Raw genomic sequence first — 72,089 nt, forward strand, 5'->3', positions numbered from 1 at the left:
CTCTCTTTCACTGTCTTTGTTTCACGGGTTTTTAAAAGTAATTGATTTTTATAATGGGGTTTACCTGCTTTTCACTGCTGTGATTTTGCTGCTTTACACCCACTTGACTCACTTACAGAGAGATATCAATGCATAGGTTTCAAGATTCTTACTAGTCAGATATATTCTTGGGCGGTGAATAGCGGGTGTTGAGTCCAATTCATTGAGCAAGGAGTAGGTCTTGTCTATTACATATTGGGTTTATGGAACGGTATCTGAGCTAATTTGAAACCCTTGTTTTATGCATCACCCCACCTCACCTTTCCCGTTAAGCAGCCATAGTGTGTTTTCTAAACGTGTGACTCTATTCTGTTTTGTAATTCAGTTCAAGGGTAGCGGTTTTTACATTCCCTCTATAAGTGATATCTTATGATAAGTGTCCTTTTCTGTGTGACTTATTTCACTTAGAATCGTCGTACCTAAATCCACTCATCATGCTGCTACTAGCCTTATGACGTTGATTTCATGGCTGAGTGATATTCCATTGTACATAAGGACCACAACTTCTTTATCCATTTTTCTCTTTCCTGGGATATTTAAGGTGTAACGAAGTGGAGGTACTTGTCAACAGAGCAGCCCTAAACTTTGGGGTGCCTGTGTCTTGCTGATTTTTAGTTTTCCCAATTTATACGCCCATGAGTGGAAGTGCCCTATGCTCCCTAAGCTGAGTTTTTTAGATGTTTTAGGACACACCGTGCACTTTTCCAAAGTGGCTGTTGGCAATTTACATCACGCCCATCAGCGTAGCCAGGCTCCCGTTTCTCCATGGCCTGTCCTGCATTTCTGGTTTTGACACTTTATTCAGCATGGCCCTTTTGACCGATGGGAAGCGAGACTTCTTTGTATCGCTGATTTGCCTTTCCAGGTTGCTTGGTTGGCAAAAAGGGCGTATGCGTTTTTTCCTGAATATATTCAGGAAAAAACGCATACGCCCTTTTTGGCCAAGGGCATCATTGTCGAGGTTTTGCCGCTTTTCCTGTGCTTTAAAGGCGATTCGAATCTCCCTCCTGAAATCTGTTTCCTGCAATTCTGCCTTGCTTTCAAATCCTCTTCGTTGCCTTCCCTCAATATATTTGTGGACGAGAGTCATCATTTATAAGTCTGCAGGTTTGTGAATTGCAGTGGCCCTGAGCTCCATTTTTCAACTCGCTTTCTTGGGAGCTGGCCGCAAAAGCGCAGGATTGCTTCAGGGCCTATTCTCGTCCCAGGCGGCAGGCTGAGCCTGTGGTTAATTCTTCTTCCTGATGGGAAAATAGAGTGACCTCTGCCTGTCCCAAAACCTAGAGATAGACTCTCATTGCTTCCCCCTCTTCCCGTTCATCCTCCGGACAAATTGCAACCTGTACGGAACAGGAGGTTAAAGTTGCTGATTCTCCAAGGAGGGAGATTGCTAGTAAAGCGGCTGGAATGGCGAACCCGAGCACAAGGAGATGAGAAATGAGGTGCGTTTTAGAAACCTTTCCCGATCACACGGTTTACCATCTTCTGGGTTTCTCATGCATGTTTTCGATGTAGGAAGATGCCCTTGAACCTGGAGATTTGGGACCCATTGGATGGGTACCACGCAGTATTACTTTAAAGGGTCTGCGTTTGCTCACCCAACCTCACCAAACCTCTCAGCCCCAAGAGTGTCCACCCTTATGTCTCAATCAGCTGTGGGTCTAGATATGGTCAGTCCAGGTGGCATCACAGCCTCTGAACGAATTTTGTAAGTATTTCTCTCTCTTTCACTGTCTTTGTTTCACGGGTTTTTAAAAGTAATTGATTTTTATAATGGGGTTTACCTGCTTTTCACTGCTGTGATATTGCCGCTTTACACCCACTTGACTCACTTACAGAGAGATATCAATGCATAGGTTTCAAGATTCTTAGTAGTCAGATATATTCTTGGGCGGTGAATTGGGGGTGTTGAGTCCAATTCATTGACCAAGGAGTAGGGCTTGTCTATTACATATTGGGTTTGTGGAACGGTATCTGAGATAATTTGAAACCCTTGTTTTATGCATCACCCCACCTCACCTTTCCCGTTAAGCAGCCATAGTGTGTTTTCTAAACGTGTGACTCTATTCTGTTTTGTAATTCAGTTCAAGGGTAGCGGTTTTTACATTCCCTCTATAAATGATATCTTATGATAAGTGTCTTTTTCTGTGTGACTTATTTCACTTAGAATCGTCGTACCTAAATCCACTCATCATGCTGCTACTAGCCTTATGACGTTGATTTCATGGCTGAGTGATATTCCATTGTACATAAGGACCACAACTTCTTTATCCATTTTTCTCTTTCCTGGGATATTTGAGGTGTAACGAAGTGGAGGTTCTTGTCAACAGAGCAGCCCTAAACTTTGGGGTGCCTGTGTCTTGCTGATTTTTAGTTTTCCCAATTTATACGCCCATGAGTGGAAGTGCCCTATGCTCCCTAAGCTGAGTTTTTTAGATGTTTTAGGACACACCGTGCACTTCTCCAAAGTGGCTGTTGGCAATTTACATCCCGCCCATCAGCGTAGCCAGGCTCCCGTTTCTCCATGGCCTGTCCTGCATTTCTGGTTTTGACACTTTATTCAGCATGGCCCTTTTGACCGATGGGAAGCGAGACTTCTTTGTAGCGCTGATTTACCTTTCCAGGTTGCTTGGTTGGCCAAAAAGGGCGTATGCGTTTTTTCCTGAATATATTCAGGAAAAAACGCATACGCCCTTTTTGGCCAAGGGCATCATTGTCGAGGTTTTGCCGCTTATCCTGTGCTTTAAAGGCGATTCGAATCTCCCTCCTGAAATCTGTTTCCTGCAATTCTGCCTTGCTTTCAAATCCTCTTCGTTGCCTTCCCTCAATATATTTGTGGACGAGAGTCATCATTTCTAAGTCTGCAGGTTTGTGAATTGCAGTGCCCCTGAGCTCCATTTTTCAACTCGCTTTCTTGGGAGCTGGCCGCAAAAGCGCAGGATTGCTTCAGGCCCTATTCTGGTCCCAGGCGGCAGGCTGAGCCTGTGGTTAATTCTTCTTCCTGATGGGAAAATAGAGTGACCTGTGCCTGTCCCAACACCTAGAGCTAGTCTCTCATTGGTTCCCCCTCTTCCTGTTCATCCTCAGGACAAATTGCAACCTGTACGGAACAGGAGGTTAAAGGTGCTGATTCTCCAAGGAGGGAGATTGCTAGTAAAGCGGCTGGAATGGCGAACCCGAGCACAAGGAGATGAGAAATGAGGTGCGATTTAGAAACCTTTCCCGATCACACGGTGTACCATCTTCTGGGTTTCTCATGCATGTTTTCGATGTAGGAAGATGCCCTTGAACCTGGAGATTTGGGACCCATGGGATGGGTACCACGCAGTATTAATTTAAAGGGTCTGCGTTTGCTCACCCAACCTCACCAAACCTCTCAGCCCCAAGAGTGTCCACCCTTATGTCTCAATCAGCTGTGGGTCTAGATATGGTCAATCCAGGTGGCATCACAGCCCCTGAACGAATTTTGTAAGAATTTCTCTCTCTTTCACTGTCTTTGTTTCACGGGTTTTTAAAAGTAATTGATTTTTATAATGGGGTTTACCTGCTTTTCACTGCTGTGATTTTGCTGCTTTACACCCACTTGACTCACTTACAGAGAGATATCAATGCATAGGTTTCAAGATTCTTACTAGTCAGATATATTCTTGGGCGGTGAATAGCGGGTGTTGAGTCCAATTCATTGAGCAAGGAGTAGGTCTTGTCTATTACATATTGGGTTTATGGAACGGTATCTGAGCTAATTTGAAACCCTTGTTTTATGCATCACCCCACCTCACCTTTCCCGTTAAGCAGCCATAGTGTGTTTTCTAAACGTGTGACTCTATTCTGTTTTGTAATTCAGTTCAAGGGTAGCGGTTTTTACATTCCCTCTATAAGTGATATCTTATGATAAGTGTCCTTTTCTGTGTGACTTATTTCACTTAGAATCGTCGTACCTAAATCCACTCATCATGCTGCTACTAGCCTTATGACGTTGATTTCATGGCTGAGTGATATTCCATTGTACATAAGGACCACAACTTCTTTATCCATTTTTCTCTTTCCTGGGATATTTAAGGTGTAACGAAGTGGAGGTACTTGTCAACAGAGCAGCCCTAAACTTTGGGGTGCCTGTGTCTTGCTGATTTTTAGTTTTCCCAATTTATACGCCCATGAGTGGAAGTGCCCTATGCTCCCTAAGCTGAGTTTTTTAGATGTTTTAGGACACACCGTGCACTTTTCCAAAGTGGCTGTTGGCAATTTACATCACGCCCATCAGCGTAGCCAGGCTCCCGTTTCTCCATGGCCTGTCCTGCATTTCTGGTTTTGACACTTTATTCAGCATGGCCCTGTTGACCGATGGGAAGCGAGACTTCTTTGTATCGCTGATTTGCCTTTCCAGGTTGCTTGGTTGGCAAAAAGGGCGTATGCGTTTTTTCCTGAATATATTCAGGAAAAAACGCATACGCCCTTTTTGGCCAAGGGCATCATTGTCGAGGTTTTGCCGCTTTTCCTGTGCTTTAAAGGCGATTCGAATCTCCCTCCTGAAATCTGTTTCCTGCAATTCTGCCTTGCTTTCAAATCCTCTTCGTTGCCTTCCCTCAATATATTTGTGGACGAGAGTCATCATTTATAAGTCTGCAGGTTTGTGAATTGCAGTGGCCCTGAGCTCCATTTTTCAACTCGCTTTCTTGGGAGCTGGCCGCAAAAGCGCAGGATTGCTTCAGGGCCTATTCTCGTCCCAGGCGGCAGGCTGAGCCTGTGGTTAATTCTTCTTCCTGATGGGAAAATAGAGTGACCTCTGCCTGTCCCAAAACCTAGAGATAGACTCTCATTGCTTCCCCCTCTTCCCGTTCATCCTCCGGACAAATTGCAACCTGTACGGAACAGGCGGTTAAAGTTGCTGATTCTCCAAGGAGGGAGATTGCTAGTAAAGCGGCTGGAATGGCGAACCCGAGCACAAGGAGATGAGAAATGAGGTGCGTTTTAGAAACCTTTCCCGATCACACGGTTTACCATCTTCTGGGTTTCTCATGCATGTTTTCGATGTAGGAAGATGCCCTTGAACCTGGAGATTTGGGACCCATTGGATGGGTACCACGCAGTATTACTTTAAAGGGTCTGCGTTTGCTCACCCAACCTCACCAAACCTCTCAGCCCCAAGAGTGTCCACCCTTATGTCTCAATCAGCTGTGGGTCTAGATATGGTCAGTCCAGGTGGCATCACAGCCTCTGAACGAATTTTGTAAGTATTTCTCTCTCTTTCACTGTCTTTGTTTCACGGGTTTTTAAAAGTAATTGATTTTTATAATGGGGTTTACCTGCTTTTCACTGCTGTGATATTGCCGCTTTACACCCACTTGACTCACTTACAGAGAGATATCAATGCATAGGTTTCAAGATTCTTAGTAGTCAGATATATTCTTGGGCGGTGAATTGGGGGTGTTGAGTCCAATTCATTGACCAAGGAGTAGGGCTTGTCTATTACATATTGGGTTTGTGGAACGGTATCTGAGATAATTTGAAACCCTTGTTTTATGCATCACCCCACCTCACCTTTCCCGTTAAGCAGCCATAGTGTGTTTTCTAAACGTGTGACTCTATTCTGTTTTGTAATTCAGTTCAAGGGTAGCGGTTTTTACATTCCCTCTATAAGTGATATCTTATGATAAGTGTCTTTTTCTGTGTGACTTATTTCACTTAGAATCGTCGTACCTAAATCCACTCATCATGCTGCTACTAGCCTTATGACGTTGATTTCATGGCTGAGTGATATTCCATTGTACATAAGGACCACAACTTCTTTATCCATTTTTCTCTTTCCTGGGATATTTGAGGTGTAACGAAGTGGAGGTTCTTGTCAACAGAGCAGCCCTAAACTTTGGGGTGCCTGTGTCTTGCTGATTTTTAGTTTTCCCAATTTATACGCCCATGAGTGGAAGTGCCCTATGCTCCCTAAGCTGAGTTTTTTAGATGTTTTAGGACACACCGTGCACTTCTCCAAAGTGGCTGTTGGCAATTTACATCCCGCCCATCAGCGTAGCCAGGCTCCCGTTTCTCCATGGCCTGTCCTGCATTTCTGGTTTTGACACTTTATTCAGCATGGCCCTTTTGACCGATGGGAAGCGAGACTTCTTTGTAGCGCTGATTTACCTTTCCAGGTTGCTTGGTTGGCCAAAAAGGGCGTATGCGTTTTTTCCTGAATATATTCAGGAAAAAACGCATACGCCCTTTTTGGCCAAGGGCATCATTGTCGAGGTTTTGCCGCTTATCCTGTGCTTTAAAGGCGATTCGAATCTCCCTCCTGAAATCTGTTTCCTGCAATTCTGCCTTGCTTTCAAATCCTCTTCGTTGCCTTCCCTCAATATATTTGTGGACGAGAGTCATCATTTCTAAGTCTGCAGGTTTGTGAATTGCAGTGCCCCTGAGCTCCATTTTTCAACTCGCTTTCTTGGGAGCTGGCCGCAAAAGCGCAGGATTGCTTCAGGCCCTATTCTGGTCCCAGGCGGCAGGCTGAGCCTGTGGTTAATTCTTCTTCCTGATGGGAAAATAGAGTGACCTGTGCCTGTCCCAACACCTAGAGCTAGTCTCTCATTGGTTCCCCCACTTCCTGTTCATCCTCAGGACAAATTGCAACCTGTACGGAACAGGAGGTTAAAGGTGCTGATTCTCCAAGGAGGGAGATTGCTAGTAAAGCGGCTGGAATGGCGAACCCGAGCACAAGGACATGAGAAATGAGGTGCGATTTAGAAACCTTTCCCGATCACACGGTGTACCATCTTCTGGGTTTCTCATGCATGTTTTCGATGTAGGAAGATGCCCTTGAACCTGGAGATTTGGGACCCATGGGATGGGTACCACGCAGTATTAATTTAAAGGGTCTGCGTTTGCTCACCCAACCTCACCAAACCTCTCAGCCCCAAGAGTGTCCACCCTTATGTCTCAATCAGCTGTGGGTCTAGATATGGTCAATCCAGGTGGCATCACAGCCCCTGAACGAATTTTGTAAGAATTTCTCTCTCTTTCACTGTCTTTGTTTCACGGGTTTTTAAAAGTAATTGATTTTTATAATGGGGTTTACCTGCTTTTCACTGCTGTGATTTTGCTGCTTTACACCCACTTGACTCACTTACAGAGAGATATCAATGCATAGGTTTCAAGATTCTTACTAGTCAGATATATTCTTGGGCGGTGAATAGGGGGTGTTGAGTCCAATTCATTGAGCAAGGAGTAGGTCTTGTCTATTACATATTGGGTTTATGGAACGGTATCTGAGCTAATTTGAAACCCTTGTTTTATGCATCACCCCACCTCACCTTTCCCGTTAAGCAGCCATAGTGTGTTTTCTAAACGTGTGACTCTATTCTGTTTTGTAATTCAGTTCAAGGGTAGCGGTTTTTACATTCCCTCTATAAGTGATATCTTATGATAAGTGTCCTTTTCTGTGTGACTTATTTCACTTAGAATCGTCGTACCTAAATCCACTCATCATGCTGCTACTAGCCTTATGACGTTGATTTCATGGCTGAGTGATATTCCATTGTACATAAGGACCACAACTTCTTTATCCATTTTTCTCTTTCCTGGGATATTTAAGGTGTAACGAAGTGGAGGTACTTGTCAACAGAGCAGCCCTAAACTTTGGGGTGCCTGTGTCTTGCTGATTTTTAGTTTTCCCAATTTATACGCCCATGAGTGGAAGTGCCCTATGCTCCCTAAGCTGAGTTTTTTAGATGTTTTAGGACACACCGTGCACTTTTCCAAAGTGGCTGTTGGCAATTTACATCACGCCCATCAGCGTAGCCAGGCTCCCGTTTCTCCATGGCCTGTCCTGCATTTCTGGTTTTGACACTTTATTCAGCATGGCCCTTTTGACCGATGGGAAGCGAGACTTCTTTGTATCGCTGATTTGCCTTTCCAGGTTGCTTGGTTGGCAAAAAGGGCGTATGCGTTTTTTCCTGAATATATTCAGGAAAAAACGCATACGCCCTTTTTGGCCAAGGGCATCATTGTCGAGGTTTTGCCGCTTTTCCTGTGCTTTAAAGGCGATTCGAATCTCCCTCCTGAAATCTGTTTCCTGCAATTCTGCCTTGCTTTCAAATCCTCTTCGTTGCCTTCCCTCAATATATTTGTGGACGAGAGTCATCATTTATAAGTGTGCAGGTTTGTGAATTGCAGTGGCCCTGAGCTCCATTTTTCAACTCGCTTTCTTGGGAGCTGGCCGCAAAAGCGCAGGATTGCTTCAGGGCCTATTCTCGTCCCAGGCGGCAGGCTGAGCCTGTGGTTAATTCTTCTTCCTGATGGGAAAATAGAGTGACCTCTGCCTTTCCCAAAACCTAGAGATAGACTCTCATTGCTTCCCCCTCTTCCCGTTCATCCTCAGGACAAATTGCAACCTGTACGGAACAGGAGGTTAAAGGTGCTGATTCTCCAAGGAGGGAGATTGCTAGTAAAGCGGCTGGAATGGCGAACCCGAGCACAAGGAGATGAGAATTGAGGTGCGTTTTAGAAACCTTTCCCGATCACACGGTGCACCATCTTCTGGGTTTCTCATGCATGTTTTCGATGTAGGAAGATGCCCTTGAACCTGGAGATTTGGACCCATGGGATGGGTACCACGCACTATTACTTTAAAGGGTCTGCGTTTGCTCACCCAACCTCACCAAACCTCTCAGCCCCAAGAGTGTCCACCCTTATGTCTCAATCAGCTGTGGGTCTAGATATGGTCAGTCCAGGTGGCATCACAGCCTCTGAACGAATTTTGTAAGAATTTCTCTCTCTTTCACTGTCTTTGTTTCACGGGTTTTTAAAAGTAATTGATTTTTATAATGGGGTTTACCTGCTTTTCACTGCTGTGATTTTGCCGCTTTACACCCACTTGACTCACTTACAGAGAGATATCAATGCATAGGTTTCAAGATTTTACTAGTCAGATATATTCTTGGGCGGTGAATAGGGGGTGTTGAGTCCAATTCATTGAGCAAGGAGTAGGTCTTGTCTATTACCTATTGGGTTTATGGAACGGTATCTGAGCTAATTCGAAACCCTTGTTTTATGCATCACCCCACCTCACCTTTCCCGTTAAGCAGCCATAGTGTGTTTTCTAAACGTGTGACTCTATTCTGTTTTGTAATTCAGTTCAAGGGTAGCGGTTTTTACATTCCCTCTATAAGTGATATCTTATGACAAGTGTCTTTTTCTGTGTGACTTATTTCACTTAGAATCGTCGTACCTACATCCACTCATCATGCTGCTACTAGCCTTATGACGTTGATTTCATGGCTGAGTGATATTCCATTGTACATAAGGACCACAACTTCTTTATCCATTTTTCTCTTTCCTGGGATATTTAAGGTGTAACGAAGTGGAGGTTCTTGTCAACAGAGCAGCCCTAAACTTTGGGGTGCCTGTGTCTTGCTGATTTTTAGTTTTCCCAATTTATACGCCCATGAGTGGAAGTGCCCTATGCTCCCTAAGCTGAGTTTTTTAGATGTTTCAGGACACACCGTGCACTTCTCCAGAGTGGCTGTTGGCAATTTACATCCCGCCCATCAGCGTAGCCAGGCTCCCGTTTCTCCATGGCCTGTCCTGCATTTCTGGTTTTGACACTTTATTCAGCATGGCCCTTTTGACCGATGGGAAGCGAGACTTCTTTGTAGCGCTGATTTGCCTTTCCAGGTTGCTTGGTTGGCCAAAAGGGCGTATATGTTTTTTCCTGAATATATTCAGGAAAAAACGCATACGCCCTTTTTGGCCAAGGGCATCATTGTCGAGGTTTTGCCGCTTTTCCTGTGCTTTAAAGGCGATTCGAATCTCCCTCCTGAAATCTGTTTCCTGCAATTCTGCCTTGCTTTCAAATCCTCTTCGTTGCCTTCCCTCAATATATTTGTGGACGAGAGTCATCATTTATAAGTCTGCAGGTTTGTGAATTGCAGTGCCCCTGAGCTCCATTTTTCAAATCGCTTTCTTGGGAGCTGGCCGCAAAAGCGCAGGATTGCTTCAGGCCCTATTCTGGTCACAGTCGGCAGGCTGAGCCTGTGGTTAATTCTTCTTTCTGATGGGAAAATAGAGTGACCTGTGCCTGTCCCAACACCTAGAGCTAGTCTCTCATTGCTTCCCCCACTTCCCGTTCATCCTCAGGACAAATTGCAACCTGTACGGAACAGGAGGTTAAAGGTGCTGATTCTCCAAAGAGGGAGATTGCTAGTAAAGCGGCTGGAATGGCGAACCCGAGCACAAGGAGATGAGAATTGAGGTGCGTTTTAGAAACCTTTCCCGATCACACGGTGTACCATCTTCTGGGTTTCTCATGCATGTTTTCGATGTAGGAAGATGCCCTTGAACCTGGAGATTTGGGACCCATGGGATGGGTACCACGCACTATTACTTTAAAGGGTCTGCGTTTGCTCACCCAACCTCACCAAACCTCTCAGCCCCAAGAGTGTCCACCCTTATGTCTCAATCAGCTGTGGGTCTAGATATGGTCAGTCCAGGTGGCATCACAGCCTCTGAACGAATTTTGTAAGAATTTCTCTCTCTTTCACTGTCTTTGTTTCACGGGTTTTTAAAAGTAATTGATTTTTATAATGGGGTTTACCTGCTTTTCACTGCTGTGATTTTGCCGCTTTACACCCACTTGACTCACTTACAGAGAGATATCAATGCATAGGTTTCAAGATTTTACTAGTCAGATATATTCTTGGGCGGTGAATAGGGGGTGTTGAGTCCAATTCATTGAGCAAGGAGTAGGTCTTGTCTATTACATATTGGGTTTATGGAACGGTATCTGAGCTAATTCGAAACCCTTGTTTTATGCATCACCCCACCTCACCTTTCCCGTTAAGCAGCCATAGTGTGTTTTCTAAACGTGTGACTCTATTCTGTTTTGTAATTCAGTTCAAGGGTAGCGGTTTTTACATTCCCTCTATAAGTGATATCTTATGACAAGTGTCTTTTTCTTTGTGACTTATTTCACTTAGAATCGTCGTACCTACATCCACTCATCATGCTGCTACTAGCCTTATGACGTTGATTTCATGGCTGAGTGATATTCCATTGTACATAAGGACCACAACTTCTTTATCCATTTTTCTCTTTCCTGGGATATTTAAGGTGTAACGAAGTGGAGGTTCTTGTCAACAGAGCAGCCCTAAACTTTGGGGTGCCTGTGTCTTGCTGATTTTTAGTTTTCCCAATTTATACGCCCATGAGTGGAAGTGCCCTATGCTCCCTAAGCTGAGTTTTTTAGATGTTTCAGGACACACCGTGCACTTCTCCAGAGTGGCTGTTGGCAATTTACATCCCGCCCATCAGCGTAGCCAGGCTCCCGTTTCTCCATGGCCTGTCCTGCATTTCTGGTTTTGACACTTTATTCAGCATGGCCCTTTTGACCGATGGGAAGCGAGACTTCTTTGTAGCGCTGATTTGCCTTTCCAGGTTGCTTGGTTGGCCAAAAGGGCGTATATGTTTTTTCCTGAATATATTCAGGAAAAAACGCATACGCCCTTTTTGGCCAAGGGCATCATTGTCGAGGTTTTGCCGCTTTTCCTGTGCTTTAAAGGCGATTCGAATCTCCCTCCTGAAATCTGTTTCCTGCAATTCTGCCTTGCTTTCAAATCCTCTTCGTTGCCTTCCCTCAATATATTTGTGGACGAGAGTCATCATTTATAAGTCTGCAGGTTTGTGAATTGCAGTGCCCCTGAGCTCCATTTTTCAACTCGCTTTCTTGGGAGCTGGCCGCAAAAGCGCAGGATTGCTTCAGGCCCTATTCTGGTCACAGTCGGCAGGCTGAGCCTGTGGTTAATTCTTCTTTCTGATGGGAAAATAGAGTGACCTGTGCCTGTCCCAACACCTAGAGCTAGTCTCTCATTGCTTCCCCCACTTCCCGTTCATCCTCAGGACAAATTGCAACCTGTACGGAACAGGAGGTTAAAGGTGCTGATTCTCCAAAGAGGGAGATTGCTAGTAAAGCGGCTGGAATGGCGAACCCGAGCACAAGGAGATGAGAATTGAGGTGCGTTTTAGAAACCTTTCCCGATCACACGGTGTACCATCTTCTGGGTTTCTCATGCATGTTTTCGATGTAGGAAGATGCCCTTGAACCTGGAGATTTGGGACCCATGGGATGGGTACCACGCACTATTACTTTAAAGGGTCTGCGTTTGCTCACCCAACCTCACCAAACCTCTCAGCCCCAAGAGTGTCCACCCTTATGTCTCAATCAGCTGTGGGTCTAGATATGGTCAGTCCAGGTGGCATCACAGCCTCTGAACGAATTTTGTAAGAATTTCTCTCTCTTTCACTGTCTTTGTTTCACGGGTTTTTAAAAGTAATTGATTTTTATAATGGGGTTTACCTGCTTTTCACTGCTGTGATTTTGCCGCTTTACACCCACTTGACTCACTTACAGAGAGATATCAATGCATAGGTTTCAAGATTTTACTAGTCAGATATATTCTTGGGCGGTGAATAGGGGGTGTTGAGTCCAATTCATTGAGCAAGGAGTAGGTCTTGTCTATTACATATTGGGTTTATGGAACGGTATCTGAGCTAATTCGAAACCCTTGTTTTATGCATCACCCCACCTCACCTTTCCCGTTAAGCAGCCATAGTGTGTTTTCTAAACGTGTGACTCTATTCTGTTTTGTAATTCAGTTCAAGGGTAGCGGTTTTTACATTCCCTCTATAAGTGATATCTTATGACAAGTGTCTTTTTCTGTGTGACTTATTTCACTTAGAATCGTCGTACCTACATCCACTCATCATGCTGCTACTAGCCTTATGACGTTGATTTCATGGCTGAGTGATATTCCATTGTACATAAGGACCACAACTTCTTTATCCATTTTTCTCTTTCCTGGGATATTTAAGGTGTAACGAAGTGGAGGTTCTTGTCAACAGAGCAGCCCTAAACTTTGGGGTGCCTGTGTCTTGCTGATTTTTAGTTTTCCCAATTTATACGCCCATGAGTGGAAGTGCCCTATGCTCCCTAAGCTGAGTTTTTTAGATGTTTCAGGACACACCGTGCACTTCTCCAGAGTGGCTGTTGGCAATTTACATCCCGCCCATCAGCGTAGCCAGGCTCCCGTTTCTCCATGGCCTGTCCTGCATTTCTGGTTTTGACACTTTATTCAGCATGGCCCTTTTGACCGATGGGAAGCGAGACTTCTTTGTAGCGCTGATTTGCCTTTCTAGGTTGCTTGGTTGGCCAAAAGGGCGTATGCGTTTTTTCCTGAATATATTCAGGAAAAAACGCATACGCCCTTTTTGGCCAAGGGCATCATTGTCGAGGTTTTGCCGCTTTTCCTGTGCTTTAAAGGCGATTCGAATCTCCCTCCTGAAATCTGTTTCCTGCAATTCTGCCTTGCTTTCAAATCCTCTTCGTTGCCTTCCCTCAATATATTTGTGGACGAGAGTCATCATTTATAAGTCTGCAGGTTTGTGAATTGCAGTGGCCCTGAGCTCCATTTTTCAACTCGCTTTCTTGGGAGCTGGCCGCAAAAGCGCAGGATTGCTTCAGGCCCTATTCTGGTCACAGTCGGCAGGCTGAGCCTGTGGTTAATTCTTCTTCCTGATGGGAAAATAGAGTGACCTGTGCCTGTCCCAACACCTAGAGCTAGTCTCTCATTGCTTCCCCCTCTTCCCGTTCATCCTCAGGACAAATTGCAACCTGTACGGAACAGGAGGTTAAAGGTGCTGATTCTCCAAGGAGGGAGATTGCTAGTAAAGCGGCTGGAATGGCGAACCCGAGCACAAGGAGATGAGAATTGAGGTGCGTTTTAGAAACCTTTCCCGATCACACGGTGTACCATCTTCTGGGTTTCTCATGCATGTTTTCGATGTAGGAAGATGCCCTTGAACCTGGAGATTTGGGACCCATGGGATGGGTACCACGCACTATTACTTTAAAGGGTCTGCGTTTGCTCACCCAACCTCACCAAACCTCTCAGCCCCAAGAGTTTCCACCCTTATGTCTCAATCAGCTGTGGGTCTAGATATGGTCAGTCCAGGTGGCATCACAGCCTCTGAACGAATTTTGTAAGAATTTCTCTCTCTTTCACTGTCTTTGTTTCACGGGTTTTTAAAAGTAATTGATTTTTATAATGGGGTTTACCTGCTTTTCACTGCTGTGATTTTGCCGCTTTACACCCACTTGACTCACTTACAGAGAGATATCAATGCATAGGTTTCAAGATTTTACTAGTCAGATATATTCTTGGGCGGTGAATAGGGGGTGTTGAGTCCAATTCATTGAGCAAGGAGTAGGTCTTGTCTATTACATATTGGGTATATGGAACGGTATCTGAGCTAATTCGAAACCCTTGTTTTATGCATCACCCCACCTCACCTTTCCCGTTAAGCAGCCATAGTGTGTTTTCTAAACGTGTGACTCTATTCTGTTTTGTAATTCAGTTCAAGGGTAGCGGTTTTTACATTCCCTCTATAAGTGATATCTTATGACAAGTGTCTTTTTCTGTGTGACTTATTTCACTTAGAATCGTCGTACCTAAATCCACTCATCATGCTGCTACTAGCCTTATGACGTTGATTTCATGGCTGAGTGATATTCCATTGTACATAAGGACCACAACTTCTTTATCCATTTTTCTCTTTCCTGGGATATTTAAGGTGTAACGAAGTGGAGGTTCTTGTCAACAGAGCAGCCCTAAACTTTGGGGTGCCTGTGTCTTGCTGATTTTTAGTTTTCCCAATTTATACGCCCATGAGTGGAAGTGCCCTATGCTCCCTAAGCTGAGTTTTTTAGATGTTTCAGGACACACCGTGCACTTCTCCAGAGTGGCTGTTGGCAATTTACATCCCGCCCATCAGCGTAGCCAGGCTCCCGTTTCTCCATGGCCTGTCCTGCATTTCTGGTTTTGACACTTTATTCAGCATGGCCCTTTTGACCGATGGGAAGCGAGACTTCTTTGTAGCGCTGATTTGCCTTTCCAGGTTGCTTGGTTGGCCAAAAGGGCGTATGCGTTTTTTCCTGAATATATTCAGGAAAAAACGCATACGCCCTTTTTGGCCAAGGGCATCATTGTCGAGGTTTTGCTGCTTTTCCTGTGCTTTAAAGGCGATTCGAATCTCCCTCCTGAAATCTGTTTCCTGCAATTCTGCCTTGCTTTCAAATCCTCTTCGTTGCCTTCCCTCAATATATTTGTGGACGAGAGTCATCATTTATAAGTCTGCAGGTTTGTGAATTGCAGTGCCTCTGAGCTCCATTTTTCAACTCGCTTTCTTGGGAGCTGGCCGCAAAAGCGCAGGATTGCTTCAGGCCCTATTCTGGTCCCAGGCGGCAGTCTGAGCCTGTGGTTAATTCTTCTTCCTGATGGGAAAATAGAGTGACCTGTGCCTGTCCCAACACCTAGAGCTAGTCTCTCATTGCTTCCCCCTCTTCCCGTTCATCCTCAGGACAAATTGCAACCTGTACGGAACAGGAGGTTAAAGGTGCTGATTCTCCAAGGAGGGAGATTGCTAGTAAAGCGGCTGGAATGGCGAACCCGAGCACAAGGAGATGAGAAATGAGGTGCTTTTTATAAACCTTTCCCGATCACACGGTGTACCATCCTCTGAGTTCCTCATGCATGTTTTCGATTTAGGAAGATGCCCTTGAAGCTGGAGATTTGGGACCCATGGGATGGGTACCACGCAGTATTACTTTAAAGGGTCTGCGTTTGCTCACCCAACCTCACCAAACCTCTCAGCCCCAAGAGTGTCCACCCTTATGTCTCAATCAGCTGTGGGTCTAGATATGGTCAATCCAGGTGGCATCGCAGCCCCTGAACGAATTTTGTAAGAATTTCTCTCTCTTTCACTGTCTTTGTTTCACGGGTTTTTAAATGTAATTGATTTTTATAATGGGGTTTACCTGCTTTTCACTGCTGTGTTTTTGCCGCTTTACACCCACTTGACTCACTTACAGAGAGATATCAATGCATAGGTTTCAAGATTCTTACTAGTCAGATATATTCTTGGGTGGTGAATAGGTGGTGTTGAGTCCAATTCATTGAGCAAGGAGTACGTCTTGTCTATTACATATTGGGTTTATGGAACGGAATCTGAGCTAATTTGAAACCCTTGTTTTATGCATCACCCCACCTCACCTTTCCCGTTACGCAGCCATAGTGTGTTTTCTAAACGTGTGACTCTATTCTGTTTTGTAATTCAGTTCAAGGGTAGCGGTTTTTACATTCCCTCTATAAGTGATATCTTATGACAAGTGTCTTTTTCTGTGTGACTTATTTCACTTAGAATCGTCGTACCTAAATCCACTCATCATGCTGCAACTAGCCTTATGACGTTGATTTCATGGCTGAGTGATATTCCATTGTACATAAGGACCACAACTTCTTTATCCATTTTTCTCTTTCCTGGGATATTTAAGGTGTAACGAAGTGGAGGTTCTTGTCAACAGAGCAGCCCTAAACTTTGGGGTGCCTCTTTCTTGCTGATTTTTAGTTTTCCCAATTTATACGCCCATGAGTGGAAGTGCCCTATGCTCCCTAAGCTGAGTTTTTTAGATGTTTCAGGACACACCGTGCACTTCTCCAGAGTGGCTGTTGGCAATTTACATCCCGCCCATCAGCGTAGCCAGCCTCCTGTTTCTCCATGGCCTGTCCTGCATTTCTGGTTTTGACACTTTATTCAGCATGGCCCTTTTGACCGATGGGAAGCGAGACTTCTTTGTAGCGCTGATTTGCCTTTCCAGGTTGCTTGGTTGGCCAAAAAGGGCGTATGCGTTTTTTCCTGAATATATTCAGGAAAAAACGCATACGCCCTTTTTGGCCAAGGGAATCATTGTCGAGGTTTTGCCGCTTTTCCTGTGCTTTAAAGGCGATTCGAATCTCCCTCCTGAAATCTGTTTCCTGCAATTCTTCCTTGCTTTCAAATCCTCTTCGTTGCCTTCCCTCAATATATTTGTGGACGAGAGTCATCATTTCTAAGTCTGCAGGTTTGTGAATTGCAGTGCCCCTGAGCTCCATTTTTCAACTCGCTTTCTTGGGAGCTGGCCGCAAAAGCGCAGGATTGCTTCAGGCCCTATTCTGGTCCAGGGCGGCAGGCTGAGCCTGTGGTTAATTCTTCTTCCTGAGGGGAAAATAGAGTGACCTGTGCCTGTCCCAACACCTAGAGGTAGTCTCTCATTGGTTCCCCCTCTTCCCGTTCATCCTCAGGACAAATTGCAACCTGTACGGAGCAGGAGGTTACGGTGCTGATTCTCCAAGGACGGAGATTTCTAGTAAAGCGGCTGGAATGGCGAACCCAAGCACAAGGAGATGAGAAATGAGGTGCGTTTTGGAAACCTTTCCCGATCACACGGTATACCATCTTCTGGGTTACTCATGCATGTTTTTGATGTAGGAAGATGCCCTTGAACCTGGAGATATGGGACCCATGGGATGGGTACCACGCATTATTACTTTAAAGGGTCTGCGTTTGCTCACCCAACCTCACCAAACCTCTCAGCCCCAAGAGTGTCCACCCTTATGTCTCAATCAGCTGTGGGTCTAGATATGGTCAATCCAGATGGCATCACAGCCCCTGAACGAATTTTGTAAGAATTTCTCTCTCTTTCACTGTCTTTGTTTCACGGGTTTTTAAAAGTAATTAATTTTTATAATGGGTTTTAGCAGCTTTTCACTGCTGTGTTTCTCCCACGTTACACCCACTTGACTCACTTACAGAGAGTTATCAATACATAGGTTTTAAGATTCTTACTAGTCAGATATTTTCTTGGGCGGTGAATAGGGGTAGTTTAGTACAATTCACTGAGCAAGGAGTAGGTCTTGTCTATTATATATTGGGTTTATGGAACGGTATCTGAGCTAATTTGAATCCCTTGTTTTATGCATCACCACACCTCACCTTTCCCGTTAAGCAGCCATAGTGTGTTTTCTAAACGTGTGACTCTGTTCTATTTTGTAATTCAGTTCACGGGTAGGGGTTTTTACATTCCCTCTATAAGTGATATCTTGTGATAAGTATCTTTTTCTGTGTGACTTATTTCACTTAGAATCGTCGTACCTAAATCCACTCACCATGCTGCTACTAGCCTTATGACGTTGATTTCATGGCTTAGTGATATTCCATTTTACATAAGGACCACAACTTCTTTATCCATTTTTCTCTTTCCTGGGATATATAAGGTGTAACGAAGTGGAGGTTCTTGTCAACAGAGCAGCCCTAAACTTTGGGGTGCCTGTGTCTTGCTGATTTTTAGTTTTCCCAATTTATACGCCCATGAGTGGACGTGCCCTATGCTCTCTAAGCTGAGTTTTTTAGATGTTTCAGGACACACCGTACACTTCTCCAGAGTGGCTGTTGGCAATTTACATCCCGCACATCAGCGTAGCAAGGCCCCCATTTCTCCATGGCCTCTCCTGCATTTCTGGTTTTGACACTTTATTCAGCATGGTCCTTTTGACCGATGGGAAGCGAGACTTCTTTGTAGCGCTGATTTGCCTTTCCAGGTTGCTTGGTTGGCCAAAAAGGGCGTATGCGTTTTTTCCTGAATATATTCAGGAAAAAACGCATACGCCCTTTTTGGCCAAGGGCATCTTTGTCGAGGTTTTGCCGCTTTTCTTGTGCTTTAAAGGCGATTCGAATCTCCCTCCTGAAATCTGTTTCCTGCAATTCTGCCTTGCTTTCAAATCCTCTTCGTTGCCTTCCCTCAATATATTTGTGGACTAGAGTCATCATTTATAAGTCTGCAGGTTTGTGAATTGCAGTGCCCCTGAGCTCCATTTTTCAACTCGCTTTCTTGGGAGCTGCCCGCAAAAGCGCAGGATTGCTTCAGGCCCTATTCTGGTCCCGGGCGGCAGGCTGAGCCTGCGGTTAATTCTTCTTCCTGAATGGAAAATAGAGAGACCTGTGCCTTTCCCAACACCTAGAGCTAGTCTCTCATTGGTTCCCCCTCTTCCCGTTCATCCTCAGGACAAATTTCAACCTGTACGGAACAGGAGGTTAAAGGTGCTGATTCTCCAAGGAGGGAGATTGCTAGTAAAGCGGCTGGAATGGCGAACCCGAGCACAAGGAGATGAGAAATGAGGTACGTTTTAGAAACCTTTCCCGATCACACGGTGTACCATCTTCTGGGTTTCTCATGCATGTTTTCGATGTAGGAAGATGCCTTTGAACCTGGAGATTTGGGACCCATGGAATGGGTACCACGCAGTATTACTTTAAAGGGTCTGCGTTTCCTCACCCAACCTCACCAAACCTCTCAGCCTCAAGAGTGTCCACTCTTATGTCTCAATCAGCTGTGGGTCTAGATATGGTCAATCCAGGTGGCATCACAGCCCCTGAACGAATTTTTTAAGAATTTCTCTCTCTTTCACTGTCTTTGTTTCACGGGTTTTTAAAAGTAATTGATTTTTATAATGGGGTTTACCTGCTTTTCACTGTTGTGTTTTTGCCGCTTTACACCCACTTGACTCACTTACAGAGAGATATCAATGCATAGGTTTTAAGATTCTTACTAGTCAGATATATTCTTGGGCGGTGAATAGGGGGTGTTGTGTCCATTTCACTGAGCAAGGAGTAGGTCTTGTCTATTACGTATTGGGTTTATGGAACGGTATCTGAACTAATTTGAAACCCTTGTTTTATGCATCACCCCACCTCACATTTCCCGTTAAGCAGCCATAGTGTATTTTCTAAACGTGTGACCGTGCTCTAATTTGTAATTCAGTTCAAGGGTAGCGGTTTTTATATTCCCTCTATAAGTGATACCTTATGATAAGTATGTTTTTCTGTGTGACTTATTTCACTTAGAATCGTCGTACCTAAATCCACTCATCATGCTGCTACTAGCCTTATGACGTTGATTTCATGGCTGAGTGATATTCCATTGTACATAAGGACCACAACTTCTTTATCCATTTTTCTCTTTCCTGGGATATTTAAGGTGTAACGAAGTGGAGGTTCTTGTCAACAGAGCAGCCCTAAACTTTGGGGTGCCTGTGTCTTGCTGATTTTTAGTTTTCCCAATTTATACGCCCATGAGTGGAAGTGCCCTATGCTCCCTAAGCTGAGTTTTTTAGATGTTTCAGGACACACCGTGCACTTCTCCAGAGTGGCTGTTGGCAATTTACATCCCGCCCTTCAGCGTAGCCAGGCTCCCGTTTCTCCATGGCCTGTCTTGCATTTCTGGTTTTGACACTTTATTCAGCATGGCCCTTTTGACCGATGGGAAGCGAGACTTCTTTGTAGAGCTGATTTGCCTTTCCAGGTTGCTTGGTTGGCCAAAAAGGGCGTATGCGTTTTTTCCTGAATATATTCAGGAAAAAACGCATACGCCCTTTTTGGCCAAGGGCATCTTTGTCGAGGTTTTGCCGCTTTTCCTGTGCTTTAAAGGCGATTCGAATCTCCCTCCTGAAATCTGTTTCCTGCAATTCTGCCTTGCTTTCAAATCCTCTTCGTTGCCTTCCCTCAATATATTTGTGGACTAGAGTCATCATTTATAAGTCTGCAGGTTTGTGAATTGCAGTGCCCCTGAGCTCCATTTTTCAACTCGCTTTCTTGGGAGCTGCCCGCAAAAGCGCAGGATTGCTTCAGGCCCTATTCTGGTCCCGGGCGGCAGGCTGAGCCTGCGGTTAATTCTTCTTCCTGAATGGAAAATAGAGAGACCTGTGCCTTTCCCAACACCTAGAGCTAGTCTCTCATTGGTTCCCCCTCTTCCCGTTCATCCTCAGGACAAATTGCAACCTGTACGGAACTGGAGGTTAAAGGTGCTGATTCTCCAAGGAGGGAGATTGTTAGTAAAGCGGCTGGAATGGCGAACCCGAGCACCAGGAGATGAGAAATGAGGTGCGTTTTAGAAACCTTTCCCGATCACACGGTGTACCATCTTCTGGGTTTCTCATGCATGTTTTCGATGTAGGAAGATGCCTTTGAACCTGGAGATTTGGGACCCATGGAATGGGTACCACGCAGTATTACTTTAAAGGGTCTGCGTTTCCTCACCCAACCTCACCAATCCTCTCAGCCTCAAGAGTGTCCACCCTTATGTCTCAATCAGCTGTGGGTCTAGATATGGTTAATCCACGTGGCATCACAGCCCCTGAACGAATTTTTTAAGAATTTCTCTCTCTTTCACTGTCTTTATTTCACGGGTTTTTAAAAGTAATTGATTTTTATAATGGGGTTTACCTGCTTTTCACTGTTGTGTTTTTGCTGCTTTACACCCACTTGACTCACTTACAGAGAGATATCAATGCATAGGTTTTCTGATTCTTACTAGTCAGATATATTCTTGGGCGGTGAATAGGGGGTGTTGTGTCCAATTCACTGAGCAAGGAGTAGGTCTTGTCTATTACCTATTGGGTTTATGGAACGGTATCTGAGCTAATTTGAATCCCTTGTTTTAGCATCACCCCACCTCACCTTTCCCATTAAGCAGCCATAGTGTGTTTTCTAAACGTGTGACTCTATTCTCTTTTTGTAATTCAGTTCAAGGGTAGCGGTTTTTACATTCCCTCTATAAGTGATATCTTATGATAAGTGTCTTTTTCTGTGTGACTTATTTCACTTAGAATCGTCCTACCTAAATCCACTCATCTTGCTGCTACTAGCCTTATCACGTTGATTTCATGGCTGAGTGATATTCCATTGTACATAAGGACCACAACTTCTTTATCCATTTTCTGTTTCCTTGGATATTTGAGGTGTAACGAAGTGGAGGTTCTTGTCAACAGAGCAGCCCTAAACTTTGGGGTGCCTGTGTCTTGCTGATTTTTAGTTTTCCCAATTTATACGCCCATGAGTGGAAGTGCCCTATGCTCCCTAAGCTGAGTTTTTTAGATGTTTTAGGTCACACCGTGCACGTCTCCAAAGTGGCTGTTGGCAATTTACATCCCGCCCATCAGCGTAGCCAGGCTCCCGTTTCTCCATGGCCTGTCCTGCATTTCTGGTTTTGACACTTTATTCAGCATGGCCCTTTTGACCGATGGGAAGCGAGACTTCTTTGTAGCGCTGATTTGCCTTTCCAGGTTGCTTGGTTGGCCAAAAAGGGCGTATGCGTTTTTTCCTGAATATATTCAGGAAAAAATGCATACGCCCTTTTTGGCCAAGGGCATCATTGTCGAGGTTTTGCCGCTTTTCCTGTGCTTTAAAGGCGATTCGAATCTCCCTCCTGAAATCTGTTTCCTGCAATTCTGCCTTGCTTTCAAATCCTCTTCGTTGCCTTCCCTCAATATATTTGTGGACGAGAGTCATCATTTCTAAGTCTGCAGGTTTGTGAATTGCAGTGCCCCTGAGCTCCATTTTTCAACTCGCTTTCTTGGGAGCTGGCGGCAAAAGCGCAGGATTGCTTCAGGCCCTATTCTGGCCCAAGGCGGCAGGCTGAGCCTGTGGTTAATTCTTCTTCCTGATGGGAAAATAGAGTGACGTGTGCCTGTCCCAACACCTAGACCTAGTCTCTCATTGGTTCCCCTCTTCCCGTTCATCCTCAGGACAAATTGCAACCTGTACGGAACAGGAGGTTAAAGGTGCTGATTTTCCAAGGAGGGAGATTGCTAGTAAAGCGGCTGGAATGGCGAACCCGAGCACAAGGAGATGAGAAATGAGGTGCGTTTTAGAAACCTTTCCCGATCACACGGTGTACCATCTTCTGGGTTTCTCATGCATGTTTTCGATGTAGGAAGATGCCCTTGAAGCTGGAGATTTGGGACCCATGGGATGGGTACCACGCAGTATTACTTTAAAGGGTCTGCGTTTGCTCACCCAACCTCACCAAACCTCTCAGCCCCAAGAGTGTCCACCCTTATGTCTCAATCAGCTGTGGGTCTAGATATGGTCAATCCAGGTGGCATCACAGCCCCTGAACGAATTTTGTAAGAATTTCTCTCTCTTTCACTGTCTTTGTTTCACGGGTTTTTAAATGTAATTGATTTTTATAATGGGGTTTACCTGCTTTTCACTGCTGTGTTTTTGCCGCTTTACACCCACTTGACTCACTTACAGAGAGATATCAATGCATAGGTTTCAAGATTCTTACTAGTCAGATATATTCTTGGGTGGTGAATAGGTGGTGTTGAGTCCAATTCATTGAGCAAGGAGTACGTCTTGTCTATTACATATTGGGTTTATGGAACGGAATCTGAGCTAATTTGAAACCCTTGTTTTATGCATCACCCCACCTCACCTTTCCCGTTACGCAGCCATAGTGTGTTTTCTAAACGTGTGACTCTATTCTGTTTTGTAATTCAGTTCAAGGGTAGCGGTTTTTACATTCCCTCTATAAGTGATATCTTATGACAAGTGTCTTTTTCTGTGTGACTTATTTCACTTAGAATCGTCGTACCTAAATCCACTCATCATGCTGCAACTAGCCTTATGACGTTGATTTCATGGCTGAGTGATATTCCATTGTACATAAGGACCACAACTTCTTTATCCATTTTTTTCTTTCCTGGGATATTTAAGGTGTAACGAAGTGGAGGTTCTTGTCAACAGAGCAGCCCTAAACTTTGGGGTGCCTGTGTCTTGCTGATTTTTAGTTTTCCCAATTTATACGCCCATGAGTGGAAGTGCCCTATGCTCCCTAAGCTGAGTTTTTTAGATGTTTCAGGTCACACCGTGCACGTCTCCAAAGTGGCTGTTGGCAATTTACATCCCGCCCATCAGCGTAGCCAGGCTCCCGTTTCTCCATGGCCTGTCCTGCATTTCTGGTTTTGACACTTTATTCAGCATGGCCCTTTTGACCGATGGGAAGCGAGACTTCTTTGTAGCGCTGATTTGCCTTTCCAGGTTGCTTGGTTGGCCAAAAAGGGCGTATGCGTTTTTTCCTGAATATATTCAGGAAAAAACGCATACGCCCTTTTTGGCCAAGGGCATCATTGTCGAGGTTTTGCCGCTTTTCCTGTGCTTTAAAGGCGATTCGAATCTCCCTCCTGAAATCTGTTTCCTGCAATTCTGCCTTGCTTTCAAATCCTCTTCGTTGCCTGCCCTCAATATATTTGTGGACGAGAGTCATCATTTCTAAGTCTGCAGGTTTGTGAATTGCAGTGCCCCTGAGCTCCATTTTTCAACTCGCTTTCTTGGGAGCTGGCCGCAAAAGCGCAGGATTGCTTCAGGCCCTATTCTAGTCCAAGGCGGCAGGCTGAGCCTGTGGTTAATTCTTCTTCCTGATGGGAAAATAGAGTGACGTGTGCCTGTCCCAACACCTAGACCTAGTCTCTCATTGGTTCCCCTCTTCCCGTTCATCCTCAGGACAAATTGCAACCTGTACGGAACAGGAGGTTAAAGGTGCTGATTCTCCAAGGAGGGAGATTGCTAGTAAAGCGGCTGGAATGGCGAACCCGAGCACAAGGAGATGAGAAATGAGGTGCGTTTTAGAAACCTTTCCCGATCACACGGTGTACCATCTTCTGGGTTTCTCATGCATGTTTTCGATGTAGGAAGATGCCCTTGAAGCTGGAGATTTGGGACCCATGGGATGGGTACCACGCAGTATTACTTTAAAGGGTCTGCGTTTGCTCACCCAACCTCACCAAACCTCTCAGCCCCAAGAGTGTCCACCCTTATGTCTCAATCAGCTGTGGGTCTAGATATGGTCAATCCAGGTGGCATCACAGCCCCTGAACGAATTTTGTAAGAATTTCTCTCTCTTTCACTGTCTTTGTTTCACGGGTTTTTAAATGTAATTGATTTTTATAATGGGGTTTACCTGCTTTTCACTGCTGTGTTTTTGCCGCTTTACACCCACTTGACTCACTTACAGAGAGATATCAATGCATAGGTTTCAAGATTCTTACTAGTCAGATATATTCTTGGGTGGTGAATAGGTGGTGTTGAGTTCAATTCATTGAGCAAGGAGTACGTCTTGTCTATTACATATTGGGTTTATGGAACGGAATCTGAGCTAATTTGAAACCCTTGTTTTATGCATCACCCCACCTCACCTTTACCGTTACGCAGCCATAGTGTGTTTTCTAAACGTGTGACTCTATTCTGTTTTGTAATTCAGTTCAAGGGTAGCGGTTTTTACATTCCCTCTATAAGTGATATCTTATGACAAGTGTCTTTTTCTGTGTGACTTATTTCACTTAGAATCGTCGTACCTAAATCCACTCATCATGCTGCAACTAGCCTTATGACGTTGATTTCATGGCTGAGTGATATTCCATTGTACATAAGGACCACAACTTCTTTATCCATTTTTTTCTTTCCTGGGATATTTAAGGTGTAACGAAGTGGAGGTTCTTGTCAACAGAGCAGCCCTAAACTTTGGGGTGCCTCTGTCTTGCTGATTTTTAGTTTTCCCAATTTATACGCCCATGAGTGGAAGTGCCCTATGCTCCCTAAGCTGAGTTTTTTAGATGTTTCAGGACACCCCGTGCACTTCTCCAGAGTGGCTGTTGGCAGTTTACATCCTGCCCATCAGCGAAGCCAGGCTCCCGTTTCTCCATGGCCTGTCTTGCATTTCTGGTTTTGACAGTTTAATCAGCATGGCCCTTTTGACCGATGGGAAGTGTGACTTCTTTGTAGCGCTGATTTGCCTTTCCAGGGTGCTTGGTTGGCCAAAAAGGGCGTATGCGTTTTTTCCTGAATATATTCAGGAAAAAACGCATACGCCCTTTTTGGCGAAGGGCATCATTGTCGAGGTTTTGCCGCTTTTCCTGTGCTTTAAAGACGATTCGAATCTCCCTCCTGAAATCTGTTTCCTGCAATTCAGCCTTGCTTTCAAATCCTCTTCGTTGCCTTCCCTCAATATATTTGTGGACGAGAGTCATCATTTCTAAGTCTGCAGGTTTGTGAATTGCAGTGCCCCTGAGCTCCATTTTTCAACTCGCTTTCTTGGGAGCTGGCCGCAAAAGCGCAGGATTGCTTCAGGCCCTATTCTAGTCCAAGGCGGCAGGCTGAGCCTGTGGTTAATTCTTCTTCCTGATGGGAAAATAGAGTGACGTGTGCCTGTCCCAACACCTAGACCTAGTCTCTCATTGGTTCCCCTCTTCCCGTTCATCCTCAGGACAAATTGCAACCTGTACGGAACAGGAGGTTAAAGGTGCTGATTCTCCAAGGAGGGAGATTGCTAGTAAAGCGGCTGGAATGGCGAACCCGAGCACAAGGAGATGAGAAATGAGGTGCGTTTTAGAAACCTTTCCCGATCACACGGTGTACCATCTTCTGGGTTTCTCATGCATGTTTTCGATGTAGGAAGATGCCCTTGAAGCTGGAGATTTGGGACCCATGGGATGGGTACCACGCAGTATTACTTTAAAGGGTCTGCGTTTGCTCACCCAACCTCACCAAACCTCTCAGCCCCAAGAGTGTCCACCCTTATGTCTCAATCAGCTGTGGGTCTAGATATGGTCAATCCAGGTGGCATCACAGCCCCTGAACGAATTTTGTAAGAATTTCTCTCTCTTTCACTGTCTTTGTTTCACGGGTTTTTAAATGTAATTGATTTTTATAATGGGGTTTACCTGCTTTTCACTGCTGTGTTTTTGCCGCTTTACACCCACTTGACTCACTTACAGAGAGATATCAATGCATAGGTTTCAAGATTCTTACTAGTCAGATATATTCTTGGGTGGTGAATAGGTGGTGTTGAGTTCAATTCATTGAGCAAGGAGTACGTCTTGTCTATTACATATTGGGTTTATGGAACGGAATCTGAGCTAATTTGAAACCCTTGTTTTATGCATCACCCCACCTCACCTTTCCCGTTACGCAGCCATAGTGTGTTTTCTAAACGTGTGACTCTATTCTGTTTTGTAATTCAGTTCAAGGGTAGCGGTTTTTACATTCCCTCTATAAGTGATATCTTATGACAAGTGTCTTTTTCTGTGTGACTTATTTCACTTAGAATCGTCGTACCTAAATCCACTCATCATGCTGCAACTAGCCTTATGACGTTGATTTCATGGCTGAGTGATATTCCATTGTACATAAGGACCACAACTTCTTTATCCATTTTTTTCTTTCCTGGGATATTTAAGGTGTAACGAAGTGGAGGTTCTTGTCAACAGAGCAGCCCTAAACTTTGGGGTGCCTGTGTCTTGCTGATTTTTAGTTTTCCCAATTTATACGCCCATGAGTGGAAGTGCCCTATGCTCCCTAAGCTGAGTTTTTTAGATGTTTCAGGACACCCCGTGCACTTCTCCAGAGTGGCTGTTGGCAGTTTACATCCTGCCCATCAGCGAAGCCAGGCTCCCGTTTCTCCATGGCCTGTCCTGCATTTCTGGTTTTGACAGTTTAATCAGCATGGCCCTTTTGACCGATGGGAAGTGTGACTTCTTTGTAGCGCTGATTTGCCTTTCCAGGGTGCTTGGTTGGCCAAAAAGGGCGTATGCGTTTTTTCCTGAATATATTCAGGAAAAAATGCATACGCCCTTTTTGGCGAAGGGCATCATTGTCGAGGTTTTGCCGCTTTTCCTGTGCTTTAAAGGCGATTCGAATCTCCCTCCTGAAATCTGTTTCCTGCAATTCTGCCTTGCTTTCAAATCCTCTTCGTTGCCTTCCCTCAATATATTTGTGGACGAGAGTCATCATTTCTAAGTCTGCAGGTTTGTGAATTGCAGTGCCCCTGAGCTCCATTTTTCAACTCGCTTTCTTGGGAGCTGGCGGCAAAAGCGCAGGATTGCTTCAGGCCCTATTCTGGTCCAAGGCGGCAGGCTGAGCCTGTGGTTAATTCTTCTTCCTGATGGGAAAATAGAGTGACGTGTGCCTGTCCCAACACCTAGACCTAGTCTCTCATTGGTTCCCCTCTTCCCGTTCATCCTCAGGACAAATTGCAACCTGTACGGAACAGGAGGTTAAAGGTGCTGATTCTCCAAGGAGGGAGATTGCTAGTAAAGCGGCTGGAATGGCGAACCCGAGCACAAGGAGATGAGAAATGAGGTGCGTTTTAGAAACCTTTCCCGATCACACGGTGTACCATCTTCTGGGTTTCTCATGCATGTTTTCGATGTAGGAAGATGCCCTTGAAGCTGGAGATTTGGGACCCATGGGATGGGTACCACGCAGTATTACTTTAAAGGGTCTGCGTTTGCTCACCCAACCTCACCAAACCTCTCAGCCCCAAGAGTGTCCACCCTTATGTCTCAATCAGCTGTGGGTCTAGATATGGTCAATCCAGGTGGCATCACAGCCCCTGAACGAATTTTGTAAGAATTTCTCTCTCTTTCACTGTCTTTGTTTCACGGGTTTTTAAATGTAATTGATTTTTATAATGGGGTTTACCTGCTTTTCACTGCTGTGTTTTTGCCGCTTTACACCCACTTGACTCACTTACAGAGAGATATCAATGCATAGGTTTCAAGATTCTTACTAGTCAGATATATTCTTGGGTGGTGAATAGGTGGTGTTGAGTTCAATTCATTGAGCAAGGAGTACGTCTTGTCTATTACATATTGGGTTTATGGAACGGAATCTGAGCTAATTTGAAACCCTTGTTTTATGCATCACCCCACCTCACCTTTACCGTTACGCAGCCATAGTGTGTTTTCTAAACGTGTGACTCTATTCTGTTTTGTAATTCAGTTCAAGGGTAGCGGTTTTTACATTCCCTCTATAAGTGATATCTTATGACAAGTGTCTTTTTCTGTGTGACTTATTTCACTTAGAATCGTCGTACCTAAATCCACTCATCATGCTGCAACTAGCCTTATGACGTTGATTTCATGGCTGAGTGATATTCCATTGTACATAAGGACCACAACTTCTTTATCCATTTTTTTCTTTCCTGGGATATTTAAGGTGTAACGAAGTGGAGGTTCTTGTCAACAGAGCAGCCCTAAACTTTGGGGTGCCTGTGTCTTGCTGATTTTTAGTTTTCCCAATTTATACGCCCATGAGTGGAAGTGCCCTATGCTCCCTAAGCTGAGTTTTTTAGATGTTTCAGGACACACCGTGCACTTCTCCAGAGTGGCTGTTGGCAATTTACATCCCGCCCATCAGCGTAGCCAGGCTCCCGTTTCTCCATGGCCTGTCCTGCATTTCTGGTTTTGACACTTTATTCAGCATGGCCCTTTTGACCGATGGGAAGCGAGACTTCTTTGTAGCGCTGATTTGCCTTTCCAGGTTGCTTGGTTGGCCAAAAGGGCGTATGCGTTTTTTCCTGAATATATTCAGGAAAAAACGCATACGCCCTTTTTGGCCAAGGGCATCATTGTCGAGGTTTTGCCGCTTTTCCTGTGCTTTAAAGGCGATTCGAATCTCCCTCCTGAAATCTGTTTCCTGCAATTCTGCCTTGCTTTCAAATCCTCTTCGTTGCCTTCCCTCAATATATTTGTGGACGAGAGTCATCATTTATAAGTCTGCAGGTTTGTGAATTGCAGTGCCCCTGAGCTCCATTTTTCAACTCGCTTTCTTGGGAGCTGGCCGCAAAAGCGCAGGATTGCTTCAGGCCCTATTCTGGTCCCGGGCGGCAGGCTGAGCCTGTGGTTAATTCTTCTTCCTGATGGGAAAATAGAGTGACCTGTGCCTGTCCCAACACCTAGAGCTAGTCTCTCATTGCTTCCCCCTCTTCCCGTTCATCCTCAGGACAAATTGCAACCTGTACGGAACAGGAGGTTAAAGGTGCTGATTCTCCAAGGAGGGAGATTGCTAGTAAAGCGGCTGGAATGGCGAACCCGAGCACAAGGAGATGAGAATTGAGGTGCGTTTTAGAAACATTTCCCGATCACACGGTGTATCATCTTCTGGGTTTCTCATGCATGTTTTCGATGTAGGAAGATGCCCTTGAACCTGGAGATTTGGGACCCATGGGATGGGTACCACGCACTATTACTTTAAAGGGTCTGCGTTTGCTCACCCAACCTCACCAAACCTCTCAGCCCCAAGAGTGTCCACCCTTATGTCTCAATCAGCTGTGGGTCTAGATATGGTCAGTGCAGGTGGCATCACAGCCTCTGAACGAATTTTGTAAGAATTTCTCTCTCTTTCACTGTCTTTGTTTCACGGGTTTTTAAAAGTAATTGATTTTTATAATGGGGTTTACCTGCTTTTCACTGCTGTGATTTTGCCGCTTTACACCCACTTGACTCACTTACAGAGAGATATCAATGCATAGGTTTCAAGATTCTTACTAGTCAGATATATTCTTTGGCGGTGAATAGGGGGTGTTGAGTCCAATTCATTGAGGAAGGAGTAGGGCTTGTCTATTACATATTGGGTTTATGGAACGGTATCTGAGCTAATTTGAAACCCTTGTTTTATGCATCACCCCACCTCACCTTTCCCGTTAAGCAGCCATAGTGTGTTTTCTAAACGTGTGTCTCTATTCTGTTTTGTAATTCAGTTCAAGGGTAGCGGTTTTTACATTCCCTCTATAAGTGATATCTTATGATAAGTGTCTTTTTCTGTGTGACTTATTTCACTTAGAATCGTCGTACCTAAATCCACTCATCATGCTGCTACTAGCCTTATGACGTTGATTTCATGGCTGAGTGATATTCCATTGTACATAATGACCACAACTTCTTTATCCATTTTTCTCTTTCCTGGGATATTTAAGGTGTAACGAAGTGGAGGTTCTTGTCAACAGAGCAGCCCTAAACTTTGGGGTGCCTGTGTCTTGCTGATTTTTAGTTTTCCCAATTTATACGCCCATGAGTGGAAGTGCCCTATGCTCCCTAAGCTGAGTTTTTTAGATGTTTCAGGACACACCGTGCACTTCTCCAGAGTGGCTGTTGGCAATTTACATCCCGCCCATCAGCGTAGCCAGGCTCCCGTTTCTCCATGGCCTGTCCTGCATTTCTGGTTTTGACACTTTATTCAGCATGGCCCTTTTGACCGATGGGAAGCGAGACTTCTTTGTAGCGCTGATTTGCCTTTCCAGGTTGCTTGGTTGGCCAAAAAGGGCGTATGCGTTTTTTCCTCAATATATTCAGGAAAAAACGCATACGCGCTTTTTGGCCAAGGGCATCATAGTCAAGATTTTGCCGCTTTGCCTGTGCATTAAAGGCGATTCGCATCTCCCTCCTGAAATCTGTTTCCTGCAATTCTGCCTTGCTTTCAAATCCTCTTCGTTGCCTTCCCTCAATATACTTGTGGACGAGAGTTATCATTTATAAGTCTGCAGGTTTGTGAATTGCAGTGCCCCTGAGCTCCATTTTTCAACTCGCTTTCTTGGGAGCTGGCCGCAAAAACGCAGGAATGCTTCAGGCCCTATTCTGGTTCTGGGCGGCAGGCTGAGCCTGTGGTTAATTCTTCTTAATGATGGGAAAATAGAGTGACCTGTGCCTGTCCCAACACCTAGAGCTAGTCTCTCATTGGTTCCCCCTCTTCCCGTTCATCCTCAGGACAAATTGCAACCTGTACGGAACAGGAGGTTAAAGGTGCTGATTCTCCAAGGAGGGAGATTGCTAGTAAAGCGGCTGGAATGGCGAACCCGAGCACAAGGAGATGAGAAATGAGTTGCGTTTTAGAAACCTTTCCCGATCACACGGTGTTCCATCTTCTGGGTTTCTCATGCATGTTTTCGATGTAGGAAGATGCCCTTGAACCTGGAGATTTGGGACCCGTGGGATGGGTACCACGCAGTATTACTTTAAAGGGTCTGCGTCTGCTCACCCAACCTCACCAATCCTCTCTGCCCCAAGAGTGTCCAGCCTTATGTGTAACCCAGTCGTGGGTCTAGATATGGTCAATCCAGGTTGCTTCACTGCCCCTGAACGAAATTTTTACTAATTTCTCTCTATTTCATTTTATTTGTTGGGGTTTTTTTTGTAATTTATTTTTAGATTGGGGTTTAGCTGATTTTCACTGCTGTGTTTATGCTGCTTTACACTCACTTGACTCACTTACAGAGAGATATCAATACATAGGTTTTAAAATTCTTACTAGTCAGATATATTTTTGTGCCGTGAATAGGGAGTGTTGAGTCCAGTTCTCTGAGCAAGGGGTAGGTCTTGTCTATTACATATTGGGTATATGGAACCATGTCTGAGCTAATTTGAAACCCTTGTTTTATTCATCACCCCACCTCACCTTTCCCGTTAAGCAGCCATAGTGTGTTTTCTAAACATGTGACTCTGTTCTGTTTTGTAATTCAGTTCAAGTGTAGCTGTTTTTACATTCCCTGTATAAGTGATATCTTATGATAAGTATCTTTTTCTGTGTGACTTATTTCACTTAGAAATATTGTACTTGAATCCACTCATCATGCTGCTATTAGCCATATGACATTGATTTCATGGCTGAGTGGTATTCCATTGTACATATTAGCACAACTTCTTTATCCATTTTTCTCTATCCTGGCATATTAATGGTGTACTGAAGTGGAGGTTCTTGAAAACAGAGCAGCCCTAAACTTTGGGGTACCTGTGTCTTTTTGATTTTTATTTTTCCCAGTTTATACGCCCATGAGTGGAAGTGCCCTATGCTCTCTAGCTGTGTATTTTAGATGTTTTAGGAAACACCATACACTTCTCCAGAGTGGCCGTTGGCAAATTACATCCCGCCCATCAGCCTAACAAGGCTCCCTTTTCTCCCTGGCCTTTCCTGCATTTCTGGGTTTTACACTCTTTTAGAATGGCCCTTTTGACCCCTGGGAAATGAGACTTCTTTGTAGTGCTCATTTGCATTTCTGGCTTGCTTGGTTGGTGAAAAAAGGCGTATGCCTTTTTTCCTGAATATATTCAGGAAAAAAGGTGTTCGCCCTCCTTGGCCAAGGGCATCATTGTCGACGTTTTACCGCTTTTCATGTGCTTTAAAGGCGATTCGAATCTACATCCTGAAATTTGTTTCCTGCAATTCTGCCTTGCTTTCAAATCGTCTTCGTTGCCTTCCCTCAATATATTTTTGGACGAGAGTGATCATTTATAATTCTGCATGTTTGTGAATTGCAGTGCCCCTGAGCTCCATTTTTAAACTCGCTTTTTTGTGAGCTGGCTGCAAAACCGCAGGATTCCTTTAGGCCTTATACTGGTTCCGTGGGGCAGGCTGAGCCTGTGGTTAATTCTTCTTTTTGATTTGAAATTAGAGTGACCTGTGCCTGTCTGAACATCTAGGGCTTGTCTCTCATTGTTTCTCCTCCTTCCCCTTCATCCTCTGGACAAATTCCAAAGTCTGTGCAACAGGATGTTGAAGGTGCTGACATCCTCAAGTGTGGAGAATGTTAGGAAAGAGGCTGGAGGGGTTAACCCGACAACCAGGGGATTAGGAGATGAGGTGCCTTTTCCAAAATCTTCCTGATCCAACCGTGTACCATCTTCTGGGTGTCACAGGCATGTTTTAGCTGTAGGAAAGCTCCCATGTATGTAAGGAGAACACCAGGGATTTTTTCAAATCAGTGTCTCCCCGAACCCCAATCTTGGGAATTTTTAAGCTACTGGTACATGTATGTTCATTAAGGGACTGGGCTGTAGGCAGAGTCCGAACTTTAGAGGATTGAAGTCTTCATGGTCAGAAACGCTCACCATCGGCCTCCTTTAGTTTCCATTTTATCTGTAGTTGATAGATGATGTCGATATAGATATCTATTGTTTTTCAGATTATTTCCCCTTAGGGGTTATTACAAAATATTGAGTATAGTACCCTGTGCTATACAGCAGTTCCTTGTTGATGATATATGTTATACATAGCAGTGTGTACATGTTAATCCGAAACTGTTAATTTATCCCTCCTCCCACCTTTCCCCTTTGGTAATAAAAAAATACAAGATTTTATACTTCTCAGAAATCTAGGAGCTGAAAGAGAGGTATCATTTTCAATGGAAAATCATTCAAAACAAGATTGAAACTTCAGCCAAGATTAGTAGATCCACATCCTTGGAAAGAAATCACTGCATTTCTCTAATGTTGACCTGACAAATACGACAAACCCCTCCACTGAACTTGCTTATAATAAAGTGATGGAAATATCAAATGGAAGTGTTAGAAATACCTTATTTTACACGAGCCTTATACACTGCTCTATGTTAACTACAGTTTGGCTCACACATCTGTTCATTGAAGTTACAATATTTGGCTCACACATATGTTCATTGAAGTTACAATATTTGCCTCACACATCTGTTCATTGAAGTTACAATGTTCTCAAATTCTGTTACTGATCCTGCAGAGTCGGCCCCAACAAGGGTCCCCCTGCCCAGTGTCATTGGAGCCAACAGATCGAGACTGAGTTTGGTTCAGAAGCAAAGGAAAACTTTATATTTTGATCAGAGAATGGAGAGGTGAGAGCGTGCGCTCCCCCGCGGGCTGTGGGCCGGGCTGCTGTGTAGGGATCCCGTCAGCGTCAGCAGGAGGGATGGGGCGGAGCTCTCGAGGTCTGGGTTGGCTGGAGCTCAGGCTCTATGTGGCGGAGTCTGCACAGGGCCCCGAGAGCTGAGGTGTCGGCCCAGCCATTTTGCACTAGGAAATCGGGTCTGAAGTGCCAGGTGTGGGACCTCTGCCTGTGGAAACCTAGGAACAAGTGAAATTAGAAAAAGCACAAAGGAAAAAAAGGTTAGACTTTATTTTATTGCCCAGATTCTATTTTTATCTCCCAGGAATTTTTAATGGGCTTTGCCGGTGACAAACCCCTCCTCTGCCTCTTGTCCCATTCCACATTCTTGGGGTGCTGAGGGTGCAGACACCTCTTCTGTAAATGCTTCGTGCTGAGTTGGGTATCCTCATACCCGGGGGGAGGGGCAGGACTTCTCCCCAGCAGCCTCCAGGTGAGGTTGATTGTCCCGAGGCCTCCTCCCTCACTGCTCGTCTGCCTGAGCACCAGCGTTGGAAGTTTTATAGATTCTAATGACCTTTAAGGGTCCAGGAAAGAGATGCACAGGGACGCTGGGGGGGCCGGTTTTACCCTGCTCCACATTGGTTCGGCCCCCTTAGGCTGACGGTTTCTGCCAGCCTAGATGCTCTGACCAGTAGTCTGTGCTTTCTTCAGTTAGGCCACTGAATTAACGTACAAACAGCACCAGGTTTCAGAGCCCTGCCTGCTCAACTCCCAGACAGTCCAGGGCCGGTGGTGATCCAGGACCATGATGGCCACTCAGTCACCGCCCTTTTGAAGTAACCAGGAGTACATCTGGTCTCATTGGCTGCCGTCACCGTGGTGTCTGTAGGCTTTTCTATGGTGGCAGCGTTATTTACGGGTCCCCTGCCAGGTTTATTAGCTCCGCTCTGGGTGCAGTAAGTCCTGCAAGCAATAGTCTGTTCCTTTGGGGCACACTCTTGTGGTTTTCTGAGAGAAGCTCCAGGTCAAGTGATGGTCACATGAGTCGTCATGGGGGCCTTTTGTCCCAGGTTGTCTCTCTGGAGGTTGGAGTTGGAGGGCCTCCTCACTCGAGGTCATTGTGCCCACGGAGCGATCCCTGCAACTTCAGGGCATGGTGGGTGTTTAGGATCACCAAGTGGCGTCCTTTACCCTTAGGAGGGAGCTGGCCTTGCGGGCTGCTCATTTCCAGGTTTTTAGATACCCCCAGTATCCTGGTCGGATGGGGTGGCTGGCCAATGCCTGGAGGGCATTCTTGCGTTGTTCCATTTCAAGTGGTCCCAGTTTTGACACTAAAACTCCAAGGGCGATTCGCCTTCGACCAGGAATGTAAAGGTCAAAGGGTTTAGCTAAATTAGGGAGGTCCAGGGCAAGGGTCTGAATTGACTGCTCTTTCCATTCTTGAAAGGCCGCTTCTGGATTCTATTCAAAAGGATCATCATCTTTTCCTTTCAGTGTTTCATATAGAGACCCAGGTATTAGACTGTAGTTAGGGATCCAGATGCAGCAAACCCCAGTCTCCCCAGGAACCCCTAAGCTGTCTTCTAGTTTTAGGAAGGGTGAGGCTGCAAATGGCTTCTTCCCTTTCCTGGGATGGGCTTCTCCGATCTTCTGTGAGAATGAAGCCCAGGCAGGTCACCTTAGTCTGTGATATTTGAGCCTTTTTCTTGGACACCTTCTATCTTTTATTGGCTAGGTAGTCCAGAGGCCTCCTTAGTAGGGCTGGCGATCAGAATGTCGTCTGCATATTTTTTTAAAAGTTATTTATTTATTATTTATGGCTGTGTTGTGTCTTCGTTTCTGTGCGAGGGCTTTCTCTAGTTGCGGCAAGCGGGGGCCACTCTTCATCGCGGTGCGCGGGCCTCTCACTATCGCAGCCTCTCTTATTGTGGAGCACAGGCTCCAGAAGCGCAGGCTCAGTAATTGTGGCTCATGGGCCTAGTTGCTCCGCGGCATATGGGATCTTCTCAGACCAGGGCTCGAACCTGTGTCCCCTGCATTGGCAGGCAGATTCTCAACCACTGCGCCACCAGGGAAGCCCAGAATGTCGTCTGCATATTGAAGGAGGGTTCACTTCTCCAGAGGTAGATCTTTTAGGGTTTTAGCTAACGTTCCCCCAAAGATGGTGTGGGAATTTTTGAACCCCTGGGGCAGGACGGCCAAGCAGTATTGTTTTTGTTGTATGTTGAGTCCTGCCACTCACAGCCAAAATTTCTTGTGACTCTGGGACTAATGGAATACAGAAAAAGGCATCATTGAAGTCTAATACAGAATACCATGTCCTGGTGGATGGTAGAATGGCCAGCAGGGTGTAGGAATTAGGAACTACTGGATGTATATCCTCTGTGGCTTCACTGACTGTCCTGGCGTCCTTTACCAGGTCCCCAGCAGCCCACGGGGCTCTCATGGTCAGGCCCCTCCCAGGATATGGAGCTCACCTGTGCAGGTAGCCAGCAGCCCACGGGGCTCTCGTGGTTAGGCCCCTCCCAGGATATGGAGCTCACCTGTGCAGGTACCCAGCAGCCCATGGGGCTCTCATTGTCAGGCCCCTCCCAGGATATGGAGCTCACCTGGGCAGGTACCCAGCAGCCCACGGGGCTCTCGTGGTTAGGCCCCTCCCAGGATATGGAGCTCACCTGTGCAGGTACCCAGCAGCCCATGGGGCTCTCATTGTCAGGCCCCTCCCAGGATATGGAGCTCACCTGGGCAGGTACCCAGCAGCTCACGGGGCTCTCGTGGGCAGGCCCCTACCAGGATATGGAGCTCACCTGGGCAGGTACCCAGCAGCTCACGGGGCTCTCGTGGGCAGGCCCCTCCCTGGATATGGAGCTCCCTTGGACAGGTACCCCGGCAGAGCTGGGCACACAGGAACCGTGCACATAGCCCTCATTGCAGAGCACCGCCAGCACACCTGTCGCTCAGAGCTGACACAGAGCACCTCAGAGCAGGGCTTGAACTAACAAACAGCAGCTCCGACATGTCTGTGACCCTAGGCTTCACTCTGTGCAGCCTCCCTCCACCTGGTCTTCCAGGGGCTTCCACTGCAGCCGGGGCACCAGGCATCTGTCTCCACCCACCAACCCTCCTCTCCCTGACTCCTGGGTGCCTCTCATTAGGAGAGGGTCTTCTTGAAGTTGTCTTCCACTCATGGACCAGATAAAATGATTAGAAAACAAGCCAGGGCTGCCACCCCTTGTCTATCCTGACTCTCGGGACCCTACACCTGTTCCTTGGATCTGGCCGGTGCAGCAAGGCCCATTATCTGCAACTCTGAGCCCCTGAGGGGCGAGGATTGGCTGACCTGGGCAGCCTGACCTGGCCGGCCAGCCCTTCCCAGGTGTGCCTGGGTTGAGGTCAATATAAACACCCCTCCAGGCAGCAAAAGCCTCTGCAGCTGTGCCTGACGCCATATTCTCTGCCCCGTCAGCAGTCTCGGGGTTGTGCTGGTGGGAGGGAGTAGGGCCCAGGGCTCTATGAGTGGCCCCGTGTGAGTGGGGCTCTGCTGGACTTTCTGCAGGAGTTGCCGGGCTGCCACCTGCTAAAGAAGACGATGTGTCACCCATACCTGCTGCTGGAATTTCTCCCCGGGCAGAGGTGAGGAAGGAAAAAAGCAGTGGGGACCGGGACAGGAGGGGTACCTCAGTCAGGGAAATGGAAAGCTTCCAGAAGAGCGCCCGGGGCCAGGACCATCCTGGCTGGCCTGCAGGCACCAAGTCGGCCTGCGTGCTGTCGCTGGTGTGACTCCAAGCCCTTTCCTCTAGGCTTTAAAGTCTTTGCACACATTCAGGTGTTTTACCTGGGAAGGGTGGGAAAAGTTCAGCAGCAGCTGCCCTGAGGCTCAGCTCAGGTTTACTCAGAGACGCCTCCTCACGGTCCCCCAGCTTTGCAATGAGGACGCTCCTTGCAGGGGAGCTGCTGGCTGCATGGGAGACGATTCCCCACCTCTGACCAACTTCAGAATTGTTTACCACTGGAGCAAGTGCCCTGATAGGGTTTTCCTCTGTATGACCAGTGGGTTCTGTTTTTTTTTTTTCTTTTTTGGTTCAAGGTAGGTTTTATTCCTCTTTTTGTATTTATAGATATAAGCATGGGAATAATTCATTCATATAAATACGTCTATGGGAAGGACAGAACTTTTTTTTGTGTTTTATGTTTTTAAATATTATTTTTTAATTTTTAAATTTTATTTTATTCATTTTTTTATACAGCAGGCTCTTATTGGTTATCTATTTTATACATATAAGTGTATATATGTCAATCCCAGGCTCGCAATTCATCCCACCACCTCCACCCTGCCACTTTCCCCCCTTGGTGACCATACATTTGTTCTCTACATCTGTGTCTCTATTTCTGCCTTGCAAACCGGTTCATCTGTACCATTTTTCTAGGTTCCACATGTATGCGTTAATATACGATATTTGTTTTTCTTTTTCTGACTTACTTCACTCTGTATGACAGTCTCTAGATCTATCCATGTCTTTACAAGTGACCCAATTTCATTCCTTTTTATGACTGAGTAATATTCCATTTTATATATGTACCACATATTTTCCATTTGTCTATCTATGGGCATTTAGGTTGCTTCCATGACCTGGCTATTGTAAATAGTACTGCAATGAACATTGTGGTGAATGTGTCTTTTTGAATTATGGTTTTCTCTGGGTATATGCCCAGTAGTGGGATTGCTGAGTCATATGGTAATTCTATTTTTAGTTTTTTAAGGAACCTCCATACTGTTCTCCATAGTGACTGTATCAATTTACATTCCCACAAATAGTGTAAGAGGGTTCCCTTTTCTCCACACCCTCTCCAGCATTTGTTGTTTGTAGATTTTCTGATGATGCCCATTCTAACTTGTGTGAGGTGATACCTCATTGTAGTTTTGGTTTATATTTCTCTAATAATTAGTGATGTTGAGCAGCTTTTCATGGGCTTCTTGGCCATCTGTATGTCTTCTCGGGACAAATGTCTATTTACCTCATCTGCCCATTTTTGGATTGGGTTGTTTGTTTTTTTACTGTTGAGCTGCATGTGCTGTTTATATATATTGGATATTAATCCTTTGTCCATTGATTCGTTTGCAAATATTTTCTCCCATTCTGAGGTTGTCTTTTCGTCTTGTTTGTAGTTTCCTTTGCTTTGCAAAAGCTTTTAGGTTTCATTTGCTCCCATTTGTTTATTTTTGTTTTTTATTCCATTACTCTAGTAGGTGGATCAAAAAAGATCTTGTTGTGATTTTTGTCAAAGAGTATTCTTCCTATGTTTTCCTCTAAGAGTTTTATAGTGTCCGGTCTTACATTTTGGTCTCTAATCCATTTTGTGTTTATTTTTTGTGTATGGTGTTAGGGAGTGTTCTAATTTCATTCTTTTACATGTAGTTGTCCATTTTTCCCAGCACCACTTATGGAAGAGACTGTCTTTTCTCCATTGTATATCCTTGCCTCCTTTGTCATAGATTAGTGGACCATAGGTGTGTAGGTTTATCTCTGGGCTTTCTTTTTTTTTCCTTTTACATCTTTATTGGAGTATCATTACTTTACAATTGTGTGTTAGTTTCTGCTGTATAAAAAAGTGAATCAGCTATATGTATACATATAACAACATATCCACTCCCTCTTGCACCTCCCTCTCACTCCCTTATCCCACCCCTTTAGGTGGTCACAAAGCACCGAGCTGATCTCCCTGTGCTATGTGGCTGCTTCCCAGTAGCTATCAATTTTACATTTGGTAGTGTATATATGTCCATACCACTCTCTCACTTTGTCCCAGCTTACACTTCCCCCTCCCCGTGTCCTCAAGTCCTTTCTCTACGTCGGTGTCCTTAATCCTTTCCTGCCCCTAGGTTTTTCATAAACTTTTTTTCTTTTAGATTCCATATATATGTGTTAGCATACGGTATTTGTTTTTCTCTTTCTGACTTACTTCACTCTGTAGGACAGACTCTAGATCCATCCACCTCACTACAAATAACTCAGTTTTGTTTCTTTTTATGGCTGAATAATGTTCCATTGTATATATGTGCCACATCTTCTTTATCCAGTTATCTGTTGATGGACACTTAGGTTGCTTCCATGTCCTGGCTATTGTAAATAGAGCTACAATGAACATTGTGGTACATGACTCTTTTTGAATTATGGTTTTCTCAGGGTAAATGTCCAGTAGTGGGATTGCTGGGTTGTACGGTTGTTCTATTTTTAGTTTTCAAGGAACCCCCATACCGTTCTCCCTAGTGGCTATATCAATTTACATTCCCACCAACAGTGCAAGAGGGTTCCCTTTTCTCCAATAAATGCCTCTCCAGCATTTATTGTTTGTAGATTTTTTGATGATGGCCATTCTGACTGGTGTGAGGTGATACCTCATTGTAGTTTTGATTTGCATTTCTCTAATAATTAGTGATGTTCAACATCCTTTCATGTATTTGTTGGCAACCTGTATATCTTCTTTGGAGAAATGTCTATTTAGGTCTTCTGCCCATTTTTGGATTGGGTTGTTTGGTTTTGTGATATTGAGCTACAGGAGCTGCTTTTTGGAGGTTAATCCTTTGCCATTTGCTTCATTTGAAAATATTTTCTCCCATTCTGATGGTTGTCTTTTCATCTTGCTTTTGTTTTCCTTTGCTGTGCAAAAGATTTTAAATTTCATTAAGTCCCATTTTTTTTATTTCTGTTTATATTTCCATTTCTCTAGGAGGTGGGTCAAAAAGGATCTTGCTGTGATTTATGTCATAGACTGTTCTGCTTATGTTTTCCTCTAAGAGTTTTATAGTGGCTGGTCTTACATTTAGGTCTCTAATCCATTTTGAGTTTATTTTTGTCTATGGTGTTAGGGAGTGTTCTAATTTCATTCTTTTACATGTAGTTGTCCAGTTTTTCCAGCACCACTTACTGAAGACACTGTCTTTTCTCCATTGTATACCCTTGCCTCCTTTGTCATAGATTAGTGGACCATAGGTACGTGGGTTTATCTCTGTGCTTTCTATCCTGTTCTATTGATCTATATTTCTGTTTTTGTGCCACTACCATATTATCTTGATTACTGTAGCTTTGTAATATAGTCTGAAGTCTGGAAGTCTGATTCCTCCAGCTCTTTTTTTTTCCCCTCAAGACTGCTTTGGCTATCCGGGGTCTTTTGTGTCTCCCTACAAATTTTAAGATTTTTTTTTCTAGTTCTGTAGAAAATACCATTGGTAATTTGATAGGGATTGCATTGAATCTGTAGATTGCTTTGGGTAGTATAGTCATTTTCACAATATTGATTCTTCTAATCCAAGAACATGGTATATGTCTCCATCTGTTTATATCAACTTTGATTTCTTTCATCAGTGTCTTATAGTTTTCTGAGTACAGGTCTTTTACTTCCTTAAGTAGGTTTATTCCTAGGTGTTTTATTTTTGTTGCAGTGGTAATGGGATTGTTTCCTTAATTTCTCTTTCTGTTCTTTCATTGTTAGTGTATAGGAATGCAAGCAATTTCTGTGCATTAATTTTGTATCCTGCAACTTTACCAAATTCATTGATTAGCTCCAGTGGTTTTCTGGTGGCATCTTTAGGATTCTCTATCTATGATATGATGTCATTTGCAAACAATGACAATTTTACTTCTTCTTTTCCTTTTTGTATTTCTTTTATTTCTTTTTCTTCTCTGATTGCCATGGCTAGGACTTCCAAAACTATGTTGAATAGTAGTGGTGAGAGTGGACATCCTCGTCTTGTTCCTGATCTGAGAGGAAACGTTTTCAGTTTTTCACCGTTGAGAATGATGTTTGCTGTGGGTTTGTCATATATGGCCTTTATTATGTTGAGGTAGTTTCCCTCTATGCCCACAATCTGCAGAGTTTTTATCGTAAATGGGTGTTGAATTTTCTCAAAATCTTTTCCTGCATCTATTGAGATGATCATATGGTTTTATTCTACAATTTGTTAATATGGTGTATCACATTGATTTGTGTATATTGAAGAATCCTTGCATCCCTGGGATAAAACCCACTTGATCATGGTGTTTGATCCTTTTAATGTGTTGTTCGATTCTGTTTGCTAGTATTTTGTTGAGGATTTTTACAACTATATTCATCAGTGATATTGGTGTATAATTTTCTTTCCTTGTAGTATCTTTGTCTGGTTTTGGTATCAGGGTGACGGTGGTCTCATAGAATGAGTTTGGGAGTGTTCCTTCCCCTGCAATTGTTTTGAAGAATTTGAGAAGGTTGGGTGTTAGCTCTTCTCTAAATGTTTGACAGAATTCACCTGTGATGCCATCTGGTTCTGGACTTTTGTTTGTTGGAAGATTTTTAATCACAGTTTCAATTTCATTGCTTGTGATAGGTTTGTTCATATTTTCTATTTCTTCCTGGTTCAGTCTTGGAAGGTTATCCCTTTCTAAGAATTTGCCCATTTCTTCCAGGTTGTCCATTTTATTGGCATAGAGTTGCTTGTAGTAGTCTCTTAGGATGCTTTGTATTCCTGTGGTGTCTGTTGTAACTTCTCCTTTTTCACTTCTAATTTTGTTGATTTGATTCCTCTCCCTCTTTTTCTTGAGTCTGGCTAAAGGTTTATCATTTTTGTTTATCTTCTCAAAGAACCGGCTTTTAGTTTTATTGATCTTTGCTTTCATTTTCTTTGCTTCTATTTCATTTATTTCTGCTTTGATCTTTATGATTTCTTTCATTCTACTAACTTTTGGTTTTGTTCTTCTTTCTCTAGTTCCTCTAGGTGTAAGGTTAGATTGTTTATTTGAGATTTTTCCTGTTTCTTGAGGTAGGCTCGTATTGCTATAAACTTCCCTCTTAGAACTGCTTTTGCTGCATCCCATAGGTTTTGGATCATCGTGTGTTTCTTGTCATTTGTCTCTAGGTAGTTTTTGATTTCCTCTTTTATTTCTTCAGTGATCTCTTGGTTATTTAGTAACGTATTGTTTAGCCTCCATGTGTTTGTGTTGTTTACAGTTTTGTCCCTGTTATTGATTTCTAATCTCATAGCATTGTGGTCGGAACAGCTGCTTGATATGATTTCAGTTTTCTTAAATTTACTGAGGCTTTATTTGTGACCCAAGATGTGATCTATCCTGGAGAATGTTCCATGTGCAGTTGAGAAGAACGTGTAATCTGCTGTTTTTGGATGGAATGTCCTATAAATATCAATTAACTATATCTGGTCTATTGTGTCATTTAAAGCTTGTGTTTCCTTATTAATTTTCTGTCTGGATGATCTCCACTGGTGTAAGTGAGCTGTTAAAGTCCCCTGCTATTATTGTGTTACTGTTGATTTCCTCTTTTATAGCTGTTAGCAGTTGCCTTATGTATTGAGGTGCTCCTATGTTGGGCACATATATATTTATAATTGTTATATCTTCTTCTTGGATTGATCCCTTGACCATTATGTAGTGTCTTTCCTTGTCTCTTGTAACATTCTTTATTTTAAAGTCTATTTTATCTGCTATGAGTATTGCTACTCCAGCTTTCTTTTGATTTTCATTTGCATAGAATATATTTTTCCATCGCCTCACTTTCAGTCTGTATGTGTCCCTAGGTCTGAAATGGGTCTCTTGTAGACAGCATATATATGGGTCTTCTTTTTGGATCCATTCAGGGAGCCTGTGTCTTTTGGTTGGAACATTTAGTCCATTCATGTTTAAGGTAATTATTGATATGTATGTTCCTATTACTATTTTCTTAATTGTTATGGGTTTGTCTTGGTGGGTCCTTTTCTTCTCTTGTGTTTCCCACTTAGAGAAGTTCCTTTAGCATTTGGTGTAGAGCTGGTTTCATGGTGCTGAATTCTCTTAGCTTTTGCTTGTCTGTAGGGCTTATGATTTCTCTGTCAAATCTGAATGAGATCCTTGCTGGTTGGAGTACTCTTGGTTGTAGGTTCTTCCCTTTCATCACTTTAAATTTATGCCACTCCCTTCTGGCTTGTAGATTTTCTGCTGAGAAATCAGCTGTTATCCTTAAGGGATTTCCCTTGTATGTTATTTGTCATTTTTCCCTTGTTGTTTTCAATAATTTTTCTTTGTCTTCAATTTTTGTCAATTTGGTTACTATGTGTCTTGGCATTTTTCTCCTTTGATTTATCCTGACTGGGACTCTCTGCACTTCTTGGACTTGGGTGGCTATTTCTTTTCCCATGCTAGGGAAGTTTTCGACTATAATCTCTTCAAATGTATTCTTGGGTCCTTTCTCTCTCTCTTCTCCTTCTGGGACCCCTATGATGTGAATGTTGTTGCGTTTAATGTTGTCCCAGAGGACTCTTAGGGTGTCTTCATTTATTTTCATTTTTTTTCTTTATTCTGTTCCATGGCAGTGATTTCCACCTTTCTGTCTTCCAGGTCACTTATCCGTTCTTCTGCCACAGTTATTCTGCTACTGATTCCTTCTGGTGTATTTTTCATTTCAGTTATTATATGGTTCACCTCTGTTTGTTTGTTCTTTAATTCTTCTAGGTGTTTGCTCCTTAATTCTTCTAGGTCTTTGTTAAGCATTTCTTGCATCTTCTCGATCTTTGCCTCCATTCTTTTGCCAAGGTCTTGGATCATGTTCACTATCATTATTCTGAATTCTTTTTCTGGAAGGTTCCGTATCTCCACCTCATTTCGTTTTTTTTTTTTCCTAGGGTTTTATCTTGTTCCTTAATCTGGTATAAAGTCCTCTGCCTTTTCATTTTGTCTATCTTTCTGTGAATGTGGTTTTCCTTCCACAGGCTGCAGAATTGTAGTTCTTCTTGCTTCTGCTGTCTGCTCTCCAGTGGATGAGTCTATCTTAGAGGCTTGTGCAAGCTTCCTGATGGGAGGGACTGGTGGTTGGTAGAGCTGGGTGTTGCTTTGGTGGGCAAAGCTTTAATCTGCTTGTCTGCAGATTAAATAAAACTTTAATAAAAAGTTTAATCCACTTATCTGCTGATGCATGGGGCTGGGTTCCCTCCCTGTTGGTAGTTTCGCCTGAGGTGACCCAGCACTGGAGCCTACCTTGCTCTTGGTGGGGTTAATGGCGGACTCTGGGAGGGCTCACACCAAGGAGTATTTCCCAGAACTTCTGCTGCCAGTGTCGTTGTCCTCACGGTGAGCCACAGCCACAGCTACCACCTGCCTCTGCAGGAGACCCTCTAAAACTATCAGGTAGTTCTGGTCATTCTCCTATGGGGTCACTGCTCCTTCCCCTGGGTTCTGATGTGCTCACTATTTTGTGTGTGCCCTCCAAGAGTGGAGTATCTAAGTGGAGTTGAGACTCTGAGACTCTGCGTGGAGTCGCACAGACTCTGGGTCCTGTGAAGCTTCGATGCTTTGTGGTTCTAGAAATCCTATAGGAGACGGTCCACAGCAGGTGAAGCTATTGCTGTCAGTTGAGGTGGTGAAGCCAAAGATCTGCAGTTCCGACTAGAGGTGCCGATGTACATACAGGACAAAATCATCTCGTGTGAATGTAGTTCAGGCATGTTTAAGATGAATGGAGCCATGTTAATGCCTACCATATTCTATCTTGAGCCTCTCCTCAGGGACCCCCTCCTCAGTTCCTGAGGCTCCTGTAAGTCATGTACAGGGGACTGGAGAGTGGGCTCTGTCCAATCTGAGCCCTGAGTTACCCTGTGTGTATCTTAGGATACTTTGTATTTCTGTGGGGTCTGTTGTAACATCATCTCTTTCATTTCAGATTTATTTGGGCCCTCTCTTTTTAAAAAAACATACTACTGTTGTCTTTTATTCTTTACAGAAGTTTAATAAGTGTTTGATCTACCTTGACTTACTCTATGTATACTTTTTGCAGTGAGATTTTTACTTTTCTTTGTTTTCTTGTTACTATCAATAATTAGTGAGACTTCTTTTAAGCTACCTTCAACATTGATTATAAAGCTGCTTTATTAGTGATGACAGAGCCTTAATGGAAGTCATGTTCTGGTTGTAAATTAGAATGCAATGTGCCAGCAAAAAGCCCCTTAAGTTTATTTCTCATTACTTCTTGTTCTTTTTTTAATTTAATTTTTATTTTTTATCAGAGCAAATTTGATTACAATGTTTTGTTTGTTCTAGGTGTGCAAGATGTGGTTCTTTCACACATATACATATATCTATTCTTCTTTGGATCATTTTCCCAAGTAGGTTATGATACAATGTTGAGTAATCTTCTTTCGGTATTATGTAGGTCTTTGGTGATTACACATTTCACATTTGTTTCTATATCTATGTTAACCCCAATATCCTAATGTATCCAATCCTCACACCTTTCCATTTGGTGAACCATAAGTTAGTTTAGTGAATCTGTGATTGCATTTCTCTGTGGAAATATCTTCATTGGTATCAATTTTTAGCTAAGATCTATAAGTGATATTATAGGATATGTGTCTTTTGCTTTCTGACTTAGTACAATTTGCCTGATTGCCTCAAGAATCATACATGGTGCTGCAAATGGCATTGTTTTATTTTTTTCCCTGGCTAATATTCCATCTGTACGTGTGCCAGTTCCTCTTTGGCCATGCAACTCTTGATGGACTTTTTGGTTGCATCCATGTCTTGGCTATTGTAATACTGCTGCAATACACATTTGCTTGCCTGTGTCTTTCCAGTTCTATCTTCTTATGTTATAGTCCAAGGAGTGGGCTTGCTGTATCATATGGTAAGTCAGTGTGTACGTTTTAAAGGCACCACCATTCAGTTCTCATTAGTGGCTCTTTCCAGGTTACGTCCAACTTAAAGTTGAGGGTATGCATTTCTCCAAAACACCTTCAGTATTTATTGTTTGTACTTTTCTTGCTGAGGGTTATTCTGATAGGTGTGAGCTGATACCCTTTGTGGTTGAATTTGCATGTATCCCATAAGCTGTTGAAATTGAGCTTGAAAGCATGTCCTTTTTATTTATCAAACAGTGATTACAGCTTAGTTCTTCAAGGTGTTTTCTTAAAGTATGTGTCACATTTTGAAAATTTTTGGCCATTACCTCCCTCGAGACATTTTGAGGGCAGTTTTCATTTACAGCCCTGCATTACTTGTTCATATGAAGTGACCATTAGCACAGGCTTTAAAGCTGCTTTTGCACGTAATGGCCAGAGGGCGGCAGCCTTTCTACGTTCCCCACTCTTGTAACTAGGGAAACAGACCTTCCGGCCTGTGGTGTTCCTCGGTTATAAATTAGAGTGCAATGTGCCCGGATAAACCCACAAATGCTGATGTCTCCTTACTTTTGTTTGTTTTTTTTTAAATTTAATTTATATTTAGTATTGGAGTAATATTCCATTGTGTACATGGACCACTTCTTCTTGGTGCATTCCTCGGTTGATGGACATTTTCATTGCTTCCAAGTGTTGGCTATGGTAAATATTGCTGGAGTGAAGGATTGCCAGCCTGTGACTTTTTGATTCTCATTTTCTCAGGTGATAGGTCCAGCAGTGGTTTTGATTGATTGACTGGTAGCTCAATGTTTCCCTTTTCAAAGCACCTACATTGTGTTTTCATTAGTGACTCTTTACATGCCCCCCCTTACAACCGAGGGTACGCATTTCTCCACATTCCCTTCAGCATTTATTTTTTGCAGCATTTTTGCTAATGGCCATTCAGACTGCTGTGAGCTGATAGGTATTTGTAATATGGGTATGCATGTCGTTAAATATTCTAAAATTTATCATTTTTCCACGCCTTTTTCTTTTCTGTTAAAAGAAAAAAGAAAAAAAAAGTGTGAGTACAATATTCGTCTTGAAAGTGTCTTCCTGGAACGTTGCCCTCTTTTGAATTTTTTGGTCAATTTTCAACCCCAGGATTGTTTTGAAATGTAGGTGTCATTTACAGGCCAGCAATGAGTGTGAATATTTAGGGACCATTAGCACTAGGTTTAACCTGCTGTTGTTCGAAACGGCCACAAAGCAGCAGCATTTCTCCATTACCAAATCTGGTTACTAGGGCAGCAGAGCCGTTCTGGAAGTCGTTTTCCTAGGTTGTAAATTTCAATGGAATGGGCTGGAAAACGCCCCATAAGTTTATGTCTGATTACTTCTTTTTCATTGTTTTAATTTTTGAAATCAGGGTAATCGTTAGAATGTTGTTTGTCCAAGGTGTACACACTCTGGTTCATTTACAGATTATTTATATCTATTTATGTAGAGATCCTCTTCCCATGTAAATTATTACGGAGTGTTCTGTAGACCTCCCTTGTTATATGGTCGGTCTTTTTGTAATATGTATATAATATGTATTTGGATCATATACATATCATATAGTAACACGAATCTTCATTTATCCATTCCCCCCACCTTTCCCTTTAGATGAGCAAAGTTGGTTTTCTAAGTTTGTGAGTGTATTTCTCTGTGAATTGTGTTCATTTGTGTCAGTTATTAGATAACGCCTATAAGTGATATCATAGGATATAAGTCTTTTGCTTTCCAACTTACCTCATGATTTGTGATTATCTCCAGCCTCATTTGTGGTGCCTCAAAGAGCAGGGTTTCATTCTTTTCCATGGCTAATATTCCATTGTGTACCTGGACCACTTATTCTATATCCATTCACTTGTTGATGGACATTTTTATCGCTTCACTGCCTTGGCTATTGTGAATAATGCTGCACTGCAGCTTTTGCAACCTGTGTCTTCTCGATACTTGTCTTCTCAGGTGAGAGGTCCAATGGTGCACCTGCTGGATTGAATGGTACCTAAATTTTTACTTTTAAACGCAGCTCTTTTCTGTTCTCATTACTGGCTGTTAACCACTTTGCATCTCACCAGCAGCTAGAGGATACACAATTCTCTACAACTGCATCAGCATTTATGGTTTGTAGACTTTTTGCTGATGGTCAGTCAACTGGTGTGATTGGAAACCCTTTTGTTGATTAGATTGCATGAGTCTAATAATTCCTGAGGTTGAGCCTTAATCCTTTCTCCTTTTTTTTAAAGACAGTGAGTAATACTTACCTCTTCGTAGTATTTTATTGAAAAATTTGCCTGTATTAAATTTTTTTGTCCGTTCCCTACCTCAGCACAATTTTTGACGGCAGGTGTCCTTTACAGCCCTGAGTCCTTGTGAATTTTAAGTGACCATTAGCTGTGGGTTTCTCTTGCGGGAAACGGCCACAAGGCAGCAGCATTTCTCCTTTACCAAATCTGGTTACTATGGCAACAGAGCCTTACTGGAAGTGGTGGTCTAGGTTGCAAATTAGAATGGAATGTGCGAGGAAAAAGCCCTTTAAGTTTATGTCTCATTACTTCTTGTTCGTATTTTTAAGTTAATTTTTATTTTTTGTCACAGCAAACTTGATTACAATGTTTTGTTTGTTCTAGGTGTGCAAGATGTGGTTCTTTCACACATATACATATATCTATTCTTCTTCGGATCCTTTTCCCATGTAGGTTATGACACAATGTAGAGTAGTCTTCTCTTGGTATTCTGTAGGTCTTTGGTGATTATATATTTCACATGTGTTTGTATGTCTCTGTTAACCTCAATATGGTAATGTATCCAATCCTCACACCTTTCCATCTGGTGAACCATAAGTTTTTTAATGAATCTGTGATTGCCTTTCTCTGTGGAAATATCTTCGTTTGTATCAATTTTTAGGTAACACCTATATCTGATATGATAGGATATGTATCTTTCACTTTCTCACTTACTACAAGTTGTGTGATTACCTCTAGACTCATCTATGGTGCTGCAAATGGCATTGTTTCATTTTTTCACTAGCTCATATTCCATCTGTACATGTAGCAGTTCTTCTTTGTCCACCCATTTGTCAGTGGACTTTTTGGTTACTTCCATATCTTGGCTATTGTAATAGTATGCATTGCAGATTTGCCTGCCTGTGTCCTTCCAATTCTGTCTTCGTCGGTTATAGGTCCAGGAATAGGTCTGCTAGGTCATATGGTAGCTCAGTGTTTACCTTTTAAAGGTACCTCCATTCTGTTATCATTAGTGGCTCTTTCCAGGTTACGTCCCACTTAAAGTTGAGGGTATGCATTTCTCCACAGCACCTTCAGCATTTATTATTTGTAGTTTTTGCTGATGATTATTCTGACGGGTGTGAGCTGACACCTCTTTACGGTTGAATTTGCATGTGTCTCATATTCCGTTGCAATTGAGCTTTAAGGCAAGTCATTTTTATTTTTCAAGCTGTAATTACAGCTTAGTTCTTCAAAGTGGTTTCTTAAAGTATGTGTCAAATTTTGAAATGTTTTGGCCATTACCTCCCTCAAGACATTTTGAGGGCAGGTTTCATTTTCAGCCCTACAGTACTTGTTCATATGAAGTGATCATTAGCACAGGCTTTAAACTGCTTTTGCAGGTAACGGCCACAGGGCTGCTACCTTTCTACATTCCCCACGCTGATACTAGGCAAACAGACTTTACGGCCAGTGGTGTTCCTCGGTTGTAAATTAGAGTAGAATGTGCCCAGATAAACACACAAAAGCTGATGTCTCCTTACTTTTGTTGGATTTTTAAATTTAATTTATATTTATTATTGGAGTTAATATTCTATTTTGTACATGGACCACTTCTTGGTGCATTCCTCTGTTGATGGACATTTTCATTGCTTCCAAGTGTTGCCTATGGTGAATATTGCTGGAGTGCAGGATTGCCAGCCTGTGACTTTTTGATTCTCATTTTCTCTGGTGATAGGCCCAGCAGTGGGTGTGATTGATGGACTGGTCACTCAGTGTTTACTTTTTCAAAGCACCTCCAATGTGTTTTTATTAGTGGCTTTTACAACGTCCCCCTTAGAACCGAGGGTACGCATTTCTCCAAAATCGCTTCAGCATTTATTGTTTGCACCATTTTTGCTGATGGCCATTCTGACTGCTGTGATCTGATAGGTATTTGTAATTTGGGTTTGCATATCTTTCAAAATTCCTAAGATTCATCATTTTTCCACATATTTTTCTTTTATCAAAAGAAAAATCTGTGAGCACAATATACCTCTTGAAATTATCTTCTTCTAAGTTTGCCCTCTTTTGAATTTTTTGTTCGATTTTTGACCCCAGAATTTTTTTGGAGGGCAGGTGTCATTTACAGAACTGCCAGTTGGTGAATATTTAGTGACCGTTTGCAATGGGTTTAAAGCTGCTGTTGTGGGAAACGGCCAAAAGGAGGCAGCCATTCCCCAATCTAGGTACTAAGGCAGCAGAGCCTTTCTGGAAGTCGTTGTCTTAGGTTGTAAATTAGAATGGAGTTTGCCAGGTGAAATCCCCATAAGTTTATGTCTCATTAGTTCTTATTCGTTTTTTTTTCCAAACACACACACTGTATTTTATTTTTATAAGAGATAAATAGACTGACATCAAGCATTGTACATGGATGATCACAACAAAAGCAACAATGATTGCAATTACGAAACATGAAACACACTCAGACTATGTCAAAATATTGACATTCAGTCCAGTAATCCTTCACTGTAGCAGCTGCTTTACTTTGCAGTGAAAATTGATTTGTATATTCTTTGCCTCTGAGTCCTTGTGGGATTTTTTTTTAATTCAAACAGAAAGTAACAAAAATTATACTTATCGTCATCAGTTCACTCAGTCCCATGTAATTAATTTTTTTTTTCATCTTGATCTTTTGTTAGCACTTTTATGAGTTCATTAGTTTTATCATTAGAGTTCTGAAAATGCTTATTTATTCAGTTCAGCAGTACAGTAGAGTTACCAGAAACCTGTACTTGTCAGAGTCTTTTCCATGAATTTCATAAAGATGAAACCCTTTTATAGGAACATATTTGCAAAAGCATCAGAGTACACCCAGAACTGTCTGTAAATGACAAGACTTAAAAATGACCATGGTTAAAGATTTGATGAAAGTTTATAATAATGCAGTTGACAAGAAAATTAGTTATTTCTGAGATATACATTTTAAAGTAATAACTAGGATTATGAATTATAACATTATACCAGAACATATAAGATTTTTAGAAATTTCATGTAATGTCTGAAACATTTATATTAACATATTTCCATACAAAAAAACGAATGAAAGTTTAGTATTAGTTGTTTTGTTTGTTTTTGTATACTGCAGGTTCTTATCAGTCATCAATTTTATACACATCAGTGTATACATGTCAATCCCAATCGCCCAATTCAGGACGACACCATCCCCACCCCACCACATTTTGCCCCCCGTGGTGTCCATGTGTCTGCGCTCTACATCTGTGTCTCAACTTCTGCCCTGCAAACTGGCTCATCTGTACCAATTTTCTAGGTTCCACGTACCTGCGTTAATAAACGATATTTGTTTTTCTCTTTCTGACTTACTTCACTCTGTATGACAGTCTCTAGATCCATCCACGTCACAACAAATGACTCAATTTGGTTCCTTTTTGTGGCTGAGAAATATTCCATTCTATATATGTACCACAACTTCTTTATCCATTCGTCTGTTGATGGGCATTTAGGTTGCTTCCATAACCAGGCTATTGTAAAGAGTGCTGTAATAAACATTCGGGTGCATGTGTATTTTTGAATTATGGTTTTCTGTGGGTGTATAACCAGTAGTGGGATTGCTGGGTCATATGGTAGCTCAATGTTCACATTTTTAAGGCACCTCCATTCTGTTCTCTTTAGTGGCTCTTTCCAAGTTACATCCCACTTAAAGTTCAGGGTATGCATTCCTCCACAACACCTTCAGCATTTAATGTTTGTAGTTTTCTTGCTGACGGTTATTTTGACAAGTGTGAGCTGCTACCTCTTTGTGGTTGAATTCACATGTGCCTCATAATCCGTTGAAATTGAGCGTTAAGGCATGTCCTTTTTATTTTTCAAGCTGTGATTACCCCTTAGTTCTTCAAAGTGTTCTCTTAAAGTATGTGTCACATTTTGAAATGTTTTGGCCATTACCTCCCTCAAGACATTTTGAGGGCAGGTTTCATTTACAGTCCTGCAGTACTTGTTCCTAGGAAATGACCATTAGCACAGGCTTTAAAGGTGCTTTTACAGGTAACTGCCAGAGGGTGGCAGCCTTTCTATGTTCCCCACCCTGGTACTTATGGAAAAACCCTTGTGTCCTGTGGTGTTTCTCGGTTATAAATTAGAGTGGAGTGTGCCCGGACAAACACACACAAGCTGATGGCTCCTTACTTTTGTTGCTTTTTTAAATTTAATTTTTATTTTTTATTGGAGTAATTTTCCACTGTGTACGTGGACCACTTCTACTTTGTGCATTCCTCGGTTGATGGACATTTTCATTGCTTCCAAGTGTTGGCTGTGGTAAATATTGTTGGAGTGCAGGATTGCCAGCCTGTGGCTTTTTGATTCTCATTTTCTCAGGTGATAGGCCCAGCAGTGGGTGTGATTCATTGACTGGTAGCACCGTGTTTCCCTTTTCAAAGCACCTTCTTTGTGTTTTCATTAGTGGCTCTTACCACGTCCCCCTTAGAATCCAGGGTGCACATTTCTCCACAATCGCTTCAGCATTTATTGTTTGCAGCATTTATGCTAATGGCCCTTCTGGCTGCTGTGAGCTGATAGGTTGTCGTAATTTGGGTTTGCATGTCTTTGAAAATTCATAAAACTCATCATTTTTCTCCACCGTTTTCTTTTCTGTTAAAAAGAAGGAAACAATTGGGAGTACAATATAACTCTTAAAATTGTGTTCTTGGAAGGATGCCCTCTTTTGAAATTTTTGGTCGATTTTCCACCCCAGAATTTTTTTAGAAAGCAGGTGTCTTTTACCGAACTGCAAGTTTGGTGAATATTTAGTGACCTTTAGCAATGGGTTTAAAGCTGCTGTTGTGGGAATTGGCCTCAGGCAGGCAACATATCTCCATTCCCATATCTGGGTACTAGGGCAGCAGAGCCTTTCTGGAAGTCGTGTTTCTAGTTTGTAAATTACATTGGAATGTGCATGGAGAAACCCCCATAAGTGTATGTCTCATTATTTCTTCTTGGTTTTAAATTTTTTTTTAATTGGGGTAAAGCTTAGAATATTGTTTGTCCGAGGTGTACACAATCTGGTTCATTTGTACATTATATTTGTCTACTCAAGTACAGATGCTCTTCCCATGTAAAATGTTACTGAGGGTTCTGCAGACCTCCCTTGTTATATGGTTGGTGTTTTTGAGATATGTATATAATATGTGTTTGTATACATATAGTAACACTAATCTTAATTTATCCATTCCCCCCACCTTTCCTTTTAGATGAGCATAGTTTGTTTTCTAAGTGCGTGAGTGTCTTTCTCTGTGGAAATATGTTCATTTGTGTCAGTTATTAGATAATGCCTATAAGTGATATCATAGAATGTAGGTCTTTTGCATTCCGACTTAACTCATGTTTCGTGATTATCTCCAGACTCCTTTGTGGTGCCTCAGAGAGCAATGGTTCATTGTTTTCCATGGCTATTATTTCATTGTGTACATGGACCACTTCTTCTTTATCCATTCACCTCTTGTTGGACATTTTGATTGCTTCACTGTCTTGGCTATTGTTAATAAGGCTGTACTGCAGCTTTTGCAGCTTGTGTCTTCTAGATACTAATCTTCTCAGGTGAGAGGTCCAATGGTGCGCCTGCTAGATTGAATGGTACCTCCATTTTTACTTTTAAACAAAGATCCTTTCTGTTCTCATTATTGGCTTTTACCTCTTTACGTCTCACCAGCAGGTAGAGGGTACACAGTTCTCTAAAACCCCGTCAGCATTTATTGTTTGTAGACTTTTTGCTGATGATCAGTCGACTGGTGTAAGTTGAAACTTTTTGTAGATTAGATTTCATGGGTCTAACACTCCCTGAGGTTGAGCTTTTATCCATTTTCCTTTTTGTTTAAAAGTGTGTGAGTAAAACTGAACTCTTCATACTCTCTTCTTGAAACATTTGCCTGTTTTGAATTTTATTGTCCATTCCCTACTTCAGCTCAGTTTTTTAGGGCAGGTGTCCTTTACAGCCCTGAGTCCTTGTGAAAGTTAAGTTACCATTAGCTGTGAGTTTAAAGCTGCTCTTGCAGGAAATGGCCACAAGGTGGCATCATTTCTCCTTTACCAAATTTGGTAACAGGGGAAACAGAGCCTTAATGGAAGTGGTGTTCTAGGTTGTAAATTAGAATGGAATGTGCCAGGAAAAAGCCCTTTATATTTATGTCTCAGTACTTGTTGTTCATATTTATAATTTACTTTTTATTTTTTGTACAAGCAAATTTGATTACAATGGTTTGTTTGTTCTAGGTATGCAAATGTGGTTCTTTCACACATATACGTGTATCTATTCTTCCTCGCATCCTTTTCCCATGTAGGTTATGACACAAAGTTAAGTAGTCTTCTCCTGGTCTTCCGTACGTCTTTGGTGATTATATATTTCACATGGATTGTATATCTCTGTTAACCCCAATATGGTAATGTATCCAATCCTCATGCCTTTCTCTTTGGTGAACCATAAGTTTTTTAATGAATCTGTGATTGCCTTTCTCTGTGGAAATATCTTCATTGGTATCAATTTTTAAGTAACTCCTAAAAGTGATATGATAGGATATGTGTCTTTTACTTTCTCACTTACTACAGGTGGTGTGATTATGTCTAGACTCATCTATGGTGCTGCAAATGGCATTGTTTCATTTTTTTCACTAGCGAATATTCCATCTATACATGGAGGAGTTCTTCTTTGTCCACCCATCTGTTGGTGGACTTTTTGGTTACCTCCATATCTTGGCTATTGTAATACTGTGCAATGCAGATTTGCCTGCCTGTGTCTTTCCAATTCTCTCTTCTTAGATTATTGGTCGAGGAGTGGGCCTGCTGGATCATATGGTAGCTCAATGTTTACCTTTTCAAGGCACCTCCATTCTGTTCTCATTCATGGCCCTTTCCAAGTTATGTCCCCCTTGAAGTTGAGGGTATGCATTTCTCCACAACAGCTTCAGCATTTATTGTTTGTAGTTTTCTTGCTGATGGTTTTTCTGACAAGTGTGAGCTGATACCCCTTTGTGGTTGAATTCGCATGTGCCTCATAATCCTTTGAAACTGAGCTTTAAGGCATATCCTTTTTATTTTTCAAGCTGTGATTACCCCTTAGTTCTTCAAAGTGTTCTCTTAAAGTATGTGTCACATTTTGAAATGTTTTGGCCATTACTTCCCTCAAGACATATTGAGGGCATGTTTCATTTACAGTCCTGCATTACTTCTTCCTATGAAATGACCATTAGCACAGGCCTTAAAGCTGTTTTTGCAGGTAACTGCCAGAGGGTGGCAGCCTTTCTATGTTCCCCACCCTGGTAACTAGGGAAATGCCCTTGCGGCCTGTGGTGTTTCTCGGTTATAAATTAGAGTGGAGTGTGCCCGGACAAACCCACACAAGCTGATGTCTCTTTACTTTTGTTGGATTTTTAAATTAAATTTTTATTTTTTATTGGAGTAATTTTCCAGTGTGTACGTGGACCACTTCTACATTGTGCATTCCATGGTTGATGGACATTTTCTTTGCTTCCAAGTGTTGGCTATGGTAAATATTGTTGGAGTGCAGAATTGCCATCCTGTGGCTTTTTGATTCTCATTTTCTCACGTGATAGGCCCAGCAGTGGGTGTGATTGATTGACTGATAGCACCGTGTTTCCCTTTTCAAAGCACCTTCTTTGTGTTTTCTTTAGTGGCTCTTACCACGTCCCTCTTATCATCGAGGGTACGCATTTCTCCACAATCGCTTAAGCATTTATTGTTTGCAGCATTTATGCTAATGGCCCTTCTGGCTGGTGTGAGCTGATAGGTTTTTTTACGTTGGGTTTGCATGTCTTTGAAAATTCATAAAACTCATCATTTTTCTCCGCCGTTTTCTTTTCTGTTACAAAAATGAAACAATTGGGAGTACAATATAACTCTTGAAATTGTCTTCTTGGAAGCTTGCCCTCTGTTTAATTTTTGGTCGATTTTCCACCCCAGAATTTTTTTAGAGAGCAGGTGTCATTTACCGAACTGCAAGTGTGGTGCATATTTAGTGACTTTTAGCAATGGGTTTAAAGCTGCTGTTGTGGGAAGTGGCCTCAAGCAGGCAGCATTTCTGCATTCCCAAACCTGGGTACTAGGGCAGCAGAGCCTTTCTGGAAGTCGTGTTCCTAGGTTGTAAATTACATTGGAATGTGCATGGAGAAACCCCCATAAGTTTATGTCTCATTATTTCTTCTTGGTTTTAAATTTTTTTTTTAATTGGGGTAAAGCTTAGAATATTGTTTGTCCTAGGTGTACACAATCTGGTTCATTTGTACATTATATATGTCTATTCAAGTACAGACCCTCTTCCCATGTAAAATGTTACAGAGGGTTCCGCACACCTCCCTTGCTATATGGTCGGTCTTTTTGAGATATGTATATAATATGTGTTTGTATACATATAGTAACACTAATCTTAATTTATCCATTCCCCACACCTTTCCTTTTAGATGAGCATACTTTGTTTTGTAAGTCAGTGAGTGTCTTTCTCTGTGGAAATATGTTCTTTTGTGTCAGTTATTAGATAACGCCTGTAAGTGATATCATAGAATATAGGTCTTTTGCTTTCGGACTTACCTCATGTTTCGTGATTATCTCCAGACTCATTTGTGGTGCCTCAGAGAGCAATGGTTCATTGTTTTCCATGGCTAATATTCCATTGTATACATGGACCACTTCGTCTTTATCCATTTATCTGTTGTTGGACATTTTGATTCCTTCACTGTCTTGGCTATTGTGAATTAGGCTGCACTGAAGCTTTTGCGGCCTGTGTCTTCTCGATTCTTGTCTTCTCCGGTGAGAGGTCCAATGGTGCGCCCGCTGGATTGAATGGTACCGGCAATTTTACTTTTAAACACAGTTCCTTTCTGTTCTCATTATTGGCCGTTACCCCTTTACGTCTCACCAGCAGGTAGAGGGTACACAGTTCTCTAAAACCCCGTCAGCATTTATTGTTTGTAGACTTTTTGCTGATGGTCAGTCGACTGGTGTAAGTTGAAACTTTTTGTAGATTAGATTTCATGGGTGTAACACTCCCTGAGGTTGAGCTTTTATCCATTTTCCTTTTTTTTAAAAGAGCGTGAGTAAAACGTTAATATTCATACTCTCTTCTGGAAACATTTGCCTGTTTTGAAATTTTTGTCCATTCCCTACTTCAGCACAATTTTTTAGGGCAGGTGTCCTTTACAGCCCTGAGTCCTTGTGAATGTTAAGTGACCATTAGCTGTGAGTTTAGAGCTGCTCTTGCAGGAAACGGCCACAAGGTGGCATCATTTCTCCTTTACCAAATTTAGTAACTGGGGAAACAGAGCCTTAATGGAAGTGGTGTTCTAAGTTGTAAATTAGAATGGAATGTGCCAGGAAAAAGCCCTTTATGTTTATGTCTCATTACTTGTTGTTCATATTTATAATTTACTTTTTATTTTTTATCCAAGCAAATTTGATTACAATGGTTTGTTTGTTCTAGGTGGGCAAATGTGGTTCTTTCACACATATACGTGTATCTATTCTTCCTCGCATCCTTTTCCCATATAGGTTATGACACAATGTTGAGTAGTCTTCTCCTGGTCTTCCGTACGTCTTTGGTGATTATATATTTCACATGGTTTGTATATCTCTGTTAACCCCAATATGGTAAATTATCCAATCCTCCTCCCTTTCTATTTGATGAACCATAAGTTTTTTAATGAATCTGTGATAGCCTTTCTCTGTGGAAATATCTTTATTAGTATCAATTTTTATGTAACTCCTAAAAGTGATATGATAGGATATGTGTCTTTTTCTTTCTCACTTACTACAGGTGGTGTGATTACGTCTAGACTCATCTATGGTGCTGCAAATGGCATTGTTTCATTTTTTTCACTAGCGAATATTCCATCTATACATGGAGGAGTTCTTCTTTGTCCACCCATCTGTTGGTGGACTTTTTGGTTACCTCCATATCTTGGCTATTGTAATACTGTGCAATGCAGATTTGCCTGCCTGTGTCTTTCCAATTCTCTCTTCTTAGATTATAGGTCGAGGAGTGGGCCTGCTGGATCATATGGTAGCTCAATGTTTACCTTTTTAAGGCACCTCCATTCTGTTCTCATTTGTGGCCCTTTCCAAGTTACGTCCCCCTTGAAGTTGAGGGTATGCATTTCTCCACAACAGATTCAGCATTTATTGTTTGTAGTTTTCTTGCTGATGGTTTTTCTGACAAGTGTGAGCTGATACCTCTTTTTGGTTGAATTCTCATGTGCCTCATAATCCGTTGAAACTGAGCTTTAAAGCATATCCTTTTTATTTTTCAAGCTGTGATTACCCCTTAGTTCTTCAAAGTATTCTCTTAAAGTATGTGTCACATTTTGAAATGTTTTGGCCATTACCTCCCTCAAGACATATTGAGGGCATGTTTCATTTACAGTCCTGCATTACTTCTTCCTATTAAATGACCATTAGCACAGGCCTTAAAGCTGTTTTTGCAGGTAACTGCCAGAGGGTGGCAGCCTTTCTATGTTCCCCACCCTGGTAACTAGGGAAATGCCCTTGCGGCCTGTGGTGTTACTCGGTTATAAATTAGAGTGGAGTGTGCCCGGACAAACCCACACAAGCTGATGTCTCTTTACTTTTGTTGGATTTTTAAATTTAATTTTTATTTTTTATTGGAATAATTTTCCACTGTGTACGTGGACCACTTCTACTTTGTGCATTCCTCGGTTGATGGACATTTTCATTGCTTCCAAGTGTTGGCTATGGAAAATATTGTTGGAGTGCAGGATTGCCAGCCTGTGACTTTTTTTTTTAATATTTATTTATTTATTTATTTATTTATTTATTTATTTATTTATTTATTTTTGGCAGTGTTGGATCTTCATTTGTGCGCGAGGGCTTTCTGTAGTTGCGGCGAGCGGGGGCCACTCTTCATCTCGGTGCGTGGGTCTCTCACTATCGCGGCCTCTCTTGTTGCGGAGCACAGGCTCCATGCGCGCAGGCTCAGTGGTTGTGGCTCACGGGCCCAGTTGCTCGGCGGCATGTGGGATCTTCCCAGACCGGGGCTCGAACCCGTGTGCCCTGCATTGGCAGGCAGACTCTCAACCACTGCACCACCAGGGAAGCCCCAAGCCTGTGACTTTTTGATTCTCATTTTCTCAGGTGATAGGCCCAGCAGTGGGTGTGATTGATTGACTGGTAGCACCGTGTTACCCTTATCAAAGCACCTTCTTTGTGTTTTCATTAGTGGCTCTTACCACGTACCCCTTAGAATCGAGGGTACGCATTTCTCCACAATCGCTTCAGCATTTATTGTTTGCAGCATTTATGCTAATGGCCCTTCTGGCTGGTGTGAGCTGATAGGTTTTTGTACTTTGGGTTTGCATGTCTTTGAAAATTCATAAAACTCATCATTTTTCTCTGCCGTTTTCTTTTCTGCTAAAAAAAGGAAACAGTTGGGAGTACAATATAATTCTTGAAATTGTCTTCTTGGAAGCTTGCCCTCTGTTAAATTTTTTGGTCGATTTTCCAGCCCAGAATTTTTTTAGAGAGCAGGTCTCATTTCCCGAACTGCAAGTGTGGTGCATATTTAGTGACCTTTAGTAATGGGTTAAAAGCTGCTGTTGTGGGAAGTGGCCTCAAGCAGGCAGCATTCCTCCATTCCCAAATCTGGGTACTAGGGCAGCAGAGCCTTTCTGGAAGTCGTGTTCCTAGGTTGTAAATTATATTGGAATGTGCATGGAGAAACCCCCATAAGTTTATGTCTCATTATTTCTTCTTGGTTTAAAAAATTTTTTTTAATTGGAGTAAAGCTTAGAATATTGTTTGTCCGAGGTGTACACAATCTGGTTCATTTGTACATTATATATGTCTATTCAAGTACAGATCCCCTTCCCATGTAAAATGTTACAGAGGGTTCCGCACACCTCCCTTCTATATGGTAGGTCTTTTTGAGATATGTATATAATATGTGTTTGTATACATATAGTAACACTAACCTTAATTTATCCACTCCCCCCACCTTTCCTTTTAGATGAGCATAGTTTGTTTTCTAAATCTGTGAGTGTCTTTCTCTTTGGAAATATGTTCATTTGTGTCAGTTATTAGATAACGCCTGTAAGTGATATCATAGAATATAGGTCTTTTGCTTTCGGACTTACCTCATGTTTCGTGATTATCTCCAGACTCATTTGTGGTGCCTCAAAGAACAATGGTTCATTGTTTTCCATGGCTAATATTCCATTGTGTACATGGACCACTTCTTCTTTATCTATTCACCTGTTGTTGGACATTTTGATTCCTTCACTGTCTTGGCTATTGTGAATAAGGCTGCACTGAAGCTTTTGCGGCCTGTGTCTTCTCGATTCTTGTCTTCTCCGGTGAGAGGTCCAATGGTGCGCCTGCTGGATTGAATGGTACCTCCATTTTTACTTTTAAACACAGCTCCTTTCTGTTCTCATTATTGGCCGTTACCCCTTTACGTCTCACCAGCAGGTAGAGGGTACACAGTTCTCTAAAACCCCGTCAGCATTTATTGTTTGTAGACTTTTTGCTGATGGTCAGTCGACTGGTGTAAGTTGAAACTTTTTGTAGATTAGATTTCATGGGTCTAACACTCCCTGAGGTTGAGCTTTTATCCATTTTCCTTTTTTTTTTTAAAGAGCGTGAGTAAAACGTTAATATTCATACTCTCTTCTGGAGACATTTGCCTGTTTTGAAATTTTTGTCCATTCCCTACTTCAGCACAATTTTTTAGGACAGGTGTCCTTTACAGCCCTGAGTCCTTGTGAATGTTAAGTGACCATTAGCTGTGAGTTTAAAGCTGCTCTTGCAGGAAACGGCCACAAGTTGGCATCATTTCTCCTTTACCAAATTTGGTAACTGGGGAAACAGAGCCTTAATGGAAGTGGTGTTCTAGGTTGTAAATTAGAATGGAATGTGCCAGGAAAAAGCCCTTTATGTTTATGTCTCATTACTTGTTGTTCATATTTATAATTTACTTTTTATTTTTTATCCAAGCAAATTTGATTACAATGGTTTGTTTGTTCTAGGTGGGCAAATGTGGTTCTTTCACACATATACGTGTATCTATTCTTCCTCGCATCCTTTTCCCATATAGGTTATGACACAATGTTGAGTAGTCTTCTCCTGGTCTTCTGTACGTCTTTGGTGATTATATATTTCACATGGTTTGTATATCTCTGTTAACCCCAATATGGTAAATTATCCAATCCTCATCCCTTTCTATTTGATGAACCATAAGTTTTTTAATGAATCTGTGATTGCCTTTCTCTGTGGAAATATCTTCATTAGTATCAATTTTTATGTAACTCCTAAAAGTGATATGATAGGATATGTGTCTTTTACTTTCTCACTTACTACAGGTGCTGTGATTACGTCTAGACTCATCTATGGTGCTGCAAATGGCATTGTTTCATTTTTTTCACTAGCGAATATTCCATCTATACATGGAGGAGTTCTTCTTTGTCCACCCATCTGTTGGTGGACTTTTTGGTTACCTCCATATCTTGGCTATTGTAATACTGTGCAATGCAGATTGGCCTGCCTGTGTCTTTCCAATTCTCTCTTCTTAGATTATAGCTCGAGGAGTGGGCCTGCTGGATCATATGGTAGCTCAATGTTTACTTTTTTAAGGCACCTCCATTCTGTTCTCATTTGTGGCCCTTTCCAAGTTACGTCCCCCTTGAAGTTGAGGGTATGCATTTCTCTACAACAGCTTCAGCATTTATTGTTTGTAGTTTTCTTGCTGATGGTTTTTCTGACAAGTGTGAGCTGATACCTCTTTTTGGTTGAATTCGCATGTGCCTCATAATCCGTTGAAACTGAGCTTTAAAGCATATCCTTTTTATTTTTCAAGCTGTGATTACCCCTTAGTTCTTCAAAGTGTTCTCTTAAAGTATGTGTCACATTTTGAAATGTTTTGGCCATTACCTCCCTGAAGACATATTGAGGGCATGTTTCATTTACAGTCCTGCATTACTTCTTCCTATGAAATGACCATTAGCACAGGCCTTAAAGCTGTTTTTGCAGGTAACTGCCAGAGGGTGGCAGCCTTTCTATGTTCCCCAGCCTGGTAACTAGGGAAATGCCCTTGCGGCCTGTGGTGTTTCTCAGTTATAAATTAGAGTGGAGTGTACCCGGACAAACCAACACAAGCTGATGTGTCTTTACTTTTGTTCAATTTTTAAATTTAATTTTTATTTTTTATTGGAGTAATTTTCCACTGTGTACTTGGACCACTTCTACTTTGTGCATTCCTCAGTTGATGGACATTTTCATTGCTTCCAAGTGTTGGCTATGGTAAATATTGTTGGAGTGCAGGATTGCTAGCCTGTGACTTTTTTTTTTAATATTTATTTATTTATTTATTTATTTATTTATTTATTTTTGGCTGTGTTGGATCTTCGTTTGTGCGCGAGGGCTTTCTGTAGTTGCGGCGAGCGGGGGCCACTCTTCATCGCGGTGCGTGGGTCTCTCACTATCGCGGCCTCTCTTGTTGCGGAGCACAGGCTCCATGCGCGCAGGCTCAGTGGTTGTGGCTCACGGGCCCAGTTGCTCCGCGGCATGTGGGATCTTCCCAGACCGGGGCTCGAACCCGTGTGCCCTGCATTGGCAGGCAGACTCTCAATCACTGCACCACCAGGGAAGCCCCAAGACTGTGACTTTTTGATTCTCATTTTCTCAGGTGATAGGCCCAGCAGTGGGTGTGATTGATTGACTGGTAGCACCGTGTTACCCTTATCAAAGCACCTTCTTTGTGTTTTCATTAGTGGCTCTTACCACGTCCCCCTCAGAATCGAGGGTACGCATTTCTCCACAATCGCTTCAGCATTTATTGTTTTCAGCATTTATGCTAATGGGCCTTCTGGCTGGTGTGAGCTGATAGGGTTTTGTACTTTGGGTTTTCATGTCTTTGAAAATTCATAAAACTCATCATTTTCCTCTCCCGTTTTCTATTCTGCTAAAAAAAGGAAACAGTTGGGAGTACAATATAATTCTTGAAATTGTCTTCTTGGAAGCTTGCCCTCTGTTAAATTTTTTGGTCGATTTTCCAGCCCAGAATTTTTTTAGAGAGCAGGTCTCATTTCCCGAACTGCAAGTGTGGTGCATATTTAGTGACCTTTAGTAATGGGTTAAAAGCTGCTGTTGTGGGAAGTGGCCTCAAGCAGGCAGCATTCCTCCATTCCCAAATCTGGGTACTAGGGCAGCAGAGCCTTTCTGGAAGTCGTGTTCCTAGGTTGTAAATTATATTGGAATGTGCATGGAGAAACCCCCATAAGTTTATGTCTCATTATTTCTTCTTGGTTTTAAAAATTTTTTTAATTGGAGTAAAGCTTAGAATATTGTTTGTCCGAGGTGTACACAATCTGGTTCATTTGTACATTATATATGTCTATTCAAGTACAGATCCCCTTCCCATGTAAAATGTTACAGAGGGTTCCGCACACCTCCCTTCTATATGGTAGGTCTTTTTGAGATATGTATATAATATGTGTTTGTATACATATAGTAACACTAACCTTAATTTATCCACTCCCCCCACCTTTCCTTTTAGATGAGCATAGTTTGTTTTCTAAATCTGTGAGTGTCTTTCTCTTTGGAAATATGTTCATTTGTGTCAGTTATTAGATAACGCCTGTAAGTGATATCATAGAATATAGGTCTTTTGCTTTCGGACTTACCTCATGTTTCGTGATTATCTCCAGACTCATTTGTGGTGCCTCAAAGAACAATGGTTCATTGTTTTCCATGGCTAATATTCCATTGTGTACATGGACCACTTCTTCTTTATCTATTCACCTGTTGTTGGACATTTTGATTCCTTCACTGTCTTGGCTATTGTGAATAAGGCTGCACTGAAGCTTTTGCGGCCTGTGTCTTCTCGATTCTTGTCTTCTCCGGTGAGAGGTCCAATGGTGCGCCTGCTGGATTGAATGGTACCTCCATTTTTACTTTTAAACACAGCTCCTTTCTGTTCTCATTATTGGCCGTTACCCCTTTACATCTCACCAGCAGGTAGAGGGTACACAGTTCTCTAAAACCCCGTCAGCATTTATTGTTTGTAGACTTTTTGCTGATGGTCAGTCGACTGGTGTAAGTTGAAACTTTTTGTAGATTAGATTTCATGGGTCTAACACTCCCTGAGGTTGAGCTTTTATCCATTTTCCTTTTTTTTAAAAAGAGCGTGAGTAAAACGTTAATATTCATACTCTCTTCTGGAGACATTTGCCTGTTTTGAAATTTTTGTCCATTCCCTACTTCAGCACAATTTTTTAGGGCAGGTGTCCTTTACAGCCCTGAGTCCTTGTGAATGTTAAGTGACCATTAGCTGTGAGTTTAAAGCTGCTCTTGCAGGAAACGGCCACAAGGTGGCATCATTTCTCCTTTACCAAATTTGGTAACTGGGGAAACAGAGCCTTAATGGAAGTGGTGTTCTAGGTTGTAAATTAGAATGGAATGTGCCAGGAAAAAGCCCTTTATGTTTATGTCTCAGTACTTGTTGTTCATATTTATAATTTACTTTTTATTTTTTATCCAAGCAAATTTGATTACAATGGTTTGTTTGTTCTAGGTGGGCAAATGTGGTTCTTTCACACATATACGTGTATCTATTCTTCCTCGCATCCTTTTCCCATATAGGTTATGACACAATGTTGAGTAGTCTTCTCCTGGTCTTCCGTACGTCTTTGGTGATTATATATTTCACATGGTTTGTATATCTCTGTTAACCCCAATATGGTAAATTATCCAATCCTCATCCCTTTCTATTTGATGAACCATAAGATTTTTAATGAATCTGTGATTGCCTTTCTCTGTGGAAATATCTTCATTAGTATCAATTTTTATGTAACTCCTAAAAGTGATATGATAGGATATGTGTCTTTTACTTTCTCACTTACTACAGGTGGTGTGATTACGTCTAGACTCATCTATGGTGCTGCAAATGGCATTGTTTCATTTTTTTCACTAGCGAATATTCCATCTATACATGGAGGAGTTCTTCTTTGTCCACCCATCTGTTGGTGGACTTTTTGGTTACCTCCATATCTTGGCTATTGTAATACTGTGCAATGCAGATTTGCCTGCCTGTGTTTTTCCAATTCTCTCTTCTTAGATTATAGGTCGAGGAGTGGGCCTGCTGGATCATATGGTAGCTCAATGTTTACCTTTTTAAGGCACCTCCATTCTGTTCTCATTTGTGGCCCTTTCCAAGTCACGTCCCCCTTGAAGTTGAGGGTATGCATTTCTCCACAACAGCTTCAGCATTTATTGTTTGTAGTTTTCTTGCTGATGGTTTTTCTGACAAGTGTGAGCTGATACCTCTTTTTGGTTGAATTCGCATGTGCCTCATAATCCGTTGAAACTGAGCTTTAAGGCATATCCTTTTTATTTTTCAAGCTGTGATTACCCCTTAGTTCTTCAAAGTGTTCTCTTAAAGTATGTGTCACATTTTGAAATGTTTTGGCCATTACCTCCCTCAAGACATATTGAGGGCATGTTTCATTTACAGTCCTGCATTACTTCTTCCTATGAAATGACCATTAGCACAGGCCTTAAAGCTGTTTTTGCAGGTAACTGCCAGAGGGTGGCAGCCTTTCTGTGTTCCCCACCCTGGTAACTAGGGAAATGCCCTTGCGGCCTGTGGTGTTTCTCGGTATAAATTAGAGTGGAGTGTGCCCGGACAAACCCACACAAGCTGATGTGTCTTTACTTTTGTTCAATTTTTAAATTTAATTTTTATTTTTTATTGGAGTAATTTTCCACTGTGTACTTGGAACACTTCTACTTTGTGCATTCCTCAGTTGATGGACATTTTCATTGCTTCCAAGTGTTGGCTATGGTAAATATTGTTGGAGTGCAGGATTGCCAGCCTGTGACTTTTTTTTTAATATTTATTTATTTATTTATTTATTTATTTATTTATTTATTTTTGGCTGTGTTGGATCTTCGTTTGTGCGCGAGGGCTTTCTGTAGTTGCGGCGAGCGGGCGCCACTCTTCATCGCGGTGCGTGGGTCTCTCACTATCGCGGCCTCTCTTGTTGCGGAGCACAGGCTCCATGCGCGCAGGCTCAGTGGTTGTGGCTCACGGGCCCCGTTGCTCCGCGACATGTGGGATCTTCCCAGACCGGGGCTCGAACCCGTGTGCCCTGCATTGGCAGGCAGACTCTCAACCACTGCACCACCAGGGAAGCCCCAAGCCTGTGACTTTTTGATTCTCATTTTCTCAGGTGATAGGCCCAGCAGTGGGTGTGATTGATTGACTGGTAGCACCGTGTTACCCTTATCAAAGCACCTTCTTTGTGTTTTCATTAGTGGCTCTTACCACGTCCCCCTTAGAATCGAGGGTACGCATTTCTCCACAATCGCTTCAGCATTTATTGTTTGCAGCATTTATGCTAATGGCCCTTCTGGCTGGTGTGAGCTGATAGGTTTTTGTACTTTGGGTTTGCATGTGTTTGAAAATTCATAAAACTCATCATTTTTCTCTGCCGTTTTCTTTTCTGCTAAAAAAAGGAAACAGTTGGGAGTACAATATAATTCTTGAAATTGTCTTCTTGGAAGCTTGCCCTCTGTTAAATTTTTTGGTCGATTTTCCAGCCCAGAATTTTTTTAGAGAGCAGGTCTCATTTCCCGAACTGCAAGTGTGGTGCATATTTAGTGACCTTTAGTAATGGGTTAAAAGCTGCTGTTGTGGGAAGTGGCCTCAAGCAGGCAGCATTCCTCGATTCCCAAATCTGGGTACTAGGGCAGCAGAGCCTTTCTGGAAGTCGTGTTCCTAGGTTGTAAATTTTATTGGAATGTGCATGGAGAAACCCCCATAAGTTTATGTCTCATTATTTCTTCTTGGTTTTAAAAATTTTTTTAATTGGAGTAAAGCTTAGAATATTGTTTGTCCGAGGTGTACACAATCTGGTTCATTTGTACATTATATTTGTCTACTCAAGTACAGATGCTCTTCCCATGTAAAATGTTACTGAGGGTTCTGCAGACCTCCCTTGCTATATGGTTGGTGTTTTTGAGATATGTATATAATATGTGTTTGTATACATATAGTAACACTAATTTTAATTTATCCATTCCCCCCACCTTTCCTTTTAGATGAGCATAGTTTGTTTTCTAAGTGCGTGAGTGTCTTTCTCTGTGGAAATATGTTCATTTGTGTCAGTTATTAGATAATGCCTATAAGTGATATCATAGAATGTAGGTCTTTTGCTTTCCGACTTAACTCATGTTTCGTGATTATCTCCAGACTCATTTGTGGTGCCTCAGAGAGCAATGGTTCATTGTTTTCCATGGCTATTATTTCATTGTGTACATGGACCACTTCTTCTTTATCCATTCACCTCTTGTTGGACATTTTGATTGCTTCACTGTCTTGGCTATTGTGAATAAGGCTGTACTGCAGCTTTTGCAGCTTGTGTCTTCTCGATACTAATCTTCTCCGGTGAGAGGTCCAATGGTGCGCCTGCTAGATTGAATGGTACCTCCATTTTTACTTTTAAACAAAGATCCTTTCTGTTCTCATTATTGGCTTTTACCTCTTTACGTCTCACCAGCAGGTAGAGGGTACACAGTTCTCTAAAACCCCGTCAGCATTTATTGTTTGTAGACTTTTTGCTGATGGTCAGTCGACTGGTGTAAGTTGAAACTTTTTGTAGATTAGATTTCATGGGTCTAACACTCCCTGAGGTTGAGCTTTTATCCATTTTCCTTTTTGTTTAAAAGTGTGTGAGTAAAACTTAACTCTTCATACTCTCTTCTTGAAACATTTGCCTGTTTTGAATTTTTTTGTCCATTCCCTACTTCAGCTCAGTTTTTTAGGGCAGGTGTCCTTTACAGCCCTGAGTCCTTGTGAAAGTTAAGTTACCATTAGCTGTGAGTTTAAAGCTGCTCTTGCAGGAAATGGCCACAAGGTGGCATCATTTCTCCTTTACCAAATTTGGTAACAGGGGAAACAGAGCCTTAATGGAAGTGGTGTTCTAGGTTGTAAATTAGAATGGAATGTGCCAGGAAAAAGCCCTTTATATTTATGTCTCAGTACTTGTTGTTCATATTTATAATTTACTTTTTATTTTTTATCCAAGCAAATTTGATTACAATGGTTTGTTTGTTCTAGGTATGCAAATGTGGTTCTTTCACACATATACGTGTATCTATTCTTCCTCGCATCCTTTTCCCATGTAGGTTATGACACAAAGTTAAGTAGTCTTCTCCTGGTCTTCCGTACGTCTTTGGTGATTATATATTTCACATGGTTTGTATATCTCTGTTAACCCCAATATGGTAATGTATCCAATCCTCATCCCTTTCTATTTGGTGAACCATAAGTTTTTTAATGAATCTGTGATTGCCTTTCTCTGTGGAAATATCTTCATTGGTATCAATTTTTAAGTAACTCCTAAAAGTGATATGATAGGATATGTGTCTTTTACTTTCTCACTTACTACAGGTGGTGTGATTATGTCTAGACTCATCTATGGTGCTGCAAATGGCATTGTTTCATTTTTTTCACTAGCGAATATTCCATCTATACATGGAGGAGTTCTTCTTTGTCCACCCATCTGTTGGTGGACTTTTTGGTTACTTCCATATCTTGGCTATTGTAATACTGTGCAATGCAGATTTGCCTGCCTGTGTCTTTCCAATTCTCTGTTCTTAGATTATAGGTCGAGGAGTGGGCCTGCTGGATCATATGGTAGCTCAATGTTTACCTTTTTAAGGCACCTCCATTCTGTTCTCATTTGTGGCCCTTTCCAAGTTACGTCCCCCTTGAAGTTGAGGGTATGCATTTCTCCACAACAGCTTCAGCATTTATTGTTTGTAGTTTTCTTGCTGATGGTTTTTCTGACAAGTGTGAGCTGATACCTCTTTTTGGTTGAATTTGCATGTGCCTCATAATCCGTTGAAACTGAGCTTTAAGGCATATCCTTTTTATTTTTCAAGCTGTGATTACCCCTTAGTTCTTCAAAGTGTTCTCTTAAAGTATGTGTCACATTTTGAAATGTTTTGGCCATTACCTCCCTCAAGACATATTGAGGGCATGTTTCATTTACAGTCCTGCATTACTTCTTCCTATGAAATGACCATTAGCACAGCCCTTAAAGCTGTTTTTGCAAGTAACTGCCAGAGGGTGGCAGCCTTTCTATGTTCCCCACCCTGGTAACTAGGGAAATGCCCTTGCGGCCTGTGGTGTTTCTCAGTTATAAATTAGAGTGGAGTGTGCCCGGACAAACCAACACAAGCTGATGTGTCTTTACTTTTGTTCAATTTTTAAATTTAATTTTTATTTTTTATTGGAGTAATTTTCTACTGTGTACTTGGACCACTTCTACTTTGTGCATTCCTCAGTTGATGGACATTTTCATTGCTTCCAAGTGTTGGCTATGGTAAATATTGTTGGAGTGCAGGATTGCTAGCCTGTGACTTTTTTTTTTAATATTTATTTATTTATTTATTTATTTATTTATTTATTTTTGGCTGTGTTGGATCTTCGTTTGTGCGCGAGGGCTTTCTGTAGTTGCGGCGAGCGGGGGCCACTCTTCATCGCGGTGCGTGGGTCTCTCACTATCGCGGCCTCTCTTGTTGCGGAGCACAGGCTCCATGCGCGCAGGCTCAGTGGCTGTGGCTCACTGGCCCAGTTGTTCCGGGGCATGTGGGATCTTCCCAGACCGGGGCTCGAACCCGTGTGCCCTGCATTGGCAGGCAGACTCTCAACCACTGCACCACCAGGGAAGCCCCAAGCCTGTGACTTTTTGATTCTCATTTTCTCAGGTGATAGGCCCAGCAGTGGATGTGAGTGATTGACTGGTAGCATCGTGTTACCCTTATCAAAGCACCTTCTTTGTGTTTTCATTAGTGGCTCTTACCACGTCCCCCTCAGAATCGAGGGTACGCATTTCTCCACAATCGCTTCAGCATTTATTGTTTTCAGCATTTATGCTAATGGCCCTTCTGGCTGGTGTGAGCTGATAGGTTTTTGTACTTTGGGTTTTCATGTCTTTGAAAATTCATAAAACTCATCATTTTTCTCCGCCGTTTTCTTTTCTGCTAAAAAAAGGAAACAGTTGGGAGTACAATATAATTCTTGAAATTGTCTTCTTGGAAGCTTGCCCTCTGTTAAATTTTTTGGTCGATGTTCCAGCCCAGAATTTTTTTAGAGAGCAGGTCTCATTTCCCGAACTGCAAGTGTGGTGCATATTTAGTGACCTTTAGTAATGGGTTAAAAGCTGCTGTTGTGGGAAGTGGCCTCAAGCAGGCAGCATTCCTCCATTCCCAAATCTGGGTACTAGGGCAGCAGAGCCTTTTTGGAAGTCGTGTTCCTAGGTTGTAAATTATATTGGAATGTGCATGGAGAAACCCCCATAAGTTTATGTCTCATTATTTCTTCTTGGTTTTAAAAATTTGTTTAATTGGAGTAAAGCTTAGAATATTGTTTGTCCGAGGTGTACACAATCTGGTTCATTTGTACATTATATATGTCTATTCAAGTACAGATCCCCTTCCCATGTAAAATGTTACAGAGGGTTCCGCACACCTCCCTTCTATATGGTAGGTCTTTTTGAGATATGTATATAACATGTGTTTGTATACATATAGTAACACAAACCTTAATTTATCCACTCCCCCCACCTTTCCTTTTAGATGAGCATAGTTTGTTTTCTAAATCTGTGAGTGTCTTTCTCTTTGGAAATATGTTCATTTGTGTCAGTTATTAGATAACGCCTGTAAGTGATATCATAGAATATAGGTCTTTTGCTTTCGGACTTACCTCATGTTTCGTGATTATCTCCAGACTCATTTGTGGTGCCTCAAAGAACAATGGTTCATTGTTTTCCATGGCTAATATTCCATTGTGTACATGGACCACTTCTTCTTTATCTATTCACCTATTGTTGGACATATTGATTCCTTCACTGTCTTGGCTATTGTGAATAAGGCTGCACTGAAGCTTTTGCGGCCTGTGTCTTCTCGATTCTTGTCTTCTCCGGTGAGAGGTCCAATGGTGCGCCTGCTGGATTGAATGGTACCTCCATTTTTACTTTTAAACAGCTCCTTTCTGTTCT

This window comes from Balaenoptera physalus (assembly GCF_965194825.1).
Source record: "Balaenoptera physalus genome assembly, chromosome: 14".
Taxonomy (NCBI): domain Eukaryota; kingdom Metazoa; phylum Chordata; class Mammalia; order Artiodactyla; family Balaenopteridae; genus Balaenoptera; species Balaenoptera physalus.